The sequence below is a fragment of the Mytilus edulis genome, chromosome 4 (assembly GCF_963676685.1).
Source record: "Mytilus edulis chromosome 4, xbMytEdul2.2, whole genome shotgun sequence".
NCBI classification, from domain to species: Eukaryota; Metazoa; Mollusca; class Bivalvia; order Mytilida; family Mytilidae; genus Mytilus; species Mytilus edulis.
Genome location: NC_092347.1, coordinates 67,183,807 through 67,255,895, shown reverse-complemented (window position 1 = coordinate 67,255,895; position 72,089 = coordinate 67,183,807). Strand labels below are relative to the sequence as shown.

Below are 72,089 nucleotides of genomic sequence, written 5' to 3'. Positions count from 1 at the left end.
AAGTAATAATTCATAAAAGTAAATCATTATAGGTCAAGGTACGACCTGCAACACGGAGCCTTGGCTCACACCGAACAGCAAGTTATAGAGGGCCACAAAACTACTAGTGTAAAACCATTCAAACGGGAAAACCAACGAGAAACGAAAAACACATATGAACTACATAAACAGACGACATCATGCATTGTAACTTTTAAAGCCAATTAAGTAAAAAAAAAATAATCTGAAAGAACGTGCGATATCATATTAGGAAAATTGATGGTCAAACCATAACAAAAAATCAAGTAAAGAATTTTAAGTATTCAACCTTTATAGCTTGCTGTTCGGTGTGAGCCAAGACTCCGTGTTGAAGGCCATTTTTATTTATTTTCAAATTACAAAGGTTATTCCTGATTAGTATTTTTAATTATTTTATTTAGGCGTTTAGAATATTTGGTGACCTCACAGTTTAAATTAAATAAGTACGTCGTGAGCAGTGGGCATTACAGACGAACGTTCACCTAATTTCCCCCAGTCAATGAATGGCCATAGCTACACTGTTATGAATTTCATTCTATTTGGTGGGAAACATTTATGTGTGCATTGGAGTTGAGTTGGGTACCGACCGTTCAGATCCAAATATTGAATACACCTGCATGCCATTATGATTAACCACCTTGTTGTTTTAACTAATAACCAGTGCTATAAAAATAATGCAAGATTTTAACCAATTTTTTCTTTTCCGTGTTTTTTCGCTCCATTTTTTTTTGTCAGCCCGCAATAGGAGGCAACTGCCTACATGCCTCTATGTAATTTACGGCCCTGATTCTTTTAAACGTTTCGTCTTGCTATTTCTTACATTTATTGATGGTTGTGTTCGTGAAGTTTTAACAAAAGGACGAATTAGTATCCATTCAGAGTTCACAGTGAAATATGTTGACGCGTAACAGCGTTTTAATATCTAATAACTCACCGTTTTTAGTATTATTTTACATTAAAGATCAAACGAGCCTGATTTATAAATAACATTGTTCTTTTGACATAAATATGTGATATTCGTACAAGAAAATTATTTTCAAAGCAATAAGATTGATTTTCAAGATGATATTGCCATTATTTATAAATCATTAGAATCATTTTATCATTAAACATCTCATATTATCATTCTCTACTAGAGAGTTCGATCGACAATAAACAGAACATTAAGCTAATTTTACAATGATTTTTATAGAAATCTTTTCATTTGTGACAGTTCAATATTTCATTAAAGTTTCCTATTAATATGTGATTAAGTTTTTTGATTTCTTTACCCCATCTCTCATTAGTTCCTTTTATCCTTCTTTATTCTGTTAAAATTTAGATATTCTCTTATTAGTTCTTTCATCCTACTGTATTTTGTCAAAATTCCGACATTTTGATTAATCTTATCAAATAAATTATATATATATCATGCATTATCAATACCTCCAACCCGCTCATATGCGAACAAGTTTACCGGAATATCACTTTGTCACATATGGTAAATGTCGAATTCCGGTGAATAACTATTGCCTTCCTACAAATTGCTTCAATAGATTAACAAAAGCCCCATATCACACATCAGGTGCAGTTATTGACCAATGATCTTAATTCATTCATTGGTTATGTAATATCAACAACTAATAATAGTTGTAGGCAGTTAATTTTATCCCGTTAACATTACTGCACTTTGAATCATTTCAATTTATCGCAATGAATTATAGATAAAAGAAAAACAAATACCTGAAATTGTTTGAATTCATTTACGACCTTAAATTTCACTAATTGTCATTGTTTGTTGTGTACCATGGGTGTTTGATAAAAATCCATCTGATGCTTTCAGATACGCTACATTGAATATGCTTGATAAATGTAGGTTTGAAACACATAAAGCTACTGTTAAAATATCGTGACACATGTATACTAATATCCGTGGGAGACCAATAAACCTTTATCAAGTACACAAGGGACCAAACGATTAGAAAGCTAAATCATTATAAAACGTTTGAGAGCACAGCAACCAATAGAATATAAACAGAACAGTTGAAAATGTCAAAGGTCAATATTACTTGAGGGAGATGTAACCCAGTTTTAGTACAATTGATAAATTTATAATCAGCTTTGGCCAATGATATGACCTGGAGAAAAGAATGCTTTAAGATTGCCATCATGAATTACTCTGATAGTTTTGCATAAAGTTGCCTTCATGAGATTCTCTGATCGAAGGCATAATGCTGCCGCCATAAATATATCTGATCATTTGGTCTATAGTGCTACGGCCGAAGATTTCTTTGATCGGTTAGCCTACAGTGTTTCGCCATAAATTTCTCTGATCGTTGGGTCTAGTGCTGCCGCCATCAATGTAAACCCAGGGGTGTTTGCGTTCTTAAACGTTCGACTTCTTTGTACTGCTTCGTCCTTGCCATTCCGTTATCGTGTTCACAATGCTGATACTAAGTAATCAATTATAAAAATTCTGACAAGTAATTACATTATGATTTGCCTTTCATAATCTTAACCTTTTTAACGTCGATCTTACAATGATTATTGAAACACGTTTTGGCAAATGGGTAAGTGCTTTTTAACTAAACATATTTAATATGACACAGTTTGTAATCTGGATGTTCCAGTGAAATTGCAATGGAATAAAAACCATTATTGATTAATTATGTAACACAAATAGAAGCTTCCAGCGTATCTCGTTAGGTGGTTAATGATAAATCCACGATCGTGTTTAGCCATTAAAGTTTGATTGTTAAGTAAAGCAGTACACATTAGATAAATAGAAATAGGCATAAGAAAACAAATGAACATACTACTATCCACGTTATTTGTACTGTGGTGGATAGCTGTCTCATTGGCAATCATACCACATCTCCTTATTATTAAATCATAATTAGGAGTTAAATTGGCTGATCTTTCTTGTGTGTGAAGTTTTTTTTTAGGCAAGATGCACTTTAAAGAAGTGGGAAGTGCCGAAATTAACTGAAGCAAGATGTACTTAAGAGAAATAAGACGTGCCAATAGTAAAAATCAGAATTACGTAATGAGAAAAATATACCTAATTAATTTCTTATGAAAGCAAGTGAAAGCATTTTAGTTGTATCGCGCATTTAAAGAGTTACTGTACATTAAGATCATTTGTAGATAAGCTTATTTTACAATTGAAGAAGCTTGTCATTTTTGTTTGAAACTAGACGAAAGACCACCTGCAAGCTACTTCGGTAATTTTTAACATCAGGGCCGTAACTAGCCTCTTTTAAAAGTGAGGCAAAATATATTCGCCAAGCGGAGCCAGGCGAAAACTTATGGGCGAGGGGTCTGGGGGCCGTTTATGACCCCGACCAGAAGCTCTGAGAAAAATAACGCAAAATCGTGCATTCTGAGCGTTTCCCAGACTCTTTCTTGCATTGAAACGGCTAAATTAATCTTTAGATATTTTTTTGACAATCAGGTCCCGACAAAGCAAAAACAAAGATTCATTGTAATTTAAGACTTTTAGGTGTTAGAGACAACATTAAAAGACCGATATGTAGGATAAAGCAAAAATTGTAATTCTCATAATATATTAATACCGTATCTGTCTGTCTGTTCTTGTCTTGTACTGTGATTAAACTTTTGTGATTTTTTATGACTAGATTTAAATATAGTGACATTGCAGTATTATACTTTAAGTACTAGTACTGCTTAAGTCCACACTATAGGGACCATCTTCACCTTGGTTTACGATCTTTTACGGTATTAATGATTCTTTCAAAGTATTGTCGAAGACCACCCGACAACTATCAAGATGAAGAGCAGGAACACAAACTTTGACCATTGATCATTTGTATTTTTTCTATGCATTGACTTTGTGTGCGATTATGTCCTCATACTCCTTTATTATCTGTTAAAGAGTCTTAACACGACTTAATGCAAGTTTAACCTTTCAATGTAAAAGGTCATATATGGCAATACCTTGTTTTTTTTCCATCAAATTATTTGATACCGGGAAATATGTGACCTTACTTTAATTCAACCCATGTCAGCTATCTAGTTTTATTTACAATAAAACAAACTGTTTTGTATTCTTTGATATCAATTTCAATCATCCATGCAGAAAGGACAATTTTTCAGTAGTTTTTGTGTTCACTGAGTAGCATCGCATGTTCTTAAAATATATTTCTCGCACAATTCTAGACATCGGTGGACATGCAACATTGCAAAACAACGTTTACAAATGAAAATCAACGCTCAGACTATAGTCATAAAGTAGGACAATAAATGAACAAATAGACCATCAACTCTGAAAAGGAAAACAGAAACATGGACAACGAAAAACATCCAAGGGATACACCAGAGAGTGAAGAGAACTTGCTTCTTGCAAGACACTTTCCGTGAAACACTTTGATATGAAAACAACCTTTTTTTCATTTTAAAATTTTTTTTTTACATGAGGCATTTGCCTCATTTGCCTCAATGTAGTTACGGCCCTGAACATTATTTGCAATTAGGAAATTTTAAATAACTCTTTCTTTGTAACTTAAATGTATATATCAACATTTCGTCCTTGTTACCACAATTGAGATATGCTAACAGATGTTCAAAACAACTACACCACAGAATATTCTCAATCAATATCAAAATATTTAATTGATTTGCTTTTTTGCTTTATGTGTTTTTATTTTTTTCTTGTTTTTGATATTCGTCATTGAAGTTGCATTTAATTTTCAAATATGAAATGTTCTTTACAAATCAACAAGTTAACCTGAAACATAGTAATACTCGAATCCTGGTCGATATTTATTTCTGTTTCTGATTTCTAAAATCTCGAACTTTAGATAAAAACAATTTATGTATGTGCCTGTCCCAAGTCAGGAGCCTGTAATTCAGTGGTTGTCGTTTGTTTATGTGTTACATATTTGTTTTTCGTTCATTTTTTTTACATAAATAAGGCCGTTAGTTTTCTCGTTTGAATTGTTTTACATTGTCTTATCGGGGCCTATTATAGCTGACTATGCGATATGGGCTTTGCTCATTGTTGAAGGCCGTACGGTGACCTATAGTTGTTAATGTCTGTGTCTTTTTGATCTTTTGTGGATAGTTGTCTCATTGGCAATCATACCACATCTTTTTTTTTATATTGTTTAACAAGTCAAAATTTCTACCATAACAATAGCAATTCAATTTTCTTCATTTTTCAGTAGGTAGCAGCTGGAATAGCAAAACTAAAATTATTGACAAAACTAAAAACTCTGACAAGCGATTTATATAAACAACTCTTCATGTATTATTGCCAGCAATGAATTTGAAGCCTAACCTTTTAATATGTGTCTTTTTTCAGAGATTGTTAAAAAGAATTATCAACAAGACGTTTCTAAAACATGCTACTAAAATACAAGTTTCATCCCGACAGCTTAAAATTTTCTGGAATAAATCGGATGAGCTTTGTCTTTTCATAGGTATTTAGTTGATTTGCAATGCAATGCCCACCATAGCTATTCAGTTAAATTCTCTTTTCCATAAAGATTACCGGACACTTAGAAAGTACTTGAATATCCAACTTTTGTGACAAAAGAATACATTTGGGAATCATTGATATTCTGTTCGTGCTGTATGATAAAATATAATTCAGTTTATTATCTGGAAATTCCTTGTGATAGAGTTCACAATGATGGAATTGGATAAATTCTAAGACATAATTTATTTCTAAATTTGAATGAAAGGAAGTCGCTAATATATTTCTATATCTTAAAGTATAACAGGAAATGCTAGTCACAAAATATGACGCGTACACACGAATTAAAACAAATCAGTATTATAATCTTTTTATAAATGTTTTTTTTTTGTTGTTGTTTCGCTTGCGACGAACATAGCGATCATACATTTCGTCGGCGTCGTCACAAGCTCGAATTAGTATGCGGCTAAAATGATTTTTGACACAACCAATTCGTCATATTCTTTATCGTTATATATGGATCTCACCTCCCATAAATGGACTTAGTGTAATTCATATATATATATTTTGCTGCCAAAATGAAGGTTTGTTGTGAAAGATTTTAAATCTTAAAACTTTGTCAAACTTTCATTAGATTAATCTAGAGAAAGTAGGCTGTGAGAAAATATATTCTTTTTGATATTCGGGTTTCTGTATTTTTCTAAATCATGGGCATAGTATTGTTGCATTCAACATAACATACTTATTTACTAACGGAAGCAATGGCAAACAAAGATTTCGCTTAACCCTGCAAGATTGGATAGTCGGGTGACTTTGATGGAGACAGACCATTCTCAGATTCTTGTTCATGATGACTTGCCGTATTTGAAGAGTCTAATACACTGACGTAATTCTATAATATGGAATTACAGATTTGAATTCTTTCGCGTTATTTTTGTCTGAAATAATAAAAAGTGTCAATATCATTGTTTTATTAAAGCAATTTGTACAATAATAACACGAAAACAACACTTTATAAACCTAATATAATACGCTATAACAATAAAAGTGATAACCTTGCTTTCTTTATTCAATATTTTTTAACTGTTTAAGGAATACAAAATTTTCAGATTTTACTTCAAAGCAATTGCGATAGTCAATTTCAAGCTTAGGATTCTAGTTAACTTTACTTCCCACGTATGTATATAAGAATTACGAGTTCATATATTTTTTATTACATCATCACATGGTTCGTCACACCTCTAGTTCTGTTGTGCATTAATTGTTCATTTAAATGTAATACCAAAAACATTATATTATAGCCAAAAAGATGACATGAATGCGGTATTGTCGGTCTCCATTTTTTGTGTTTACGAAACTCCGCCCGGAACGTAGGTGTCTCATCCTGAGTGATTTTCATTTAAAACTTTTCAAGAAAATGAGATCTAGGCTCCAATTTTTTTATGTAATTATTTGCAGATCATCATTAAACTTTCTTTCAAAGTTTTCGTTAATGTATTTTTAAATATCAAGGGGGAAAGGTTATGTATGGTTTTTCATTAGATTAGCTTTGCGCTATTGTAAATTATGTTCTTCGAGAGAAGTTCATTAAATGCTATTAAATTATAGGAAATTACGAAAACACGATCACGTTCTCACACCATTAATCAAAATGAGCATAGCAACATGTTAATGACTTAAGAGTTGAACGGAGATCCTTCTTGAAAATTGGAAATTGCTACTGTCTGGAAAACAAATCACCAATCCATGAATTACAGTTCAGTTTGTGTGATATTCAACTTTCTTTTTAATTTGACCAAATTTTAACAGCAAACATAAAATTGAATACTCATCTATATATGAGAAGATACCAAAAGAACATTCAAACTCAAAGTCGAAAAATAAACTACAATTGCCATTGCTAAAAAAGGGGAAAGACAAACAACAGTACACAAAAATACACAAAAATACAACTGAAGAAAACTAAAGACTGAACAACACGTAACCTACCAAGACTGGGAAGGGGTGGGTGATATCAGGTGATTCGCGAAGGTAAGCAGATCCGGATCCACATTTGTCGCCCGTCGTGTTGCTCATATTAGTGCAAACCTGGAGATAATTAGAATATAATTCATTCATTTGGCATAATAGAAAGTGTGTCCTATATAATTGACAATTGGTTTGAAGATGTATCGACACAAGCCGTATTATGAATTGTTTTTTTTTCCATTTGATCTACAGTCTTTTTGAACCAACTAGTATATAAACCTAAGGTATATGGTATGGTTTCTTTTGAGACAACTGTCTACTAGAGACCAAAAATATAGTAGATGTAAGCAAATACATATCATCATACGGCCATCAATAATGGGCCAAACCCATAACAAATGTGTATAGTATGTTCCCTATGCATTGTTGGTGTAAAAAATTAATCATGAACCTCGACAGACATAAATAAATTGAAGGTAAAATATACCGATATACTGCAAGTGTTAATTTAAACTTTCAGTAATAATTCCTCTGACACTCCAATGTCTAAGGTTCTACAAAAGATTACAATGCAAAGTTGGTGAACTTAACGCTTTGTATGCTTTCTGTGTTGTTTTTACAAATGATATTGACATCATTACACATAATATTAAATAATAATTTGTATACATTCTTCTCTTTTCAGGCGATTAACTACTCAGCAGCCATGAATTTGTCTGACGTTCAATTTTTTAACACCATAAACTTTTCACTGGAACAGTACCTGCAAGTAACAGCAGATCTCCAGTCAGAATCCTGGTTTGAAGACACAACACAAGGGATATTTATTATGATATTCAGTCTATTAGTGGTCGTTGGATTTATCGGAAATGTATTAATGTGTTGCGTGATCATACGGAAACACGTCAAGTCACGACAGAATTTGTTCATTTTGAATTTAGCCATTTCCGATATCTTTACATGTGTTTTTAGTATTCCATTTACAGCAGTTAGACTTTTAACGAAAAACTGGCCTCTGGGAGACATTATGTGTAAACTTGTTCCAACACTTCAGGCTGTGTATGTATTCGTATCAACGTTTACAGTTTTAGGAATTGCAATTGACAGATATTATGCCATCGTCCAGTGCACAAGTAGGTCGTCCAAAAAATCTAACTTGATATATGCTTTTCCTACACTGTGGATGATATCCTTTGCCTTAGCTCTGCCAATGTTCATTTCTCATGGCGTGGAAACAGTAGAAGTCATTCCAGATCATCAAATTCATTTACATTTTTGTATGGAGAATTGGAGGTCACAATCATTTAGACAGTTTTATGCTGTTTTGATATTAATAATACAATTTGGTTTGCCATTAATAGTTGTTGGAGGTCTTCATATTCTTATTTGTAAATTTATGTGTTTGAGACTAAGACTGCAACCGGCTTGTTTTAGTAACAGTCAACGAAAACAACCAAGAAGTGTGATGCGTCATAGAAAAAACGTTATTCTTTTAACTGCAGCCTCTTTGTCATTTGTTGTCACGTGGTTGCCATGGGCTATTATAAACCTACTGGCAGATGTAAATTATAAGATTTTTGAAGGAGTTGATTTCCTATTATTACATACAATAACGCATGCATTTGCAATGCTCTCAGTGTGTATAAACCCTTTAGTTTATGGTTGGTTTAACACAGCCATTAGACGTGGGATCGAGATTATGATATTCCAGAAGAATTATGGCCTTGAACAATCGACAAGATTTACAACAGTCGGAACAGACAGAAAATCATCAAAAGTATGATATAATTTGTTCAAATAAAATGTGTAAAAAGTAACTCTTGGTTGTTTTACAATGATATAAAAAATTTCATTCATGTTTTAATCCCTTAAATCATAACGATTCTATATTCGACAGTTTATTCAAGTAAAAAGATAAGATGATGTTTCCATTAGCAAGTCCCTATTTCCATTCCAATCCTGCTTAGTGTTACTTATAAGTTCTATATAAAGCATTTAGTGAGAATAATGAAAGAAATATCAAATCGATTAATTCAATTTAGAACATTTTGTTCCATTTAAATCTTTAGAAAAGTATTATGAAGGGTTTTGCGGAGAATACGTTCCTTCTATTTTCTCTTTTAAAGATATTTGAAATTAACAAACAAAAGTATTACAACTTCAATATACACACAGCAGTTCGATTTCTACAGAATGGTCCATCAATATAACACAATAGCTCATATATGACATACCACATCTTAATGGTTTTCTATTGATGAAGACTGTAAGTTGCCCGCTAGATGACATTTGGTTATCTGTGTTCAACTTGTCTCCTTTCATTCATAAAGACGATTAATTGAGATATAAATTTAACAAAACAAAAAGCTAGGAAAGTCATTGATAAAAATGATAAATGATACAAAGAATCAATAAGTAACTAAACAAACGCGACCTAAAAATGATGAAAATACATCTACATCTGGTAGCGTATATGAACTTATCTGATAAAAGTTTAACATATGGATTCATACGTGAGGGATATTAATGTATGATGCCGGAAATAAAACAATAATTTTGCATTTCCAGGTGACTGCTTACTAATGAAAATGAAAACATATCAACATCTCGAACAAAACTAAAAATTTTCCAAAAAAAAAAATAAACATATAAACCGTGGTGCGTTGCTCTATTCGTTGCAGAATCAGAACGTGCTTAGATCAAACACTTACAAGAACGTATTTACTGGTTCCAATAATTCAAAAAGATTTCCTGTTATTTCATCAACAACGAATGAATCAAACCAGATCATACATATATTAAGTTTAACATATTGAATCTGCTTGCAAGAATAATGCACATAACAACAACACGAACATAATAATACAAAAATGTTTATGCAATTGATAGCATATCCCCTCAGCCTTAATTAAAAATGCACGGGATAGGGAAGCACATGTCTTATACCTCATTTGATTCATATGATAGACTGTACGATAGCATTTCTCTGATGCAACATAATAAACACAAAACCAAATGTGATGGAATACAAAAGGACACTCCAACTTGATCATTTTCCTAAGCTTAGGTTTCCTGAAAACAATCATTAGTAGGGTTGCTGTTTACAAGAGACCAAATAGATACATTATTCTTGATAGTTAAGTCGGAGTATGATTTTGTATGCAATTAAGATTTAGTTTTGAGTGTATTATGTTGCAACTGACAAAATGGGAAATTGACACGTGGAAAAGCTGAAATAACAACTTGTTACCCCCGAGGATATCCTGAGCTCAGTGATCAACCATTTTGTTTTGGTATGATATATCATTCATATGTTAATTTTCTGTCAATAAGATTTAAGTTTATCTATTATGTATGTCTTTGAAAAATATCAATGTCCAAGAAGCTATAGAGGGTCGTATACAGATTTGGTACATTTTTATTTTGAATTAAGGATTTTGTATGTTCTTCAAATTCGTCATAGATTTAGTTTTCAAACTTGGTTTTTATGAGAAGCTAGTGAGTTTTAGGTAAACCAAAATCTGACTTTCTAAATTATAATGCTGTTATTTTTGGTGAGGTTTTATATATAATTTTAAGAGATTTATAACAGCTCGATAATGATAGCTTAAACAATACACCTCTCTTATTTCTCTTTATATAAATTAAAAAGCATTCGGTAAAAATTATCTTGAACATATATATTATATTGTGTCCTCAGGGGAACTTTCGTGTCATTGCTATATGAACAATACCCGGAAGATCAACCGTCATGATACTTTGCATAAACCTGTAAAAAGACATACCAGAAATATAAGGTCAATCTCTTTGATCCTGCTTCTCATATTCTTTGAGATTATGAATTAAAGTTGTAGTATGGATGTGTAACAGTTGTTTCTTGTCTGTATCACCGAAGTCAAGTGATCGTTTTAACAGACCGAATGAAAGCAACAGTAGTACACCGGTGTTCAAAATTCATAAATCGATTGAGATAAACCAAATCTGGGTAACAAACTGAAACCAAGGAATATACATTAACTATTAGAGGAAAACAAAGAAGCAACAAGAACAATGAACTGCAACAAAATTCAATGCAAACATTTATAACATTGAAACGAACTATTTGATCACAACTGCAATATTGCAGATTTGGTATAAGACATTTTAAGAAACCCAATGGTCGGTTTAGCCTAGTGTTATGGCTAGCTAAACCTCGAGCTGATATGAAAATGTTACAAAAATATCACTATACGTGCCAGAACTAATAACAAATAACACAAACACACACAAGAACACTCACCACAGAGAAAACACAAACAAATAATATGATAGTCGACACAACATGCAATCTGCAGCACAACAACAAACATTTTCCATCAACGACAAACAGTACAGGACATCACAAACAGTGACGCACTTAGGTATCGAATAAGTAATCTTGAATTTCATACAATTATTTTCACAATATACGTTCCCCAATGTACATTTGGTTAGTACACTAATCGAGATGTACAGTGGAATGGATTAGAGCTAAAACAAAGAAGGCTCATTGTTCATAATATGCATGTGTCTTCCCCATTACTGGAAGCTCACAAGTTGTTGCCATCTTTCTCCCATTAACCAAACATAAATCGGTATTGTCCATTGAAGTTTGTGTTTAAACGTTTTACCAAATATAACCAAACGACAGACTGCTTTTAAAACTTTGATGAATTTCATCTAGTCAGTTACATCAAACGTATGGTAAAACTATTTTATCAAAATATATCACCAACTGAATAAACTCTTCATAGATACCTGGATTAAAGTACGCGCATTTCGTCTGCATAAAACTTATCCTTGGCGTTCTTATAAAAAAAAGGATAATCATGTACAAAATTGACGAGCTTCGAGGACCTGAATGATTTTACAAGATGAGGTAATCTATTTCTAGGGAAAAAATCCGAAGTTGTGTTAACAGTTACGATTATGATCATATCAATGATATTCCATGTTAAGACAGACGGGTTTTGAAAACTGGAATTGTGAACCCTACAGCAGAGGCATCTAGCCAGTTGTTATGAATATACTCATCATAGATATCTCGATTAAAATAAAACAAAAAGTATGAGGTAGAAAATGATGCAGTATCCAGACAAATTGGAACTGTTTATTGAGGACCACCATTCCGACTGTCATTCCGAATAATTGTGTAGCAGCGAAAGTAAAGTTACACAAATTTATCACAATTCCTATGTGTAAACAGGTTAGTATTCAAATACAGTTTGATTGCGTTCAAATGCTAATAATGGGTTTTAGGCCCTGGTCAGATACAATCAACTTAAACTTTTTGCATTAGTAGGAATGATATTAAAATCAAATATATAACACGTTGTAAGATCGAAGTATGCGACGTTTCATCATTTATTCAATATTGGTATCTAATCACTCGTACTGTTTTTATGTTCGCTTAATCACACTAACTCATGTTACAGAATACAAGATCAAAAATTGTTTTCATTAAACTGAGCAGTTGATAAAGAGAAAGATAATTAAATGATGGCATGGAAATTTAAAAAAAACAGCACCCCTCTGTTAGTATGATTTTTATACATATTGTATGTCAAAATTAATTCAAAATGGAATATTTCAAATTTTCTTGAGATCAAATTATACTGATAGACATTAACAGTATTCGAATTTCACTCAGTGTCATCCTTCATTTAGAAATAAATTCTACATAACACATATAGGAGTTTTACCCATAATTTATACACCCACTATGAAATGGTCTAGTGATGGATTGGCACTTTCATTTATTTGATAAAATTAAACTGCAGACGGAAGAGATTCCTGGAATTACACAACTGGAATGAATTGATTAAAATTGAAATTCGTCCTAACAAGATGTATGTTGGCATGCAATACATCAAACAGATACAATACGTTCACAAAACAAAGCGTCAATTATACTTATGTTAATTTTATGGTGGAAATCTTATAGGAAAAAATAATAGTCATACAAGTGGGAGGTTTGACTAGCTATAAATTGATTTTATAAGTTTTTATGGGCTTCGCTCTATTTGAATTTACTTAAGAGTTCAGTATTTGATTTTGTTTAGATAAATTCCTACCCTTTTTACGCCAAAAAGAAGAATTACATGACGTCAAGTTACTGGTTTTATAAGTCTCTGATATCAGTATATAAAAATTGCATAATTGCTCATAAGCTTACAATCTTTTTTTTTTTACAGTGAGTTGACTGTAAGTGTTGCTCTCCACCAATTGCATCTCATTCCAAATTTTGACCCAATTGCAATTTGTTTTTTAAAATCAAATTGTTCAACTGGTCAGAAATATGAACCAACTGCTGTAGAAAACCACACCCAAGTCATGAAAGTGCAAGGTGATAAAATAAAACATACTTACAATCCTATAAGACTTTAACTCCACTTTAATGATGTTGTGACAAAATTAGTTTATCAGTTTGTATAGGTATATTATATTCATTTCCATGCTGAAGGGGAACTGTTTATTTTGAATTGCTATTAAATTGTCCAAACTAAGCTTTCATATAGTTTTTCTTTCTAAAAGTATTCTATATTTATAAGAATCAGATATCATTTTAAATAAAACATCATATATTCAGTAAAATATGTGTGAAATAACAATATGCTATTGATAAATTTTCAGGGGAGATAACCTAAAATATTATTCTTTTGAATAAAGACTTTTTGAAAGAAAAGTTATTATCTCCCCCATGGAAACTTCCTACAAACATATATTGCAATTATATATGAAATGTTTTAATTCACATAATGTCTGATTCTTATAAATACTAGAACACACCCGTCAACAGCATTGTCCTATATTAGTCATAAATAAAGTTGAATTCTTTGATTCGATGTTTTAAGTCATGCCCGCTAACAAATTGAAAACTGTACCTATACGCCTTATTTTAGTCCAGATTTTTAGTATTCGTATTGTTATCTTAGAAAGTGTAACTGATTAGAATACTACAATAGGTAACAATTTGACAATTAAGTAGTGTCAACCATGTGATTATGACCCGTGTAATACAATATAACATATTAATCCTGAATACACCGTTTGGTGGTGCGCCTGTCAGATGCGGAACGTACAGATAAGGTAATCGGAAACAGGTGAATATACTATTGGTATCGGTATCGGACTCGACCCGGAACTTCTTCATTATTGGCAATATTAATTACGTGGAAAACAAAAGGGCCTGGAGTGGTGTAATTTTTAATCTACACTTTTGTACTATATTAGTTATATATAAAGTTGAATTTTTTATTCGTCGTTTTTACGTGATGACGGCTGACAAATTGGACCTCGTAATTTTAGTATTATAGATAGAATACTTTTATTAGAAAGAAAAACTATATGAAAGCTTAGTTTGGACAATTTAATAGCAATTCAAAAAAGTATTCTATATTTATAAGAATCAGACATTATGTGAATTAAAACATTTCATATTCAGTAAAATATGTGTAAACTTGCAATATATGTTTGTAGGAAGTTTCCATGGGGGAGATAATAACTTTTCTTTCAAAAAGTCTTTATTCAAAAGAATAATGTTTTAGGTTATCTACCCTGAAAATTTATCAATAGCATATTGTTATTTCACACATATTTTACTGAATATATGATGTTTTAATTAAAATGATATCTGATTCTTATAAATATAGAATACTTTTAGAAAGAAAAACTGTACGAAAGCTTAGTTTGGACAATTTAATAGCAATTCAAAATAAACAGTTCCCCTTCAGCATGGAAATGAATATAATATAACTATACAAACTGAAAAACTATTTTTTGTCACATCATCATTAAAGTGGAGTTAAAGTCTTATAGGATTGTAAGTATGTTTTATTTTATCACCTTGCACTTTCACATTTTGACTGAACAATTTGTTCAATTTTCTTACCAGTTGAACAATTTGGTTTAATAAAACAAATTGCAATTTGGTCAAAATTTTGAATGAGTTGCAATTGGTGGAGAGCAACACTAACAGTCAACTCACTGTAAATCAAAAGATAATGTGTGGAGACTTTGTAAACAGTTTATGTGACAAGCTACATTTTCTGATATTATTTGTTTTTCAATTATCAAAAGTATGCCATGTATTTCCTGCAATTTCAAGAAACTAATTTCATTATTTTAGAACTATATTCTTAAAAAGTGAAAACAAAGGAGGTAGCACATTTTTACTGTATTGTGCATTACTCTCAAATCCCCTTCAAAAGCTGTGTTACTCAATATATAATGGTTGTTGTAACGGATAAACGATTCTTTCAAAATCTTTCCATTGTCCTTGATGCCATTTAATAAGTCAATATACTTCATCAACAATCATTTCAATCTAAAATACTCTAGTCCTTTAATAATTATCAATAGTCTCTCATACCTGCATAACGCCTATTTCGACTTAAATCTGAACGATGAACTTGTGATGTTGACGACAAATTGCACTACCGCTTGTTCCCTTTTCATTTTTAATCCGACTGGTTACTTTATTACTGGTTATTAAATTATTACCGAAGTCATGTGTCTGAGAAATATTACAATTAAATGGTCTTAACACAATGATCATAAATCCAGACATTGCTATCATAACTTATATATTATTCATAAAAAAATGATGGATTCAGTTTGGTTCAAGGCCGTGCGGTCGCCGTTGATACATATTATAATTGTAAACATGTTTATAACCACTCATGCTATATCTAGTTTCAAAGACCGAAATCTTTCTGAACACCTGTCATACCGCCAACAACAAAAAGATTATTATCCTCGCAGAAAAAATCCTTCACAACATCGTGTTTGTCATTAAATCATATTGCATCAACGGTTTGCTAAATAAATAAGGTATAAGCGATTAAATTGGAACTCTCAACATATACCATCACATTTACAAAAGAGATATTACAGTCCTTGGATGGTGTAAACTTCCCACTAACACCATACACCATTACACCATACACCATTACACCATACACCATTACACCATACACCATTACACCATACACCATTACACCATACACCTTGTATCATTACACCATACACGTTACACCTTTGCCCCATACACCTTACACATTACACCATACACCATTCCCCATTTTATCTACATGTTCCGAAATTCCCCACAATGCAATTAAATTTCAAATAATAAGAATATTATTATTGTTTATGTTTACAATTCGAAAAAATGAATTAAAAAATAACTTCGTTTTCAACCAATAAAATGTCTTACACCATCATTCACACCATTCCCAATCGCACGTTACACAATCACACCATTACACCATTCCCTTTACACCATACACCATAGCACCATACACCTTACACCATTGCACCATAGCACCATACACCATAACACCATACACGTTTTTTTTGGGAATTTTAAACCATCCGAGGGCTGTAAGAACACAAAGGATTCCTTTGAAATTTTCATCAAAGGTGAAGAACAAACATCCGTTTCACAAAACACGAATCATCTTCTGCACGTCTAGGTCTAAAATTATGTTCTATAAGGGTTTATTGTGTTAATTCATCATACAGAAACTAATCTAATATGGTTTAATTCTTGCAAAAAGATTAAAATCACAAAAATACTGAACTCCGAGGAAAATTCAAGACAGAAAGTCCCTAACCGAAAGCAAAATCAAGAGCTGAAACACATCAAACGAATGGATAACACATGTCATATTCCTGACTTGGTACAGGCATTTGCTTATGTAAAAAATGGTGGATTGAACCTGGATTTATAGCTAGCTAAATCTCTCACTTGTATGACAGTCGCATCAAATTCCATTATATTGACAACGATGCGTGAACAAAACAAACAGACATAGGTATATGAAAATATAGGATTGTTTAGTTTTTGTACGATATGATTGTTCATTCCTCATCCTGATTTTATTCAAATGGGACCATACCGCTATTTGCCGTCATATACAAAAAGATAGGATATATACCATGTTGTTAGAGTACATTTTAGTTACGAAGTAATTTAAAAGTAAGGAGATGTAGGATGATTATTAATCAGACGGCTGTCTAATTTAATGATAATCCCAAAAATTAAAGGTGAATGAAAAATAGAACATATATTTTATGCATTATATACTTCAGATTCTAATGAATTCATTGACGTTATTTATGTATTACATTGCAAAGTTATATAAAAAAAAGAATGAATTTGTTTTCATGTGACTGTTATACATCAAATTGTTGATCAATCGTAATTTTATTGAGACGCTAAAAAATATTCCATGCAAACTGGATTTCTACATCTTTAGACCACATACATGTAAATGAAAAAGAAATCAGAGAAATTGATAATATCACCATTTATCATGTATTGTTCTTTTCTTTTGAGCTTAACTTTGAAGGAATGTATTTAATCAACTTTTGCTTTCGTTTGTTTTATTTTGCTTTCAGTATTCCTTATGAAATAGTATATAGACTTATGATTCAAAGGAACAAATGCACATTTGATTATCGCTCAATATGATTGATCATTACTTAGTTCCAGGATATTTCCTTTGAAATATGCTAAAGTGTAGGAAGTTATTATCCATGTAACACGAGATTCTCAACGAGAAACAAAGATGGAATATTTCCCTTTCCAATCTTTTTAATATTCATGTAAGAAATTCTTGAATATCTCAACATGAGTAGCTCCGTAGATATATCCAACAGAATATATATATAATGGATTAATTTTTCATCTGTTCACATGTAAAGCGGAATAGAAAGAACAAAAGAAAGACTAAAACCTCATACATGTATGTTCATCCAACCCAAACACCATGACATAAATATATATATATAAAAACCTTATGAGGGGGTATTGATAAATGGTTTACAAACTATGCTTTCTTTTTATTCATATCTGTGCTATTTATTTTATGTAGCTGTTGAATAACATTGTATTGACAAAGGTTATCTGCATAAAAGTAGTCCATTTTCTAAAACAAAATGCATTTTCTAAAGTGACTGCATGTTCAAACAATTTGTTTATAAAATGCCTAACTTTGACATGCATTATACATAGTTATATATGATATGACATAACATTCAAGTCATAATGTAAAATGACTGAAATTTTGAAAATAACATTTAAAATAAAGAACCAAATGAGTTTCAGGTAATTTGTTGAAAAAAAATATAATAGAGATACATATATCCAAAAAATTATCTTGGAAAGAAAATAACTATTGGGTTAATTAAGTTGATTTTTCAAATAAACTCACCATAGATACCAGGATCAAAATTTTATATTTTCGCCAGACGCGCGTTTCGTCTAAAAAAGACTCATCAGTGACTCTCGAATCAAACAATGTTTAAAGGCCAAATAGAGCACAAAGTTGAATAGCATTGAGGGAAAAAAATAACTACAAGTTTTGCCAAATACCGCTAAGGTAATCTGTTCAGAAAAGCCTTAGTTTTTCAAAAAAATTAAGGTTTTGTTAACAGTTAATTTATAATTATGAACATATCAATGATAACTCAAGTCAACACAGATGTGCAGATTGTGATACCCTCGGGGAAATAAATCTCCACCAGTAGTGGCATCGACCCAGTGGTTACAAATAAACTCAAAATAGATACCAGGATCAACATTTTATATTTACGCCAGACGCGCGTTTCGTTTAAAAAAGACTCACCAGTGACGCTCGAATCAAAAGCAATTTAAAAGGCCAAATAGAGTACAAAGTTGTAGATCATTGAGGACCAAAACTTCCTAAAAGTTTTGCCAAATACAGCTAAGGTAATCTGTTCCTGAGGTAGCCTTATTTAAAAAAAAACCCAAAGTGTTGTTAACAGTTAATTTATAATTATGAACATATCAATGATAACTTAAGTCAACACAGAAGTGCAGACTACTGGGATGGTGATACCCTCGGGGAAATAAATCTTCACCAGCAGTGGCATCGACCCGGTGGTTGCAAATAAACTCATCATAGATACCAGGATCAAAATTTTATATTTACGCCAGACGCGCCTTTTGTCTAAAAATGACTCATCAGTGACGCTCGAAACAAAAATTGGTTAAAAGTCCAAACAGAGTACAAAGTTGAAGCAAAATGCAAAGCTGGGAAAGTTTGTCTATAATGTTTGTTTTTCTTCCGTGTAGCCAAGTTGAATATTTATCATTTCAGATCGTCATTTTATGATATTCCTGACATGAAGACAAAAAGACAAATTGATCTTCGTTAGAACAAGAATATTGTTTTTGATAATGATTCATCACCGACGTGTGTTGTATGATGCAATGAAAAAAGATGGATGTCATATTAGGCATCATATTTGATTTCCAAATTCAGAAAGAATGCGAAATATATAACACACAGCCAAAGTGATTTCCCGTAAAAGTATATTTACTTATGTGCTTTGTCTATACACTGTATATGCCCTTTTGTCTTTGTTTGTTGGTATAGATGATTATTTAGAAAGTAATGTAGATTATAACACAATGTTGACTGTTATACCCCAAATTTTTACATTCTTACCTATATGTTATATTTGTTTGGTTTACTCACACATTGTTGTCAATATTATGATTTTATATACTACTGTCATTGAAGAGAGAGGTTTAGCTAGCTATAACACAAGGATTCATTTACTATGTTCTATAGAAGGCAATGGCTGTACCAAGTCAGTAGTTTGTCATTCGTTTTATGTGTTTGGATTTTTTGTTTTGCCATCAGATGAACGACTTTCCGTTTAGAACTATCCTTGACGTGAGGTATTTTTGTCATTTTACTTTTTATCATATATTGCCGTGTTTGGTTGAAGTACAATGATATGCGTATATTATTCTTCATTGCCACAAGCTAATTATTGAATCTTTATGATCTGATGAATGAAGGCGAAAGTAGTTTACTGAATAATGTTTAATCTCGTGGTTCAAACAAGTAGATATAAATAAAGGTAAAAAACAAAAAAGGAGGGAATCGAATGAACTTCAGAAGAAGCGAGACCAGATAAGCGTCTCTTGCAATGAGTGCATCACAATTCATATGCTTCAGCACATTTATTGCTATAATATTCCAAAAGTGTTAGTCACGCTTATCATGATTATGTTACTACAAATGTAGTACTTTAAATCTTTTGGGAAAGCATGACAAAGCAGATAGTCATGTGTGTACTGTTTGAAAAAAAATATTTCTTTGCAAATTTGAATGTTTTATCAGAAAAAATATTGAATTAACTATATAATGTAATGGTCCGGATTTCACCAAATGTGTTTGTAGTGCTCAGACCAGATTTAACTACAAACAAAGTGTTCGCAAAACAATGGGACAGATGTGTAACAGATCATGCCTTCAAAACATTATATGATCTACAAAAATGATAACTGTCGAGCTATTTCGAGCTTAGAATTTTAAACAATTCAAAAATATTTATTCTATCAATTTAGACTAGTTTATATAACTGCAGGAATTACTAATGATATACTGCTTTGTTGTTTAATACTTTCAGTGGTTCAGTTTTAACTTGTACATTTCGTGCTATAGAATGCTTCCTGGCATTTTGTAATTATTTTTTTTTCCAATTTTTCTAAGCAATTTCATATTTTAATGTCTGAAAAAGAATAGTCAATCTATACATTTCTGAATCTGACAGCCATTTCAGAAAAATAGATGAACAAACTTTGCGTGATCTGGCATTGTTTGGCTAATTGTTAGACGTGGTATATATTAAACAGTTAATTACTAGTATATCCTTGCAAATTACTAATTGCCAGAACCAGTTAGAGCTGGTTCTTGTTTTTTTATTTGAATGGTCATCTGTTTAATGTAGATATAATTATACATGTGGCACTCAATAGCCTTGAACAATCACATGCAAGAGCTCTATTTAGTAACTTGTTTTCTTTTCTCAATGCAAATATCAATATCCCTTGTTAGCAAAGAGTATTATCGCTACAGGTTACATTGTTAAGGACAGTTCAATACTTATTAACTGTCTATTGAATATGGCATCAGAATGAAGGTGAACCTGGCGGAATCGTTATTGGACGAGACAGAATGATATCGTTAACCAATTTCATGTTAATATCTACGGTAAATATCAAATCTCTCAAAACACTGTTAGGGTTATTTAGTTCTGACAGAATAAATTAAAATAAAACAAGCGCAAATGTTTTTATTGGCCGTGTCAGATTTGCATTTTACATAGAATATAGTAATCATACAATGATTAAGAAGAATGTGTTTGGTCAAATTATTTGTCCAGTGCTAATCAATTAACATATCTACGAGAATATATATGCAAAACTAAGGCACAATTGACCTCTTACTTTTTCCGACTGTTCTGTTTAGGATATTCATGCTGTTTGAAACAATCAACGTCAGATTCGAGATTATGGACAAACAGAGGTCAAAAGTTTTAAGGTCGAATAGCAACAGTGTCATTGCCTTTTATGTGTTTTCATTGGTTAACTTTGTTGTTTCATAACTATTTCATAGACGAGTATACCATATAGTTTCTTTTCATTACGAATGAAAAACTTAATGAATTTCAAAACTTCAGACCTTCCAGTGAGTTCAATCCCGGTTTCAATAATTATGACTTTTCATTTGATAAGGCAATTCTGTTTTGAATTTTCCTTTGAGTTCGGTATTTTTGCTAAATGATTTTGCTTTTTACCAATTTATTACTTCTTATATCAATACCTCCCATCCCAACACTACACATTTAAAACACTGGAATGATAAAAATATTTAGTTTATTCCAGTTCTTTTGTTCTGTACTTTTGACCCTGAAGGATGTTTTTATATATTTATATATATCTGGTTAAATACCCAGTCTCGATGGTACTTTATATGTCAAGGAACCAGTGTTTTGGCATTGTCATAAATATAAAGCAACATTTTGTCTATACATCTAACATTGTCTAAATAGTTATTACATTAACGTGATAAATTTTAATGCACCACAATTTGACAAAAATGTTCATCATAATCAAAAAAAAAAAAAAAAATCAAAACAGGCCAAGGAATCAGATATTTGGATAAGGGAAATATATATTTAATTCAAAATAGTTTCCAAATTTTATAATAGCAAAATGCTTAAAAGAAAATACCCGTATTTTCATACTGGTGATACTCTCGGAAACAAAGCGTTCACTAGCAAAGTATGTTATGATTGCAAATGCGACAACTATATTCAAATATATCAAACAACAACGATAAAAACAGCTATAATAGATCAGCTATGGTTAACAAAATGAGTAAAACAAAAAGTACCATTAACAAAGTTGTAAAACTTTGACAGGATAATTTGTAACATCAGTTTTAGCACAATTACATTGATTTATTTACTGAAATTTAACAGACAAAAGGTTTCTTTTTATTTATGGCAATGCCAACACACAGGTTCCTTGACATATATAGTTTTCTCGGGACTGGGTATTTACCAACGGCTGATGTATCAAAGATATCCATACTCGCGGATGTTTATTATATATATATAGAAGGAAAAGTTTAGTAGAGTCCGTATGCTGGTAATATATATATCTTGAATTTTGTTCTTTTTGGTTAATAATTAAATGTTGTCAAATGTGTATCTGGTGCAGTAATTTTTTTATATATCTTTACTCTTTGTACATTGTCATTTTAGAAGTCGGTATCAGAAGCTCAGCATGGCTGTTTCGTATACAATCCTTTAGGTAATAAACTCTTTCGTCGTTAGGGAGATCGATTACTTCTTGTTCGTAAATAGGTTTATATCTGTAATTAATGGTTAGGCACAAGCTTGAAAATGTCTATTAAACATAAAATAACTTGATACGTTTTAGCGTCAATAAATATTCAAATATATTCCCTAATGGGAGAATTTTAGGACTATTTAATGGCCATACAATTTAGCTGAAAAAGATAGCATAACTGACTAAATTGGAAGTATTTTAACTTGTACGATTGAAAATAGACTACTTAGCTGTTACATTAATATCAATGGCTATTCGGTTGATGGGTTTTTGAGGCAAACACTATTTTTGGTAATGGACCGAATAAAAAAATATAAGTTTTTGGTTTTTTAATATAAGAAACAAAAAGTGATGAGAAAGACATCAAATGGGATTTCAAACTCATAAGTCAAAAACAAACTAGCAATGCACTGCAAAACAAACCCCGAAAAACTAAGAGAGGGACGAAAGATACCAGAGGGACAGTCAAACTAAATACCACATTCAGCAGTACGCAAAACACAACATAGAAAAATAAACACTGAGCCACACGATCCCATCCTTAAATCCAGGGATGTACCATGGCTGTTTCCGGCTCCGTATGTAGCACCCGTCATATTTAACAGTGTTCTGTTCTTTTTCTCCTGTTTTTTTTAAAAGTACAGTATTTTCATTATGTAAATGGAATTAGTTGATTGGATCATTCAACAGATTGAAACTAAGGTAGAAATTAATATTACGTTCTCTGGTACGCAACTAAGTGGAAATGATCGGACAAGATCGTTTTATGAAATAAGCAAAATGTGATTCAGTCATGCCTTTTTTAAAGATTTTTTCATTCAAATGAGGAGTTGGTGTGACTTTATCTATTGATTACCTTTTTAAAAAGCCTAGACAAATTATATCGATAATGAATTAGCAATATAACAGGATATAACTCAGATAGTTCGACGTAGACAAAACAGATGTATATTTTGTTTTGTTGCATGAAATTAAGTCCGTTGATTTAATGAAGAGGCATTGACTGGTGAAATGCACTTAAATATACTTGTTTAAATTGTCATGTTGGTCAAGAACTCGTTGGAAGTACTTGATAAATTGCATGCTTATATTGGTGATTTTGAATCTGTTCAAAGTTTTGATTTTTCTACCCTGTCTACCACATTGCCTCACATTCTCATTAAGAAAAAACTCACACACCTAATTAAATGGGCATTCAAAAAATCAGAATGTGAATATATATGTTCAAACTCTTTTAGGTCATTTTTTAGTAGCAATAAACAAAAAAACTATGTTAATTGGACATGCTTTGATACTATATATCCCCTTGAATTTTTACTAGATAACATTTTTGTTCGCTTTGGGGATTCCGTATATCGTCAGATTATCGGAATTCCAATGGGGACTAACTGTGCACCACTTATTGCGGACCTGTTTTTGTATTGTTATGAGTTACAATTTATGACAAAAATAAGCATAGACCCATCGAAACAACATCTGATAAACAAATTTAATAATACTTTTAGATATTTGGATTATATTTTGGCTCTCAATAATGACGACTTCAGTATGTATATTAATGAAATTTATCCTGTTGAACTTACTTTAAATAAAGCTAATACTAACAATGACCACAGCCCTTTTCTCGATCTTGATATCTATATCACTAATGGAAAGCTGAATACTAAAATTTATGATAAAAGGGATGATTTTTCATTTCCTATCGTTAATTATCCGTTTTTAGATGGTGACGTTCCCTTGTCACCATCTTACGGTGTTTATATATCTCAACTTGTACGATTCGCTCGTGTATGTAACAATGTTTTAGATTTTAATGAGAGAAATTTATGTATTACTGAAAAATTATTACACCAGGGTTTTCGATATCACAAACTAGTCAAAACATTTACTAAATTTTATCATCGGTATAAAGACATCATTCGTAAATATAGCTCAACATGCAGACTTCTAATACGTTCAGGTATTTCACATCCAATTTTTTATGGTAATATTCTTTATAAAGCACAAAGGTGTCAGTATTCACCTCAGAAACTTACAAAACCTTTGAATAGACTTATTAAGAAGGGATATAATTACGATACTGTTGTCAAGTCATTAAAGATTGCATATGTTGGCGTTAATATTGAGTCACTGGTAAGGTCTTTGCATCGGAACTAAACACATTTATTCTAAAAACAGTTGTTGGCATGACACGGGTTATGTTCTTCTCATATATGTTATGATGGTATGATACTAAACCCCTAACGGGAAGGATTGTGCCTGATGTTCATATGATGAAATCATGATCTTTCAGTCAGTTTAATTAAAGTCTGGAGCTGGCATGTCAGTTAACTGCTAGTAGTCTGTTGTTATTTATGTATTATTGTCATTTTGTTTATTTTCTTTGGTTACATCTTCTGACATCAGACTCGGACTTCTCTTGAACTGAATTTTAATGTGCGTATTGTTATGCGTTTGCTTTTCTACATTGGTTAGAGGTATAGGGGGAGGGTTGAGATCTCACAAACATGTTTAACCCCGCCGCATTTTTGCGCCTGTCCCAAGTCAGGAGCCTCTGGCCTTTGTTAGTCTTGTATTATTTTAATTTTAGTTTCTTGTGTACAATTTGGAAATTAGTATGGCGTTCATTATCACTGGACTAGTATATATTTGTTTAGGGGCCAGCTGAAGGACACCTCCGGGTGGGGGAATTTCTCGCTACATTGAAGACCTGTTGGTGACCCTCTGCTGTTGTTTTTTATTTGGTCGGGTTGTTGTCTCTTTGACACATTCCCCATCCCCATTCTCAATTTTATTTACTCTTTTAAAAAGCTACTTAGGATGTGATTACTTTTTTTTTGCGTGATGGAGATGAGTTTCAAACAATGGCTCCGGATAGCCCAAGTGAGATGCATTTCCCCAACAATTAAATACTACTCCTTAGATCTAATTGATGATATATTTCAGTAGAAGCTTAAGATATGAAATCAAGGACCAATAATAAGGCTTAAACATTTTCAAGTACATGCATTTATATCAATTATCTTGTTTTTACAGTATAATTGTTGAATATTCATATTCAGAATGTGTTATACATTTTTCTCCTTATGCTATAAGTAGTACATACGTTCATTCAACTACTGATGCATCATAGCTTATAAGTGCAGGCTTCGTTTCTTTCAGAGTATTTCGCGTGACAAATGTGAATATCAGTATACCAAACCATTGCTCAGTCTGATGAAACCACCTTAAAACAAATGGATAGGAGTGGACTTGAAACGTTTTTTAACATATCTTGCATTATCAATGTACTAATCTTTTGATTATAGCAGGTTATTGAAAAAGACTTCCTTGTTACCAGATATATATATATATATATATATATGACTGTTTAAATGATAATCTGTCATTTATTAAATGTCAACAAACAAATACAATTCAATCAATTGCATAAATATTTCATTGATGAGACGCCAACATTAAATGCCATTCAGAAAGCAGTGATACATTTCACTTTCAATTTGACAGACAGAATCAAGATCGAACTGGTTTACCATGACATATTGCTCTATAACACTTTTGACAGAAAGGGATTGTTGTCCGTTAAAATGGTTGATGGTGTATAATAAATAGTTCTGATAAACTGTCGGTACTTTATTACGTTCATTGATGGTTGAGGAAGTATCTTCATTAAAATGATATATGAATGATACGTAATATAGTAACAGTAGGAGGAATTGTCGATATTATAATCTATAAACAGTTTGTTATTAGTTTTTTTTATTACAACTGGGTGAGTTTCTTCTCATAATGGTATTTATTGAAGGCAAAATCAGTTAAACTATGTGATAACCTAAGAGAACTGTTAAACCAATAACCATGCAGCATAATGAATGATGCTAAACTTATTAGAGTATACTTTTTTAAAGATATCTGTGATAGTTATTACTTTTACTGAATATGATTTAGTCTTTTTTAATATTTTGAAGTACCACAATGCACTTAGACTTCTGAAGATTTCTTTTATGTTTTATTAGAGCATTCCGCAATTTGACAAATAAATCTAACACGATAAATTTATTGAATGTGTCATTTCAATGTTGACATATCATTTTTAAAATGTTTAACCTTTAATGATAAATAATTCAATAAAGCATTTTTGAGGACAAACAATTTGTCATTACAATTGAATCATGTAATATTAACGTGTTTGAAAAAAAAATTTAATGTGAAAGTTTTCCAAGCAAGTACAACACAGCCTCATTTATGGAGTAAACTAATTGTCTAAGAAAGGTTGTTCGCATGCATACAAAAGGGGTACTGATAATGAGTTCTTATAAAAAATGGAGAAAAACAGCTTTTACTTTTTTGGGGCTTCTTTTTCTTTATAAGTAATTGAATCGTATTCAATTAACATTCTTGGTTCACGTTCTTTTTTGTAGATAATAGAACGACATGTGTATATTCAAGTTCTGATTCAGATTGCAAACAATAATTTATCACATTAAGTTTAAAGAAAATGTAAGTGAACGTAGAAAAATAACTGGAAAAACTGTTTTGATTGCTTAGAAAACGGATGTGTATAAGCCTAGTCAGAAATTCTTTTGAAATATGTATTCATATTTGCCTAGACAACAGATGCAATTAGCGTGAAAGGAAATTTTGTCGAACATGTCGGTCAGAATATTTTTTGTTTGTTCTAAGAATGCACTTTTAAAAAAATGACTTGCCTTAATATAAATTGTCGAACTGTGACCTTGAAAAACAAATTTATACCATCTGAGTGTATCTCAAAACAAACATGGTAAATGAGCTAATAATTATTGTCGGATTGTGCATTTGTGTTCAATATATCGATATACAATTGGATGAACCAACAAATGAAAGAGAGGTAAACATGGTAAAGACCATAAAACTAGTGCTATCTGTTTTTCGGTTACAGAATTTAAGAAACACCTTATGGTCAATGTATTTAGTTTTTTTTCGGGACAGTTGATTGATTTGTAATACGTGCTTTATCTATTGTGAAAATTATATAAGTTTTATCTTTCTTAACGAAATACACCTTCATGTTAGGATGGAAATTTCATCATATCAACAAATAGAAAACTGTAATAAAAGCCTAGGTACAATTACTTAATCTTTAATTGTTTTCTTATTCTAGAGGTTTAAAAGCTAGATTTTGACCTTTTATTTCAACGTATTGTGCAAAAAAAGATACATAGGGAGCAATCTAAAGAATTCCTACATCCGCAGAACATATTTGATATAGTGTTATGCTACTCTACAATGATACAAACATGTTAGCGACATCAAGTTTAAAATGTCAGCATAAACATGGACGAAATTAAATGTCATCATTAATCCATCAAACCATCGTAGAGACAGTAAACTTAGTTAAGACTATATTAACGTTTTTCAAACTTGTCAATCCTGATATCGGTCTATTTATGTTCATCTTCGTATAGTTTAGAAACACTGTGAACGTTCATTAAAAGATATCAAGCGATGTTGACAGATTTGCACTTAAAAGGATTTAAAGCTGATAGATAGACATAAACATGTAAAAGGAAAATAAAATAGACAGGGAGATTGTTTTATTTTTATATACAAGAAACCTGCAATCCTTTGCTTGTAGGTAAATACAAAAGCTAACCAAACCTTTAAAAAAGAGACATTCAATAATAGTCAGGTCATTAAAGATGGCATATATAACATGTAATATCGATTCACTCATCGGATCTTTGCATCTGAAATAAACACATTTTTATTTAAAACAAAACAAAGTATTTTTGTTAGTACTTCGTTTAGGTTTCAATATGTGTTGACTGTTGAAATATCAATACTATAAGAAAAAAGATGTGGTATGATTGCCAATGATCATTATACACATATGCCGTAATACATATTCTCATTTACACTGAACACGACTCGTAGCATGCTGCTCTTGCTTAAGTTTTTAATGTTATTCGTTGCGATTTTAATCTTTCTGTTTTTGCCTTTTCTGTTTTATCTGGTATGTCTTATCCACCATTTTTTTTAACCGCAATCTGCAATATAAATTATTTGTGAAAAGGGAATGATTCGAAAGTAACAACATATTAAGCTTATCTCTAAACATGTTAGAAATTTGAGAATTGCATTAATTCTTAAAGCAAATACGTCAAGTAACATGATTAACGGACAGGTTTGATTTCTATGAAAGAAAACCTAATTCAGCAAACATCATTTATAGTTAAACCCCTATCATGTCATCCAGTTATAAGAAAATATACAACTTTAATATAGGATGACTTAACTGGAAAAAATACCAGTTGCTTAAACGATTAAATTAAATGATACTTACCGACGGCATTGTTCTGTAAAATAAGATTAAATAGAGAACGGAGATGGGGCATGTGTCAAGCAACAATCCGACTAAAGAGTTAACGACAGCCGAAAGCCAACAATGGGTCTTCAACACAGCGAGAAAATTTTGCATCCAGAGGCGGACTTCAGCTGGCTAAACTTCTAAACATATAATTGTAGAGAAAAACTTGCACCCAGAGGGGGACTTGATGCAGCTGGCTAAACTTCTAAACATATAATTGTATATGTTGGAACTAATCTGGTTCTTAAAATTCACACGATTTTAACTTGTAAAATGTCAATATATACTTATATTATTTTTAGATTCAAAATAATGGATTTCAGAAAATATGAATATAAGCTTGGAATAGGTGATACAATGTGACTGACACCTTTTTTGGTACAGATAAATAAATACCCTTGTAGTCATTCCTTCAAAATGTTATCGGACTCCGCCCTTGTTCTCCTGATCAATACAACAGACGCCATGCCATTAGTGGAACTGAAAATTATTTCTCTTTTTCTGGAGCACCTTTTTAACACACCCTTTTGTTTGCCATGTTTAAATAAGTCATAATATAGCTTTCTGTGGAATGAGATATGTACTTACTTTTTGTATTTTGTTGTGGTCTGCGTTTTTTTTTTCGACTAATGGTTTACGATTGACCTTTTATATTTTCATCCTCCTTTTTGTATTAGGTTTACATTATAAATGTCATGTATATAATTACGATACATCAAACATACATGGATAATATAAGAAAGTATCCGATCATAGAAAAACATGTACACTGCTTAAATATCGTGCTGTATACTTGATAGCTTTGATATGTACTTCCTTTCCGGTATTCACTATCAAACAAAACAAGCAATCATTTTTGTTTATCTCTATGATCATGTATGATAAATACAATTGTTTGTAATTTAGAATATTGCTTTATTTTATCATTAGAAAAACATCCATGCCAGATCTCTTTCTTTAAATACCTATTGTTTATATTGATAGCTACTTAATGGGATTATCTTGTTATAAATATAATAGAATTGCATTCTACAACATATCAGATCCACAAGTGCTAAATGAAATAAAAATGTCGATCGTGTGATTGATGAGCTCTCAAAAATCAAATTTACTTCGACGAGAGCCGGTGTTACTTCATTTTCTCCTCTCTGAGTAATAAATTGGTGTCAATTATCCTATTTGACTTTGGCTTTTAACTCAATTGTCTTTGGTTCTAGATCTGAAAGCTTATAAACTAGTAAATGCATTATATGTGTCCGTTGAGAATAATAAAACGGCCTTAAATGTAAATAGCAGTTAGGAAATTATGTCCTTGATGTCATCACCGTTTTTGAATTGGCATCTCAGAGGATAAATAATATATAAACGTATTGACCTTCTAGGTCTAGTTAAATTTCTAAAGAACGATGCATACCACTGTCGTCAACAGCAATATGCAATACTGATAAAAAAAATATTCGATTAGATAAGGGTGATAATGTGTATGAGAATATTCTAAACTCTTCTAACACTAGTAGGTTTTAAGCAACTTCCGATTTTGATAATATAAGTGAATACAAAAGACACTATTTCTTGTTCGACGTTTATTGAACAAGTGTGAGGATTATCCGATTCACAGATGATAGCGGATGATTCACAGATGATACCAGATATGTTCAAAATGTCTTAACTACAATCCCGTCTCCATTTCCCCGAATATGACCTACCGATTTATACTTATTACTGGTTAAACGTTTTGTACTGATATAAATTACACGCCGGGTGCAATATGTGGAGCAGAATCTACATTCCCTTCAGGAGCACCTGAGATCCCCCCGGTGTTATAGCTGAGTTTGTGTTGCGGAGTCTATGTTGTATTTTGTATGCGTTTTTGTCTGTTTGTCTTCTTCTTTATTTTAGCCATTGTGTAATCAGTTTACTTTCTATTTATGAGTTTGAATATCCCTTAGCTATTCTTTGGCTCTATATTGTACGATCCTTTTATATGATATGTTCACCAAAACTAGCCACATATTTTGATAGAGGATTGCTGCTCACAAGGAAGCTATTAAATCAAGAGTTCCAAATGGTGAAGTTGAAATCATCCCTTCGTAACTTATACGGACGCCATCACGAGTTGGTTGACCGTTCTAGAATACCAGTTCACAGATGCTATCGGATATGTTTCTTGTGTCGTAACTACAATACCCTTCCTTTTTCACGAATGTGACCTACCGAATTAGATTATTTACCGGATTTGTAATAACTAAAGCAGCATGACGGGTATCGCATGTGGAGCAGGATCTGCTAACCCTTGCGGAGCACCTGAGATCACCTCCAGTTTATGGTGGTGTTCGTGTTGCTTAGTCTTTAGTTTTCTATGTTGTGTCCTCTGTACTATTATTTGTCTGTTTGTCTTTAAGCTATACCGTTGTCAGTTTATTTTCTATTTATGAGTTTTAATATCCCTTTGCTATTTTTTGCCTCTTTTTTGCAATGGTTCTGTACGATTTTTTTCTTATATTTCAATACTACTATGTTTTTATTGTACATTTTGAAAAGAATACACAAAATGTATAAAAACATCTTCCTTTTTTTATTGAGAAATGTAAAGGTTTATATATAATAGGTTCATTAAAGCTAGCCACATATTTTCTGTCATCACTAACCTGTCGACATTGATGTTGTCGGTGGTTCTTTAAGTGTTTATAAGGTTCTCTAGCTTACTCCACCCACAAAAAACTGACCAAATCATAGCATACAGCATAAAATATCAACAATTAATTAATCAATCAATCAAATATATACATAGTCTTAGAAGATTAACGTTTCACGCTCGCCAACCTAATTCGGTGCCAAAAATACAAAAGATACTTAAACCCATAAATCAAAAAACTATTTGAGAATGCAATGCCAGAAAAACCACACACAACAGTATTCAAAACACAACATAAAAACTAATGACTGAGCAACCCAATCTCAAACAGAGACCAGGGGAAATATCACGTATCCTGTCAAATTCTATAAGTAAGAAAAATATAACTCTTTAGTTTCAGTTTTATCTACATTGAATTCAAAATATTTTAATTTAGAATCAATTAACACTATCTGTAATCCACGTAGTAAATAAACAACTATTTTTCACACTTATACTCGGAAAAAAGGATTTAACTGCATTCCACTTCGTCAATATTTTTCAGAAGCAATGTGGACAGCTTTTTTATCATCCAGCTTCAGAAGAGGTCATAAAAACGCAGCTACTCGACAAAGATCTATCTATATGATGAAAGTTTGAATAAATAATATGTATTACAGAGAAATTTGCACTGACCAGTTTTCATTACATTATTTGGTACAAAGCGCTTCCTCAGGAAAGTGAGTAAATTATTGAAGTTATATCTCAAAAAGTTTATAAATTTTGAAAATAAACTCATCATAGACACAAGGATTGCAATTTTGTATTTGAAACAGACGCGCTTTTCGTTTACAAAAGACTCATTAGTGACGCTCGAATAAAAAAAAAAAGTTTAAAAGGCCATGTAAGTACGAAATTGAAGAGCATTGAGAACCAAACATTCCTAATAGTTTGGCCAAATACAGTTAAGGTAATCTATTCTTGAGATAGAAAAGCCTTAGTTTTTGAAAGTGTCTATATTTTGTAAACAGTTAATATAAAATTATGACTTTATCAATGAAAAAGTTATGACTACTGGGCTGTTGATAAGTCATCTTTCAAACATTGAAACAGTATAATACGGAGAAAAAAAAAACATGTTGAAAAATCGGTGTAATAAGTGTTGAAGTTAACTTATTGAGCACTGACAAAACATTTGAAAAAATGAAAAAACGAACAAATGCGCTTATAGAAACATAAAAATGCTTTCAGATATAGTACAAGTCATTTATTCAATCTTAGTTCCAAATGGAAAATGTTCAAAGTAATCTGGTACGTCGATAAAAAAAATGGCATTTATTTATTTACAATGAAACGGGAATAAAACAAAACATCTGAATTTAACATTTCTATTAAAAATTGCATTAAACTAAAACTATGTTTGCGGCTAGAATGTTTGATTTTATTCCATCGAGTAAATTAACGCAATAGGTTCTTAATAAAAAAAAACCTGCTAGTGTTTATTATGTCATTTCATATTATATGAACGTTCACCGACTTTAAAGTCACACGTAAAAAAAATATCTCTATGAGTCATTGACTTTAAAACAACAATAATATTTTTTTCATTAGTTTATCAACTTATATATTATTTCAGATATATATCAATTTATTTTCTGGGAATTTTTAACAAAAATACTTCATGAAATTAACGCTGACATAATTTACAGACATTTACAGTCTGTTACTAAATTTGTATGAAATACAAGTTAACATTTTAGTTCCGGTAGATTTTATGACCAATCCTATATAATAGTATCCTGGTTAAATCTCTTATTCGCGTTGCTCTGGAACAGTGAGCATAATCTCAATTAATATCTCTTTTTAAAGATGTTGTCTAGCATGAATAAACGCTTCAATTCCTATATTATGTTATAATATGTCAAAAAATCTCTTAAGTATTGTATTTTCAGTCCCCACAAAATTGGTTATGTTTTTGACAATTTTAGTACTTTCTTATATTGCTAAATCTATTCATTTAAATTTGTCACACAAATGTAAATCATGTATTTGTGGTTGTCTCAAGTCACAAGTTCGTTAATGATTGTTTTATGTTATATTCCTTAGATTTTAGTATCACGGGGACATTTCTAACATTCATTGCAAAAGTTACAGACTATAGTACAAAGGCATATACTATAGGAAGACGAAAGTTACTAAAGTAGCGGATGAATATTATATTGAAAAAGAATAAAATTTATCAGAGAGAAAGCATTGTCATTTCCAATTAGGACTTTAGCCGGATTTAACAATTGTTCCTTAGAATTAATTTGATATATGCACAAACAGGTTATTTATATAAAATTCATGTGCTGTATATGTTACTTCTCAAAGTAAGAAAAGATGCATATTTAATACGATTATTGTATTTAGTAATAATTGAGTTTCTTTAAGGAAATTCAACAATTGGAATAGAGTTAATATTTAAAAAACCATATAAATAGAATAAAACTCATTAGTTTTAATTTAGGCAAAGTTTAATTTAGACAAATACTGATCTCTTTGTGAATTAGATTAAATTTTATTTTTATACTAGTTTACATTAGTTGATTAAAGATGTAAAGATGAAAAGGGGATATGACTATATTTTGCTTTTTTAGCTATTCATCCTTTTAATAAGCTTGGGATTTTCAAATATTTCGGCTACGTATACGAGCACCATGGACGATACATTTGTTTGTGAAAATGCACATCTGGTGCAGAAAAATCAGTACTGTTTATGTTATTCAGAACTCTTACAAATATGATATACGTTTACACCTCTTTTTCTGACTTTATGAAATGCTTGTTATTTTAACTTTGACATGACATGTACTTTGTAATTCTGCACACAACATTTCATACTTGTATCCTAATCACTACATAAACTGCCATAAGATTAATATAATGTTACTTTCTTACAATCCTAACCATATACTACGATTGAATGTATTTTTCTTTTATGTCCGAAAAATTGCTTTTGAAGAATTCGTGTGCAAATCATAAATATTAACTTAGCTCTAATCGTCGGTACCCATTTTATTTCTGCAACTCATCCTGAATACCTCAGTAGACTTTTTTTTTTAAGCTTTATCAATATCTTCACTAATGAATCTTGTTTTTTTTATCCAAAACTCTGTTGGTTTAAGTCATAATCGTATGAAACTATGAATAAATGGAGATGCGGGTAAACTTTCAAGTATTCATAACACCCTTCAATTATACAATCATAAGACATCTAAGGGTATTCAATGATCGCCAACTTTTTTTTAAATTTGAGTCACATTATGTGACTAATGAAAGTCACTGACTGGCCGGATTCCTACCTTTCTTCTTCTACCGTTGGATAGCCATATCAACAAAAGACGTTTTAACAATCTCAACACCATCTCTTTACACAAGATAAGTGACATATCAGTTCGTGCCAATGCATTTCTTTGAGAGAGAAAAATGAATTCTTACCATCAAGTGACATCTTTCGTTTTTCCTTTTTGTGTTCATTTTGTAGATCTTTTTTTTGCAACACCACACCTCCATCCTAACAAAATTAGCAAATAAAGGGTTATCAATATGAAATGTCATTCACCAAATTATCATGGACCCTGAGGGATAGAAATTTCATACCATGACTACAATCATTATATTTATGACAATGAAATAATAAAAAAAAAAGGATTATACAATAATGAAATATAGTCATTGCATGCACAAATAATATCTCAATAGGGAGGCCAAACATTTAACTATGCATAAATGTCACTCAGATATTCATTAAACGTTTTATAAAAATATTTATGTTTTGTTAAATAGACAATATATGTGTTAATAAATGTGATTCTCATTTATCCTAATGCGTTTGTTCAATTATTGCGTACTCAATATTTGGGAGATTGACACCAATTCGTTATTTATAGTTTGAAAAAATACTAAATGTTTGTTTTCTTTTCCTTTGTTCTTTTGCATTGCATTCTCTAGCGACCTAATATGGACATATCATAATCATATTTTATGACGTCGCTGAATAGAAAGCTACACATCAATTACATTCAGCTGACCCCGGAATCTCTTAGGGTTGATCTGCTTTATGTTTGCTATACACGACAAAATCATATGAAAACAGTTCCAAAGTTGCATTAATTTGAAGTGTGATTTTACTTCGATTAGATGTTCTTACTTGATAGAGTACCCGAATGTCTTAACAAGGGGTCTTAATATAACCTGTCGGGGAGAAAATAATTATAACCATAGTCGGAAAAACGATTGCTTTTTTCTTCTATAGGCGACAATACTATTTTTTTTCTAATTAAACCACGTATTCCAAATAAAACCTAGTCAAAACAGTTATTTATGATATTTATGATATTAATACTTTATCATTCTGTTTCAAATATTTAAGATAAATAGTATCAAGATCATCTTCGTACGGATTTTGTTTATGGTATATACATATAAAAAAGGATGATGTGGTAAGATCGCCAATGAGTCAACTCTTCGACGGGGTGTCCATGCAGCTACATATATTAATATGTACGGGGGGATAAGGAATTATGCCAATAGTCAACAAACATAGTACCTTTATTAACCAGTGGTCGTCGAAAGTTCGTTTATAGTTGTTTTATGTCATTTGTCTCGGAGAATTTATATTTGCAGGGACAGCAACTTAGATAATAAGTTCAAGTTATACTCCATTATTATAGAATGGAGACAATTAGACGTTAGGCACATTACTAAGACACATGTCTTTTGTTAAGGACTATATATTGTCCTTTAGATGTGTTTCTGTCTCAATGGTCAACAAACTTACTTTATTCATGCTTTCTTGAAAAGGAAATTTCTTCGCCTATATATAGTATGTGGACAGCATTTACATGTACACAATTTGTAGACTATACGTACAGATGAATATAATATAAACAAATAAGTTACACATGCTGCGAATAAATATTTTATTGCAAAAACACCATAAAAAGTGATAATCAACAATAATGATCATCAATTCCAACAATCGTTCATTATAATTGATTATGAATAAAAAGATTATCAATAAAGAGATCATTTGTTGTATATTATCGTACTGCTCTAAAAAAAAGAAAAGAAGATTTATGAAAGAGGGCCGAAATTTACAAGAGGGACAGTCAAAATCAAAAATCGAAAATAAACTGACAACGCCATGGCTAAAATGAAAAAGACAAACAGACAAACAATAGTACACTTGACACAACATAGAAAACTGAAGAATAAGCTACACAAACCCCACTTAAAAATGGGGGTGATCTCAGGTGCTTCGGAAGGGTAATCAGATCCTGCTCCACGTGTGGCACCCGTCGTGGTTTTCATGTTATAACTAATCCGGTAAATAGTCTAATTCGGGAGGTCACATTATGAAAGGGAGTGATTGTATTTACGACGAATGTACGGTACAAGAATGGTATTTATTAAAAACATAGATTCTTTTGATATTCAAAATTAGGAACATAATTATACCAGTTGACATCTAGTTGCGGTCATTTGAAAATACAGGATAGTGTGTTACATTTCCAGAAAAATGTATATGTAGTGAATATCGAAAACTATTAATAGAATCAGATTAAGTTTGAGTATATCAAAGAAATAAGCTTTTGTGAATAGATTTCAACTTGAATAAAGTTGGTCAACATTGGTTTGTTAATCATGCAAAGTCAAAAACAGATATGACTATTTTCATTTGAATCTGTCACTCACAGGGTGAAAATACTCTATATAATGAATCAGAAAGAAAGTATATCAACATAGCTGAAATAGTCAGTTTACAAAAAAATGACATAAATACAAAAAACTGTATGACATCTAACAGCATTAACAATGTTTGTCAATTTCTAGATATCAGAAAATGTAGTAAGAGTGCCAATAAGACAACTCTCCATCCGAGTCAAAATTTGTAAAAGAAAAATCATTATATGTCAAAGTATGGTCTGTAAAGGGACACTAGCTGTCAAGTTCATGTTCACCTATTTTAATCAAATTTTCATATTTGATTTATAACAATGTAAAACATGTATCAAAACTATTAAACGTCTAAAATAAGCAATTAACAGGACACGAGCATGAAAATACGTAGCTTCGCTTCGGGTGTATTTTAGTCTAGATGCCATCTAATTAACTATCGAGTTGACCTCTAAAGTCATCCGATGACCATATAAGCGATGTAAACATAAATATAGATATAAATAGATTAAGCAAACCCGTGCTGTTGGATTTTTCTAGGTCTATTTAATATCATATTATAGATGAAAAATAAATGTTTATCATCATTTTTACCTGTATAAGAATGATTTGTTGTGGATCGAATCAGCCAATCAAATAATTTACCTTTGTTTCACTTTCAAAGTTGGCATTTTTTCCTTTAAATAACTTTACACATACAATTCACGTGTTATCCATCTCAAGGTTATGGGTTAATTGAAGTTCAAATGAATACGGATTTAAGGAGGTCGAATTATTCACTTGCAAGGGAATAATTCATAATTAATGTTTTTTAGATTATTTTTGAAAAAAATTAGCCATACTGACTGCTTAAAACGAACTATTGTTTTTTTTTTTTTGCATTTCATTAATGATTGAGCAAAAACAATAATACATTTTTTTTTTTTTTATAAATCTCGTAGCTAGTGCCCTTTTAACAAAGATCATTTGTTCTCATAGAACACTAAGCTATAAAGGGCACCAACAATGAATAGTGTAAAACAATGTAAACGGGAAAACCAATGGTCTTATCTATATAAAATAAACTAGAAACGAGGAAACACTTATATCAACCGTAACCCTTACCCAAATAAAAAGTGTAACATCACACCATATAAAGACACATCGTAAAATATCGATTGAGATGGACAAACATACAAGTGAATTCACCTGTATGTTTGTCCATCTGATGAGTTAAGCCTTTTTTAACTGATTTTTATAGTTCGTTCTTATGTTGTACTGTTATACCACTGTCCCAGGTTAGGGGAGGGTTGGGATCCCGCTAACATGTTTAACCCCGCCACATTATTTATGTATGTGCCTGTCCCAAGTCAGGAGCCTGTAATTCAGTGGTTGTCGCTTGTTTATGTGTTACATATTTGTTTTTCGTTCATTTTTTTTTATACAAATAAGGCCGTTAATTTTCTCGCTTGAATTGTTTTACATTGTCTTATCGGGGCCTTTTTTAGCTGACTATGCGGTATGGGCTTTGCTCATTGTTGAAGGCCGTACGGTGACCTATAGTTGTTAATGTCTGCGTCATTTTGGTCTCGTGTGGATAGTTGTCTCCTTGGCAATCATACCACATCTTCTTTTTAAAACTTAACTCAATCAAATTACAAATAAACACAAGTGAACAAACACTGAACGAATAAATTTGATCTATGACAAAATGTAGATACAATAGAGAACAATTAAATAACAAAAACATTACAATGGTATCAACATAGTATTACTAACTTACACCCTAAGCTAAACCCTATTTTTGTAAACAATGATTATAAAATGAAAAAGAACGGATAGCATTTCTATTGAGAATATTAAAACATGATTTATATTTTTATTCATGAAACCCCAATCAGTAACCCAACTAGTAACCTAACTTTGTCTATTTTTGTTCAAACTCTGTCAAGTGAGTAGTTTTTACAAATTTCAAAGTTGTTGTATAGCAAAATCCCGTTAAATCCATTTGCTAATATGAATCAGCAGGTCAAGGTTGACTATTTCGTGCATTCTTATTACGAAACAAAATACATCATTCTCTTTGCATGCAGTTGTCAATATGGTCGGGTATAAGACATATATACGACATATACTTTGAGACAAGCGTTGGATTTGGTAGAAAAGACTTAAGATAAATTCTATAATATAATCCACTGTACTTGTGCTTGTTTAATTCAGGTAATCATATTAAAATGTATTTTACATTTGTTTCGGTTTTCTTAACAAAAAAGCCACTCTCTTTTCTTAAAAAATAAACAAACATTCATATATATACAGACATCATGAGGGAAAGGTGTGTCTAGAATAGAAACCGACGACCTGACACGCGCAACATACAAAAAAAACCAGTTTGAATAATAAGGAACATATTTTTTGCTTGCAACCCGAGGGAGTGGGGTTGGGGTCCGGGAGTTAGAACCTCCCACTTTTTTTTAAATTAATGCTTTAGAATAGAGACATAGTTATGACTGGGATCTAAAATTTGATCTTCAAACAAAGGAGAATTGTTAGAATTTGTTCCTTTAAAAAAAAAGATACCGCTTTTGGTATTTCCTAAAACGTTTTTTTTTTATCTTGTAACACTATTAGTGATTTTTTTATGCTCATGCTATTTGAAATATAATCAATTTCTCTTGTTATGAATTAAAATGGACTGTGTTTTCAGGATTTAGAAGCAGGGGTTTCCAGAAACCCCGCTCGTCCAACCCTGTGGCCAAAATCAATTGTTATTCGTAATAATAAATCTATTTAATTTACACTTGTTTCAGAAAAAAAACTATAAAGAATAACAATAGAGCCGGGATGTAACACCACCAATTCCTTACTTTGATAACTATTTATACCACCTTTGACATGTTTAAATCGAACTTTAATAATTTTGCACGATAAATGCAGCGATCAACTGCTCTTTTGATTATCTAACTAGTACTATCCACCTGATGATATATCATATACAGTTCACTTGCAGAAAAAAGGCGAGAAATAAGATTCCAAAGAGACGATGAAAATGGTAAGTCAAGAAACTGTATACCATTTATACATAATACTTCAAACTGGTGATTAAGCAACAACAATCCAACTTATGAAGCGTAAGTACAATTAATTATGTGAAACATAAAGTTTGTTTGTATATAGTGTTGCACAACAAAAGCAAGCTGTGAGTTGAAAGAAAGAATTTCACAGCAATAAATAAAAACAGCGAACTGAATTGGAATACGCATAACTAAATTTATCATGTCTGTAATAACCTTTCATACCTTTTTATAGTTGGACTTTGATCGTTTCTATTTTGTTGTTGACATACACATTAACTTTACCATGTGAACTTTACTACAGAGAGAATAACATATTAAACAGGTAATATCGTATGATATTTGCTCTAATATAATGAAAAGAAAAATATTCTTTCTAGTAATTTTAATGAATTAAATGAATATTAGACAAGACAATTATTAGTTAGTATTCAAGGTGAAGCGAGACAACTGTTGATGAGCTGTCAGAAAATATTTTTTTTTTTTTCAAACAGAAAGTTAAAATCGGAAAATGCATGAAAAATATTTGAGTTTTAAGTTACATTAACAATGTGTTTGTCCTGTAATGCCCGTTGGTCCTTAAATATTTATCATCAATTTTATAAAAAAGAAATACTCATAAATATAGAAATCTTTATAAAGTCGTCGTTTGTATGGATGGGTATAACTGAAATATTTTTAAGGAATAGAAAAAGAACATTTTAACTTAAATCGGGTTAACAGGAATAATTCAAACATAAAATCGGTAATGCTTTTGCTGACATATCTATTCCTGATTTAAATAGGCAGTGACTATTTTGCGGGCTCTGATTGAAATTTCCTTATTCAAGCCTGCAAAATAACCTTTTTCTATAGAAATTCCTATTTTACCGGCACCAGCAATATAGTGATTTTGTTATTTTGCAGCTCCTTGGTAAAGAGTGAAATTTTATATTTACTTTTATAAAGTACTATGAAAATGTGTCAACACTGTCAACATAAATGAATCAAATAATTACTGATATACCAGTATTTCAATAAGAAAACAGCTAACAATATTTGAGACACATGTAATCGTTAAAAACATTTATCAGTCAATGTATAAATAACTATTGAGAATTTATAACAAGAAAAAAACAAGCATCGATTTGTTGCAATGAAATCATATCTAAACATGTAGTTGAAATTATTTCTAAAATCAGCCAGTGACAGTCAAATGCTATGTGCATGTACAGTACTCCGCCATAAGTATTCGTAAAACAACAATGGCGGTCACGTCACGGAAGGGTAAACAAGATTTGACCGTCGTCTCCATGTCACAATCGGGATGGCAATGAATCTATATATAAATGATCATGTGGAAAAACATGTGGTTGTCATGTGACACGTGCGTAATGACGTCAGAGGCGTCTGCACTTACGTTGTATCTAATGTAAACAAAATGGGTCGCAAGGGAAAAGAACTGACATCTGATCAGAAAAGTCGTCTCGCTGCATTAAATGATGCAGGTTACAGAAAAAGTGAAATCGTCAAATTGACAGGCGTTAAACAGAGTACTGTTTACAGTTTTTTGAAGAGTTATGAGCACCGGGGTGATATAGAAAACATTCGGAGAACAGGCAGACCAAAATCCTTTCATGACCGGGACATGAAAAAACCTTCCCGTTGTGTAAAAAAACATCGCCGTAAATCTTTATCTGAAATTACTAATATTTTTAATGAGAGCATTGATCGACCTTTCTCTAAACGAACTGTTGAACGTAAATTACATTCTGATGGGTTTCACAAGCGGTCAGTAAAGAAAAAAATTCGTATCCGTGAGGTCAACAAAAAGAAACGAGTGGCATATTGCAGGGGGAATTTACATAAATCTGTTAATGCACACTGGAGTAAAGTAATCTTCAGTGATGAGTGCAAGGTAATCATTGGGCAGGATTCTCGTGTCAGTGTCTGGAGAAAGGTCGGAGAAGAGTGGCTGACAGATTGTATTTGCCCTCCATCTCAGCGTAAGTATAGTTTAATGATCTGGGGATGCATCACTTACCATGGTGTCGGAACTATTACTGTTGTTGAAGGTAACATAAATGCCTTAAAATACATTGAAATTATTGACAATAACTTGTGGCCAGTGGTTGTTCGTCATTTTCCAGATGATAACTACGTTTTTCAAGATGATAATGCCCCCGTCCATCGAGCCCGATCTGTTCAAGATTTTCGTAGGGAAACGGGTCTAAAAAGCATGAACTGGCCAGCTCAGAGTCCCGACCTCAATATTATAGAGAATTGTTGGTGGGTATTAAAAAGGGAACTGCAAAAACGAACTCAGAACATAAATAATACCAAAGACCTGGAACGTGAAATTCGTGACATATGGGACAAATTAACTGTTACTTACCTGAAGTCGTTGTATAACAGCATTCCAAGGAGGATTTTACGAATAATGAGGAACAAAGGAAACATAACAAAGTATTGAGGTAGGATTTTTTTATTTTGTTACTTGTTAAATAGTTCCAAGTTTTTTCAGGTGCAGATTTACATTGACTGGCGGCCATTTTGTTTTTACGAATACTTATGGCGGACGACTGTATGTATCAGAATAAAATATCAGATTGTTTAACAGCGTGTTATAAAAAATAAGTTAAAAATCACATTGCATCATAAATTTGATAAAATATTGTCCAATATAACAAAGTCAAACACATAGCTTCATCAATCATTAAATTAAACATGCTTTTGAAATAATAGTCAGTTATTTGAAATGCATATGTGTAAACAAAATAGTTTATAACTTAGTTCCCTTCGCTTAACTCATGCCAGTAAAATAACATATTCTCATTTTTCCAGCACATGCTACAAATTCACTATATTGCTGTTGCCGGTAAAATATCAATTTCTGTAGAAATTGGCTATTTTGCCGGCTTGATTTAAGATATCTTAATCACAGCCTACAAAAAAGCGACAACATAGCCACCACCATTTATTTTATTTAAGTGAGTTGATACTGTTTATCTATACTGGCAGAAAGTAGTACTCCCGTCTAACATATCGTTTATAACATCATAAAAAGTTAATTTAACTTTAAAGAAATTCGAAATATTCCCATGTTTTAAGTATTATTCTCTTGGGGTTTTTTGTTGTTTTTATTTGTGTTTGTTTTTGCTTCTGATTTTATTTATGTTAGTTATGACCAGATAACAATGACCTTATCATTATTGTCAGACATGTAATATGCTTTATAGATGGAAAAGAAAATTATAGTTAATAGACAGTTGATAATGTTATAGCCGGTTAATAAACTTATAAGACAAAGTATATGTTTATCAATTTTTAATTACCTAAATAGCTATATAGGGATCTAATCAATGAATGCTAATAGCTTGTCAACTTTATTATAATAATGAACATTATACGAACAGGAAAAAAGACATACAAACAAGAGACCCTTTTTCTTATTTCATTACAGATGGCTTCATCAAAAAATGATTTATGTGGGATATGTGAAGCCCAACATATAACTAAATGTGCAGATCATTGGTGCCCTGAATGTGATGAAGGTCTCTGTTGTGATTGTGAAAAGCACCATAGCGTGTCAAAAGCCACACGAAAACATGAAATAATTACCATAGAAAACTACAACAAATTACCACCAGACATTTTATTGATAGAACATTATTGTCAGGAACATGAGAACAAATTTCAAAATTATTGTCCACACCATGAGAAGTTATGCTGTTCAAGCTGCATTTCCACTGAACATCAAAAATGTTTAGGTTTGTTAGATCTTAAAGAAATCGTTAAAACTTCGAAAACTTCAGTGTTGATCGACAACCTTGAAAAATCCTTAAATGAAACAGCAACTAACATCAGTAAAATCATTACAGATCGGAAAAAAAATCTAAAAAAAATCAAGGAACAACGTCTGGAATTCCAAAACAAAATCAAACAAATAAGAGATAAAATAAACACTAATCTGGACGAGCTTGAACAACAGATTACAGGCGAATTGCTTTCCGAGGAGCAGAAAATCACTATAAAAATTGAGACCCTATTGAATCAGCTTTCAGAGAAAATAAAAACAGTTCAGGATCTTCACAACAATATAGTTTCTATAAAAAAACACGCATCGGACCTTCAAACATTTCTAGCGAGTAAAAAGTTAGAAGAATGTGCTATGTCGGAGAAAATGTACCTACAGTGTATTGTGAAAGGCGATAGTTTAAACTGTTTGAACTTAAATTGCAGCATCAGTGACAGTATAATGCAAATTTTAGACATAAAGTCGTTCGGGTCGATCGTAACAGACATTAGCAACACTTCTGCTGTACTGATAACAGAAATAGACAAACAGGCACAGATTATGTTACATACAAGTATGGCTTATAGATCTATTGAAGACATTCAGGTAACTAAGATCAGACAATTCAAAGTTCCATCAAAATCCGGTATCACAGGAAACACCCTTTGTCCAAACGGGGATATCATTTTTGTGGATTATGGTGACGGTCAACGACTGTTAATAATGGATAATATGGGTAATTTCAGACGTGAAATATCAATATCACCTATTCAACCCTATGGTGTTACGTCCCTGGACGATAGATCGGTTGCCGTTTCTTCATGGACAAATGAAGATATCCATGTTGTTGATATAGATTCAGGGACCATCACAGCACATATAAGAGGTGATTTTTGTGGTGATCTAACACGCATACAGAATACATTATTATGTGGGGCTCAGTCAAACGAAGTAAAAGCAATAGATCTGCGAAACAATAGTATATCTTCATTGGTTTCAGACATTGCAATTGACTCCGAGCCTTATCTTGCAACGTCCTCAGACAATATATTTGTAACCAACTCTTCTAACAATACAGTTACATGTTGCAAAATGAATGGTGAAAGAGTTTGGCAATACACAGATCAATCGATAGTTGAAATACCTCTAGGTGTTACCGTTGATAAATACAAAAACGTGTATGTAGCTTGTTACGGGAATGATTCTGTTGTTTTAATAACATCAGACGGTAAAAAAGCAAGAACAATTCTGAAGAATGATGGTCCTTATAGTGTTAATTTTGATCAAAATCAAAATAATTTACTGGTAACTTGTCACAACGGCGATGCTTTCTTGTACAACATTTCTTATGATTAGATGCTTAATTTCGTCAATGCCGACACCTTTTGTTCTACCAGGTAGGGATATCTGTAGTGAGATAAAAAATATTTTTGTATTTGATCCATATATCAAAGCACAACATTATACTCTAATTTATTGCTCATAATTTGCGAAAACAATTGCTGGAAAAATTATTGTTATATTCCAATTCTTTTATGCTTCGGGATGCTAAATTCTCTGGCATGGGTTCCGTCTGTTTGTTCAGCTAACATTGATATGTGAAAGTGCGAAATCATTAAGTTTTCCGGTTAGATAAGGTAAAACACAAAACGCAATAGAGGTTTAGCGAATACCTTGCATTAGTCTTGGTTGAATACTGTTCCCAAGTATAACAAAAATCGGATGCTACTGGATTGTTTAGTGGTAGTGGTAGTTTTATATTGTAGCAACACTATGAATTTCCAAGCATATTTGTATTCTATAATATATGTTTTTTACTTGATTTCGATTGAAGGAAACACATTGTTATAATATATCTCATAAGTTACAATGTCTTTTTTATTTACATGTATTTTTTTTTTAACGTCGCTAGATTTGAATACGCAATTATATTTAACCTTTTATAAGGTATATGTAATGAGTAAAGCCCAATCATAATAATACATATTTTATAGATATGTTGAATTTATATGAATGATGGTATAATTTATAATTATACTATTTAAGGTTCTATTAAAATGGCGTTTGAACCTGATAGTTTGCGCTTAGTATTCAATTCCATGCCACTTAACCGAAATAATCTCCAAATCTTCTTCAGGGTTTTGTGTTGTACTTCATATAGTTAATAACTTCCAACGAACCTCCACGTTTAAGATTAAAATTGGTGTGACCACAATTTTCTCTGAAAATACCCAAAACTAAAAGATTAACATAGTTTAAACCTAATACAAGAGATCTACTAACTGTAATACAGGCCGAAAAACCAAATCCCTCTACTTTCGTAAGCGGGAACTTTTTACTTCAAATAGGCAGTTATTCCCCTGTCTACAAACCTAACAACATAGCATCGTATTTTATAAATTAAACCATAGTTCAAATAGATGCGGTACGAATGTGTGTAGATTGTTAAATACGAAATATACAGGATTTGTCTGCTCACAGTTAAATTTGACCTGTAACCCTTCAACTAGATGACATATTATTATAATGGTCATTTCTTAATTATTTAGATAGTCTTATCTTTTTAGGGAAATCTCTGATAATTTGTGCCAAACTCCTTATACAAAATGGTTTTTCAAAAAAGATTATTACTTTAAATGTGTTATTCATGTGAACTAAATACGTTAACCTTCATAAGAAACTAAAGTTTTGATTTCCCTTTGTAAAGTCGACTTTTTTCGTTAATGTTGCATGCTATATAAAAAAAAGGTATATTGGACAGATACGGGTTACAAATTTGGCGCATATACTTCTGTTTTTGTTCAGAAAAATTCCCATAGTTGATTAATTTGTTATTAAGTGTGAATGTTTTCATACCGGTAATCTTCCACGGGTTTTGATACGTCACCCTTTTTGATAAAACATTGAACTTTAATTTGTTGAATTCTGTCAGACGCCATTACATTTCATAGACAACAAGCTCCCGAGTAATCAAAGTTATATCTAAAATATTTTGTCAATCTTAAAAGCCATTTTCTTTATTATTGCTCCAATATTTGTTTATACTGTGCAAAAACTATAATTCGTGGGTATCAATTGTCGTGGTTTGAGCAACATTACATGTTCGTGGGTTTTTGAATTTGTGGATTTTAATTTTCAAAAAAAAAATGAAAAATTGAATCCATTGAAAACGAAGGTGTCAGGATTGAAGGAAATTGCAACGTAACATTGGCCCGTGTAAATCGTAGTGATCACACTAATTAATCCGAGATAGAGTGATCACAATTACTAATCCGAGATAGAATGATCACAATAACTAACCAGAGATAGAGTGATCTCAATAACTAATCCGAGATAGAGTGATCACAATAACTAACCCGAGATAGAGTGATCACAACAACTAACCCGAGATAGAGTGATCATAATATCTAATCCGAGAAAAAATGATAACAGTGACTAATCCGAGATAGAGTGATCACAACAACTAATCCGAGATAGAGTGATCACAATAACTAACCCGAGATAGAGTGATCACAATAACTAAACCGAGATAGAGTCATCACGATAACTAACCCGAGATAGAGTGATTACAATAACTAGCCCGAGATAGGGTATCACAATAACTAACCCGAGATAGAGTGATCACAATAACTAATCCGAGATAGAGTGATCACAATAACTAGCCCGATATAGAGTGATCACATTAACTAACCCGAGATAGAGTGATCAACAAATTAATTAGGTCATAAACATGTCGCCTAAAGAAAACAGTATCATAAACAAATGTTATAAACGTATCTTGAATTGTTAAATAATTCAAAAGCAAGCTTAGCATGAAATTGATATTTCCCATACGTACGAGATCTATGAGGATATAAAATGTTCACTTTTGCATAGCAAATCTATACAGGAAATCTGACTTTCATCGATCAAAAATATCTTTTAAGAGAATTTAAAGATCAAAAGTTGTACCGTTTAGGTTTTCAAAGATTAAATGGGTATTATCCTGCCTGCAGTTGTAGTTCATAGTGTATTTGCCCTGTGACTACTATTATAGTTTTCTCAGATTTGTCGATATTTAATATATTCTCTTGATCATATCAGTAATCAAACCTACATGGGCTTCTTTCAATGTCTTGATTTTGACCACTGTTGTGTGATTTAGTTGGACACATAAGTCATATGAAACGAGTGACTGGTGAAAATAATTGTTATCCAATTCTTAAACCAGTACATGTATATATCATAAACTTAGTCTTCTATGCACGATTTTATCATTTCTTTCGCAAATATATCGTACAATCGACAATTGTTTTGTCTCTGTCTGTTATGATTTAACCAATATAGAGGCTAATTAATTGCCGTGTTTTGGAGCCGTAGTTTACCGGTTGTCACCTTATAGTAAACAATCAACAACGAAGCATGGATATTGAGAACGTGTATAACATGTACAACCAGATAATAGTTTATTTCAATGACAGATCCATGCGTATTGCGATCACCGGAATTCTACGAGAAGAGTCGCTCTTAGGTCATTTCCATACTGGAATATTTCGGCTAATTGCTTTCAGGAAGCAAGCAATTAAAAAAAGTAAACTTCTTCTAAATATGAAAAGTTATAGAATTTTCTTTAAAAAATTATATATTCATAAGTTTTATAATGAATACTATCCATTTAGTTATAAAAAACATATGCCTATTTTTTTTTTATTTTCTGTTTCATATGACTTTAAATTCTAGCATAAAGCCATCCACAAAAACCACGAAAATTAGTTCCCCAATAATAAAAGTACTTTCACAGTTGGAAATAAACACGTTCAAACTTGATGTAACTAGTTAACTTGGTGAACACTGATACAAAAAAGTATAAAAAGGAAGAAAGTAGCTTACACAAAAATAACAATGCTTTCAGAAATAGTACACACAATTGATTCAATTTCTGTTTTAAATGGCAAGTTTTCAAAGTAATTTGGTACGTCGTTATCTAAATGACATTTATTGTATTGACAATGGAATGGAAATACATATGATCATCTGAATTGTAACTTAACTTTTTTTTATTAGACATTGCGTTAAGTAAAAATAATGTTAGCGTCTGGAATGTATTCTTTTTTTTCGAGTAAAATGTCGCAAGATGTTCTTAACCCTATCACTGCTTGCATTTTTTTAATGCCTTTTCATTATAACTTTTACCGACTTTAAACATCATTTGTCCAGTAAATGTAAGTTCTGCCAGAGCACTAAAAGTGTATTGCTGGGGACTATATATTGCTCTTTAGATCAGATTTGAATTTCAAAATTGTTAGGTTCCTGTCTCAATGTATATCGATATTTTATTCTCGATAAAGATTTAATCGCGTAGAAATATTGTGTGGACAGGACCTACTTGTGTGCAATTCGCAGACTATAAGTAGATACTAAAAGCAGACAAAAAGTTACACATGTTACATCACTTCTTCAAATGTCAGTTTGTTTTTATTATTGAGGAAGTATGCTTAAAATCAGATGAAAATACATGATATTACTTGATTGACATTTGGGTTTCTGTAAGAAACAATCCTTCACCTAAACAATCAGAAAGTTGAAGGACAATATGACAAGGGGATAGTTCCCAAAATAGCTACAAGTCGATGTTTTCTAATTCTTTATAAGTAGTATATTTGAAGGATAAGGACAATGTACGGGAGTATTAGAATTCAATGTATTTGTATCCAGTACGTCTAGCGATTAAAATGTATAAACTATTGATGTAGAACATTTATTAGCAGGGCTCAAAACACGGTTTTAAACCATAGTCAAATGTCTTTACAATATCTCAAGCTCTTAAACGCCAACAAGTAAATAAATCGTAGCGATTAGGCAGTTGTGTATCAATGAAAAGATATTTAATTTTAAAAACACAATGCTCTGTCAGATACAACAAACTTATGTATAAAAAAGACATAAGTTTAAGCATACAAAAGTCATTAACAATCAAAACCAAGGAGTAAACAAAGACTCGTAAAACCAAAAAACATTTACATCAACAGTTATGAATAATAAATAAGAAACAAAACGAACTCCACTAAAGACCGGGAGTGAAATCATGTGTTCCGGAAGGGTAAGCATTTCCTGCACCGTATACGGCACCTGTCGTGTTATTTCTTTGTTCAGTCCGGTAATGATGGAAGGTTATTATGACTGATATCAAATATGATTTCTGACACACTTTTGTCATTATGACCAATCAGCTCATGATGGCGACCGTAAAATTTCTTGAGTGATGACCTTAATTTGATTAATTCATAGCCCTGTCTTATCAACTTTTGAGAAAGCAGTATTCCTCGTTCAACAAAATCAACGTACTAAGAGCTAGCTCTAGAGTAACCAATCAATGGAGACACATATATTCCATATGCTGGTACCGCTGGGATGTTGCTCCACAGAAATGGAAAGATGACTATCGGAAAATTAAAATCCTCGCGTTTGTCATGAATTTTGGTATTTAACCTACCATCAGTAGTCATTTCGAGAAAAAGATCTAAATATGAAGTAGATTTATATGTGTCGGTAGTATCTTTAATTTCAAGTTCACTTGGATAGACTAAATGTAAGTGATCACTGAATATACCCATGAATAAAGGCAACAGTAGTATACCGCTGTTCAAAACTCATAAATCCATGGACAAAAAACAAAATCGGGATAACAAACTAAAACCGAGGGAAACGCATTAAATATAAGAGGAGAACAACGACATAACACTAAAATGTAACACACATAGACAAAATCCCACGAGAATAACAAATATAACATATATATATAACATCAAAACCAAATACATGAATTTGGGATAGACAAGTACCGTGACACGTCTTATCGCAATGTGAATTTACACTCAAAAATAAGAGAAAACAAACGACACAACGTTATAATGTAATACACACAGAAACGAACTATAATATAACAATGACCATATTCCTGACTTGGTACAGGGCATTTTTAAAGGAAAAAATGGTGGGTTGAACCTGGTTTTGTGGCATGCCAAACCTCGCACTTTTATGGCCATGTGAAATACAACATCAAAATGACAACACAGGACTACAATATAAATAAATTGGAGAACACAATTGACAAAGAATCACACGAACAACAGCCAACAAAAGGCAACAAGTTCAAAATTTTAATACGCCAGAAGTGTATTTTGTCCACACAAGACCTATGTGTGACGCACAGATACAAAAGTTTGAAAGCCGAAACGAGTACAAAGTTGAACAGCATCGAGGACCAAAAGATCAAAAAGGTTCTGCCAAAAACGGCAAGGGTTTTCTGTTAAGTTACCAGAAAATCCCTATAATTTAGAGTAATTTATACTTTTGCAAACAGTAAATTTAATAAAATGAATATTCAAAAGATGTACATGATAAAGCTGAAGTATTAACTAATTACAGGAAACAACTGAATAAAATTGAGAAAGGAAATGGTGAATATGTCAAAGCGACAACCACCCGACCATAGAGCAAACAACAGCCGAAGGCAACCAATGGGTCTTCAATGTAGCGAGAATTCCCGCACCCGTAGGTGAAATACATTTACATAACCAGACATTTGAAACACAAAAGTAGACACATCCGAATACGTTTAAACCTCTACGCCAAGTGACGTCCTATTTGAAACTGAAAAATGACGAAAAAATGACGTCATTTGAATTAGTAAAACAGAGCATCAAAAAATGAAAAATGACGTCACATAAGAATGAATAAGATAGAATTTAAGATTATATATTTGAACTAAATACTGATATTGTATTTAATAACAAAGCACATTTTAACTACCACTGGCTCAAACATGCAAGCAGTGAAACCTCCAAAAATTAGAGTGGTTTTTGTCTATACCATACTAATGACAAAATACAGTTTCAGTTAGATAATGACAGCAGTGAAAGACAATATCTGTCAATAAAAAGCCCAAACGCGACAAGTAAAATAGTGATAAATAAGATGAAAATGAAATTGGTAAAATGTTTGAAAGATATGCTGTTATGAATAATGCGTGTGATACTAGATTGATAAAGGCAACAGTAGCAAACCATCGTTCAAAAGTCATAAATAGAAAGAATATAAATCCGGGTTACAAATTAAAAAAGTGGACAGGAAAACCAATCAACTATTAGAGGATAGATTAAACAATTCGCAGTGTTACATTTGGTTGTAAAAAATATTGACATGTTTTGATTTATGTTACAATTGTTTTTAAAGTTTTTTCAGGGAAGTCATTTGATATCAAACAACACTCAGACCAACCTATTTAAGCATTTACAATGTTTGTCAATTTCGGGTTTATTTCAGAACTTGAAACCTTTTTTCTTTTCTTGATTGAACATTTACTTCCTTGTTTTCGAAAATGCTAATTTATGGGCAATTACACTTTCGTTACATCACTTTCCTTGTACACTAGTCAAAAAAAGAAACAATACACGACTTTAGAATACAATTTATTAAAAAGTATTAAAACTAAAACAAAATGAGATAAACTATTTTAAAAAGCTTTCATTTGCAATGTATGTGCATATTATAATGAAATCAAACCCTGTCGAAAAGTAACTAAATTCCGTGTAAACAATCATAGGGTGCAAATTATTTTTGCGGAAAGTTCGACACAAAATCGACACACACCAATGTCCTAATTACCAAATGAATTTTCAAATTTGTTTTAAAGTATTCAATATGCTAATCAAGTTCATATTGTAACTATTGGGTTGAAATATTGTTTTTTTTTTAATTTTTGGTATAAAAAGTGTTTTTTTGAAATCTCAAAAAAAAAAATAATATAAGAAAACAAATGTTTTCGTCTCAAATCAATGTTTTATACAGGAAAACAACACACTGTTAATTTGGAACCTTACGGATTAGTTTTAAGATCGTTAACGGTTTTTTTTAATTTCACTTTAAACATACTATCAATGATAAATCAATTGATAATGTTTACTTTTTAACGATTTCTTTTGGGGCCGAACTTTGCTTTACAAATAAAAAAAGAAACTACGATTTTTAAAAAAGAATTGATGGCAAACATTGTCTTTATCTTTAACTCATAGGTTGACATTATTAGTTGAAACTTCTGTTTTTAAAATTTTGTCAACAAAAAATGTCGCCAAATGACGACATGAAAGCAAATATTTATTTTTTTAAACGGATTTATATGTCAATGGTCATTACATATTACTACCTTCAATTTTGGTCCTATAAACAGAAAACCTCATCTTTCATTTGAAAAAAAGTCGTGTATCGTTTCTTTTGTTGACTAGTATATATGCAGCTAAAACCTTATGCAATGGCATTCAATGTTATGTTCATTTTTGCCATGGTGATAGGGAAGTATTTGGAATCACTTGTAAAAACCAAATGAATGGATAAATAAGAATAGTAAGAAAAACATCCTATTGAAATCAAATAAAAAGAATGGGTATACACGACGGGTGCCACATGTGAAGCAGGATCTGCTTACCCTTCCGGGGCACCTGAGATCACCCCCAGTTTTTGGTGGGGTTCGTGTTGCTTAGTCTTTAGTTTTCTATGTTGTGTGTTCTTTACTGTTATTTGTCTGTTTGTCTTTTAATTTCAGCCATGGCGTTGTCAGTTTATTTTTTATCTATGAGTTTGACTCTCCCTCTGGTATCTTTCGTCCCTCTTTTTGCTCATGAAACAACTCTCAACAAGAAAAATGACAGAATATTTAACAACTTTAGATCACCGTAAGGCCTTGAACAATGAGCAAAACTGACAGTGTGGGAGGTTTTGAACGACGACGAGGTTCTTGTATGGTCGTCAAGAGCCAAGCCCATATCGAATAGTCAGATACAAAAGGCTAAGAAATGACAGATGTATAACAATACAAACGAGAAGGCTTAAGGCTCATTTAATGTGCAAAACAATGAACGAAATCAAATATGTTATAACGCAAAAAAACGATAATCCACTGAATTACAGGATCCCGACTTGGAACAGGCGGGGAAACTCGTTTGAAAGCACCAACCCTGCCCGTATCCGGGACAGTAGTAGTGGTGGATTTAGGGGGTTCGGGGTTGAAACCCACTTTCTTTTTACTATCAATGCATTTGCATGGCGACATATGGTAAGAACCTCCATTCCTTTAACCCTGGGTTGGCTTAACTCATTAGATAGATACAAAGTTTGTTATTAGTTGTTATTGGTTAAGTCTTTTCGTTGTTGCTTAAAAAAAACAACGTATCAAATACGAGGTCCCCATGGTGATAGATTGACTTGCGTAATAGTGTGTTGTTGTTTTTTTTTGGTTTTAAAACGGTATCGAACCAGAAATTGCTTATTCCACCAATGTCTTACTTATACCACCTTTGACTTGTTTAAATAGAAGTTTATTAATTTCGCACGATAAAGGCAGCGATAAACTGCACTTGTATTAATCCCTATCCATAATTATAGGCCTGGGTTAATACTTGAAAAATATAGTACTATCCCCCTGATGATATATCATATACAGTACAATTGTATCTGCATAAAAAAGCAAGGAATAAGATACCAAAGAGGCAATGAAAATTGTAAGTCGAAAAAAAAGCGTGCATTATCATGACAAAAAAGGGAAAAAAGACATAAACCTGAACATTCTGAATGTGTACAATACTTCACAATAAACTAGTGATTTAGCATTGATAATCCAACTTATGAAATGAAAATGCACTTGATTATGTGCTCCGGAAATAAATGAAGTGTGTAATAAATAAAGAAGGCAACATATCAACAGCAAGATGTGAGTTGAACGAAAACATTTCACATCAATAAATAAAATCAGAGTCTGATAACTAAATTTATTATGTCTGTAATAACCTTCCATACTTAGAGTTGGACTGTGATATATCATTCTATATTTAGCTTAAGCAGGTGAACTTTACTACAGAGAGAAGAACACATTATACAGGTAATATTGTGTTGTATTTTGCTCTAATTATAGTAAAAAGACAAGATTCTTCCTACTTATTTTACTGAATCTATCAAATATTGGTCAAAATAATTAATAGTTAGAATTCAAGTGGAAGCGAGACAACTGTTGATGAGTTGTCATCAAACCATTTTTCAAACAGAAAGTTAAAATCGGAATGTTTATGAAACCTACTTGAGTTTGGTGTTGCATTCACAATGTTTTGTTCTGTAATGACCGTAGTGCCTCGATTATTTAACATCAATTTTGTAAGAAGAACGAATGAAATCTTTATAAATTCCTCATTTGTATGGACGGTAAAACTGTCATAAATCTATTTAGTATAATTAGAAAAGAACATTGTATTTTCAAGTCTGGTTAACAGAAACATAACAACTGTTAAGCTTTTTGTCGACATATCCATTCGTGAATTACCTAATTTCAGTCATTCAACATGTTCAATGAAACTGTTTATCTATTTTGACGGAGATTCGTCCTCCCTGCTATCGTGTCGTTGATTACACTCTAACAGTAAAACAACTAATACACCGAAAACAAGGAAAGTACAAAATGAAAAGACCCTTTTCAAATGGCGTAATCAAAATCTCAAATTAACACATCAAACGCATTGCAAACAGATGTCAAGGTCCTAACTTTGATACAGGTAAGATCGTTTGATTATTTTGCCATAATAATAATATAAAAAGAAAATATTCTTCCTAGTCATTGACTGAGTTTTTGGACAAGATAATAAAAAATTAGTATTTAAGGGGAATCGAGACAACTGTTAATGAACTGTCAGAAAACTAATCATTATTCAAATAGAAGTTAAAATGGGAATATTATGAGAACTCCTTGAATTTTAAGTTGCAATCAACATATTTTCGTCCTTAAAAGTAAACAGATTATTGTACAGTATTGATGTATTTAACATATCTGTTATTTTGACATTCTAAGTACGTCACTATTCTGCATTATTACAATAGTCGCAATGAATTACTATGGTTTTCAACTGAAATAAAAACCGATAATTTCACATGTGTAATACACTCGGTTATTTCAATCCTATAACGTCATACACAAATTGGTGTTGTAAAGACGTTGTCAATGGCCTTACAGTTAGAATCATCTATCATCATAATGAAACATTAAACATTGTTACTTTTATTTAACTAATATTACCTTATTATAGGCTTTAAGTAACATGACTTTGGATCTTATTATGATGTTCAAAGTAAGTTCTAAGACAAAAAAAAACAACACATATACGTTTTGTCTTGATATTTTGTCAGTAGATAGATGAATCTTTCCTCCCCGATGATATGACTACCTCGGTAGTCATCAGTTTTGTGTTGACATAAATTTTCATTGATATTATCATATTTATAATGGATTGTTTACAAAACTATAAAGTGTTCGAAATACTAATTATAAGGACTTCCTACTCTAGGAATAGATTACATTCGCTGCATTTGGGAAAATCTTTCTGAATTTGTTAGTGTTACCCTCAATGTTCTTGAACTTAGTGCTTTTATTGGCCTTTTATATATTTTATTCGAGCGTCCCTTATGAGTCTTTAGTTGACAAAACGCTTGTCTGTATTACAAAATTATAAGCCTGGTTTCTTATATGATTTGTTTGCACTAATTGTATGAATTTACCTGATTGTAAGTCGTAAAAGTTAGCGCCCCATGCATTAATTCATATACGAATTTGTATATCCCTTCAGCAAGTTTTTTCTATACAGTGCCATTTTACTGAATAATGATTTATTCAGGTAACAATTTCGATAAATGAACGTATGAAATACATACAGGGAAATCATCAATTTTTTATTTCATTTCAGATGGCTTCATCAACAAACATTTTATGTGGTATCTGTGATGCCCAACATATTACCAAATGTGCAGATCATTGGTGTCCTGAATGTGATGAAGGTCTGTGTTATGATTGTGAAAAGCACCATAGTATATCGAAAGGTACACGAAAACATGGAGTTATTCCTACAGAAGACTACAAAAAATTACCACACGACATTTTATCAATTGGACACCATTGTCAAGATCATGAGAAAAAATTTCAAAACTACTGTCCACACCATGAAAAATTATGCTGTCCAACCTGCATTTCTACAGAACATCGAAAATGTGTAAGTTTGTTAGATCTTGATGAAATCGTTAAATCATCGAAAACCTCAGTGCTGATTGATAATCTTGAAAAAACCTATAAAGACTTAGCAACAAATATCAATACTATCATTATTGATCGAAAGGGAAATCTTGCAAAGATTAAGGAACAACGACAGGGATTCCATGCCGAAATCAAACAAGTAAGAGATAAAATAAACACCCATCTAGACGAGCTTGAACAACAGATTATACGCGACCTGCTCTCCGAGGAGCGAAAAATAGAAACACAGATTGAGACCCTACTGAATCAACTTGCAGACAAAATAACAACTGTTCGGGATCTTCAAAACAATATAGTTGCCATGAAAAACCATGCAACTGACCTTCAAACATTTCTAGCGAGTAAAAAGTTAGAAGAACGTGCTATGTTGGAGGAAAAGTACCTACAATCCATTCTGATTGACAGCAATAGTTTGAAATGTTTGAACTTGAAATGCAGCATCAGTGACAATATCATGCACATTCCAGCAATAAAGTCGTTTGGGTCGATTTCAACACATGTTAGCGCCTCTTCTGCAGTACTTACAACAGAAAAAGATAAACAGGCACAGATTCTGTTACTTACAAGTATGGCCAATAAATCTATTGGAGACATTCAGGTGACTAAGATCAGACAATTCAAAGTTCCTTGTAAATCAGGTATCACAGGAAACACCTTTTGTCAGAATGGCGATATGGTTTTCGCGGATTATTCTGAGGGAAACCGCCTGTTGATAATGAATAGTATGGGAAATTTAAGACGTGAAATTTCACTTCCGTCTGTTAATCTGTATGATGTTACGTCTCTGGACGATAACACGGTTGCGGTGACTACATGGTTACAGAATGATATTCATGTTATTGATATAAATACAGGAACTATCAAAACATGTATGAGCGGTGACTTTTGTGGTGGGATAACACACAGAGGGAATACATTGATGTGTGGTGCTCGTTCAAATGAATTGAAGACAGTAGATTTGCGTGACAATGAGGTGTCTGTCTTAATTCCAGAAGTACCAATAAATTGCCAGACTTACGTTACAACGACTTCAGACAAAATATTTGTGACACACCATGCCAACAATACAGTTACTTGTTACAGAATGAATGGAGACAAAGAATGGCAATACCTTGACCAATCTATGGTCAACGTACCTCTTGGCATTACCGTTGACAAATACGAAAACGTGTATGTTATTTCAAATGGAAATAATTCTGTTGTTTTAATTACATCGGACGGTAAACACGCGCGAAAAATTCTGGAAGAAAAGGATGGAATAGTTTGTCCCTACAGTGTTCATTTTGATCCAAACCAAAACAATTTACTAGTGGCATGTTTCAACGGCGGTGCATTCTTGTACAACATTTCATAAATAGTTAACCTGGCGTTGATAATTTTCATATTGTCTGTTTCAAATAAATCTGAGTGTGAAAAATGTTGTCAGATTTGTTATACATTGAAAAGATTAACAATCACAACCAACAAATACGACAATACAGTAGACAACTCCAACCCCCAATCATCAGAGACTTACAAAAACAGAGTCAAAAAGCCCCGACTTGGTACAAACACAATATGTGGTGAGTTTAAACAAACCCGTGTTCAGTACGAACCAACACACCTTTGTTAAGCTACCCATCAAACGCACATCAAAAACCTGGCTAAAATCTGTTTACATATATTTCTGGTTTATGCTATGGCACAACATTATACTTAGAAACACGGAAAGCATGTTCATTGGTAGTTGTCTTTTGCATCTAAGTCTTTTAGACAATTTGTTCCAATGTTGTGCAAGTGTTCGATCAGACCACACTATTATAAGTACTGTGTGCGTCGAAGTGTCATTTTGTTTCTCCTGGTCTTTTTTTCCGTTTTAAACTCCCATGTATTTACATTAACAAATATGCGTGTTGATTTACGACAAAAGTTTACAATTTACTGTGCATGCAAGTTTCAAAAATACAGTTGTAGGAAGTTACAAGTTTAATCTATCTCAACATGAAGCAATATTTGTTGATTTGGGTCTTGAAACCTATACTTCAATTCTAGCCAATCGAATTAAAATCACAACATATGAGAACCGATCCGACAAGTTATTTTAAGTGTAATTTCAAAAAGGCGTGTATATCGAATGACATACAAGTAGTTTGGTATTGAAAAGTAGAGCAACATGAATGAAAAATGTTACGTAATACATAGACAATAACTGTTTAGTGTCTTTAAATATCAGCTGTATTTGTACGAGGCTAGGAAACAAGGTGTATGCGAGCTTTTAGCGAGCTACTACATCTGTTTCGAGCCGAGTACAAATACAGCTGATATTTAAAGACACTAAACAGTTATTGTCTTTATCCTGCAATTAATTCTGTATATTGTTTGTGTTTTTAAAGACACAAAAACTAACATATTTAGCATTTATTTTCGATTTGTAATCCCTTGAGGCCCGCGTAGTGATATCAATATCACACATTACGCTGAAGACGGGTTCGCAAAAAAGAATCTCGAATGGTCAACAATAATACATCGCTCAAGGTGAATAATTATCTATTTTAACATAACAACTAATTTCAACAGTAAAAACAAATAACAAAACATTGTCCAATTTGAAACAGAAGTGTACGAGTTGTCCTACGCTTCAGACTTGACATTCACTAAACATGCATGCTGAAATTGACATGGTTGATTTTGTAACACAATCATACACATTCAAGTTTTGAAATCGACAATTGTCATCGTCATTGGAATGCAACTGGAATACACATTCTGAGGTCACACAGGTTCAAACAATACTCAGTCCGGCAGTGGGCGGAGCTTTTAAGCGATATCTGTATAGTATACAGATACAGCATAGCGATATCTGTAGGGCTGTATCTGTATAGTAGAACACCCAATTGCAGGATAAATTGATTTATCCTGCAATTGGGTGTCCTACTATACAGATACAGCCCTACAGATATCGCTATGCTGTATCTGTATACTATACAGATATCGCTTTAAAGCTCCGCCCACTGCCGGACTGAGTATTGTATGAACCTACGTGACCTCAGAATGTGTATTGGAGTCGCATTCCAATGACGTATCAATTGCGAATTAACGATTACTTTTATACGTTCTGTTTGTTTTCAAACATTTCTTTTAAAATTAGATCAATAAGAATCACACCAATTTTCTGATAACATACACACATGAACAGCAGTCTTTTGAGTTTTCTACGATGACAACTACCGATTTCAAAACTTGAATGTGTATGATTGTGTAACAAAAACAACCATGTCAATTTCAGCATGCATTTTTAGTGAATGTCGAGTTTGAAGCGTAGGACAACTCGTACACTCCTGTCTCAAATTGAACAATGTTTTGTTATTTGTTTTTACTGTTGAAATTAGTTGTTATGTTAAAATAAATAATTATTCACCTTGAGCGATGTATTATTGTTGACCATTCGAGATTCTTTTTTTTTGCGAACCCGTCTTCTGCTGAATGTGTGATTACTACATATCGTATTACTACACGGGCCTCAAGGGATTTCAAATCGAAAATAAATGCAAAATATGTGTTTTTGTGTCTTTCAAAACACAAATAATATACAGAATTAATTGCAGGATAAAGACAATAACTGTTTATAGTGTCTTTAAATATCAGCTGTATTTGTACTCGGCTCGAAACAGGTGTAATAGCTCGCTAAAAGCTCGCATACACCTTGTTTCCTAGCCTCGTACAAATACAGCTGATATTTAAAGACACTAAACAGTTATTGTCTATTTATCATATGTTTAGTAATAAATACAGTAGTTTTGCATATGTGATAAATAGCCTGCTGTTTAATCCATATCGCGCAACTTTGATGCGCACCCTTTATCGCATACCCTTTATCACACCCCTACCCTTTATCGCATACCCTTTATCACACCCCTACCCTTTATCACACCCCTACTTTTTTTTTTTTTTTTTTTTTTTACATAATAAAAGTCAGTTTTGGTTTTGTTTTTGCTTAAGAAAAATTTTCATCAAAATAGGTAAATTTTTTGAATGACGTCATTGTTTGGTATGTGACGTCACGAACGTCGAGTTTTCATATTATATGTGACGTCACGAACGTCAAGTTTTCATATTTTTTGGCACACTAAATGCAACTATGAAAAATACAAAACACACAAATTAATACAATAATAAACAAAATATTTTTAAAACAACAGCACGCAAATTGTAAGGTAACCCAGGTGCTTCGGATAAGTAATTGAGCAGTTCTTTTAAGGCCTTTGAAACAAGACAAAAGTAGAACTGAAGGTAACCTAGTGCTATGGATCAGAAAACAGTTCATATAATATAATACTCTTCTGTTGAAATATATGATAAAGTGTATAATACATGGCAAAATCCGTATCACATGCCATATCACCCTCGACCAATATCATCCCTCGGGCCTAAAGGCCCTTGGGCTGATATTGATGTCTCGGGATGATACGACATATGATACGGATTTTGCCATGTATTATTCTCTATATAATAACAAGCGACTAAAAAAACAAAAGACATCTAGAATGTTAAAAGTTGAGAACTGATGTGAAGATGGACGGAATTTTTTTTTTTCCAAAATACAGCTTAGGTAAGCTAATCATGGGTTAGAAAATCCTTAGTATTTCGAAAATGTCCGTTTTGTTATCAGTTAATTCATAATAACGACAGTGGCATATATGATAATTCATGTCAACATAGAAGTGCCGACTACTGGGCTGATGAAAACTCCGATTTTACAAGCGTCTCCGTGTTTTGAAATTTCTCAATTTTTATATTGGTCCCTAATCGGATGTGTATTTTGTTGTATTGTTTTGTGATTAGGAAAGTAAAATGGTATAGATGATTTTTTATCCAATTTTTTTGTAAAAGAAAATCGTTGTCAGTTGTAGAAACTAGCAAGTAATACAAAAAGTATTAAAGATATTGGTGCAACATTTACATATTAATCTTTCTTTTTCTAATATTTTTTTTTTTTTTTTGCTGTACGTTTTTTAATGGTCGTAGCCACCATCAAGTCCTCGTTTCCTCAATGAGAATTAATAACCATAGAATGTGTAGTACCATCAGCAACGCAACGGTGCCAAAACTTTAAAGGATCTCCTTATCCTTTCCTGATCACATGGAATTAGTCGGTTGGGTCGTGATACTAATTCTCTAGACTGTTGTTTGTTTTTATGTTGTTGTTGTTTTGCCGTGTTTTTTGTGTGTTTTCGTTTTAAAAGTGTTAATGCTCTATTTTGTAATTTCAAACTTTTTTGTTCGGCTTACAATTTTTAAGAGGGAAATATCATAAAGGAAAAACGTCAGGATAAAACAATATAAACAATATACAAATAACTCTTTATACCAGAAATATGAGTTGAGAAATATGCAGCACTTGGTTTAACAGTTTACGTCATAGCTGTATTTTAGCCCTAGTTTAATTCCCTTAAATCTTATGAAATAACAAGGGGATAAGTGTGTATACTCGACTAGCATCAAGTTAGTTAACATTTCAAAGCAAAATAGTCATAAAGTAAAGTTTAACCAAATGTTGCATTTCAAAATTAAACATCAATCTGACAAAGATTGTCTCCGAGTCTGTGCATCCAATTCTTTGCTTATTTCGTCGGTGTTGGGACTGGTGGAATAACAGTGTCGACCATGTCGCCACTTCCCGGTAACAACAGGAGAAGCATGAAGAAGAGTTCTGAAACAAACAAACAAATAAAAATAATAGTCAGAATAAATCAATACACCAAACAACAACTAAGTTCTTACGACTGTATTATCATACATGCTTTCCTTGAAAGCTTTTCATCACTTTAGAATGAAATTCAAAACAGTGTGGCTGTGGCCATTGATTGATACATCAAATTCATCCATTGACTGGGACAATTTACGTGAACGTTTGTCTGTAACGACCATTGCTCACTGTGTACTATTTAAAGACACTTAAACTATGGGGTCACCAAAGGTTCTCAACACCTTAATAAAGTAATTCGAAAAAATTAATCAGAAATAACACGATGTTTTGATTTATATCAATTATATAAAATAAATCAAAACATAAAGGTTATTCCTGATTAATTTTTCGAATTATTTTATAATTAAAGGCGTTAAGAAACCTTTGGTGACCCCACAGTTTAAATGTCTATCGTAGGTACGTCGTGAACAGTGGTCGTTACAGACAAACGTTCACGTAAATTGGTCAAGTCCACTGGGGTAAAGCTGATGACCGTAACTGCATTCACGGTCATCCCAAGATGTCGGATGAAAAATTAGGTCAGTTTCTGTATTGTCTGTTAAAGTGTTTCTATATCATTTTCTTTACAAATCATACATTGAAACGATGTAAATTTATAAAAGAATCACTCGGAAATCACTAATTACTTCTGAGAAATGTGCATGAAACGGGAAATTCGATTTGAAAAAATCGCCAAGATGACCGTAAATCACAATCGAGATGACCGTAACAGAATCAGCGATTCATAACAAGGCTGACCGTAACTGCTTTTAAGATGACCGTAATTTGTAAATGATGACCGTAACTTTTAAAGGATGACCCTCAATTCTAAGAAATATCCGTATTTATATAACTATCTTTTTGTATCAAATGATTAATCGTGTTGGTATATACATATTAATATCAAAGTTTTATCCTATAGGTAGAAGAAAATAAGACGTGCTTCAAATGCAAAGATTACCATATGTATCTTTTTTACAGTAGAGGGTTCAATTTTTAAAATGAATTTGCCAAAAGACATGCGGTGCACAGCCTTCAACTGCTCGACAAAAGATTTTTTTTTTGGTTTCTGGGATTCATTTTAATGACATATAATAAATACACATTTTTAAAAATGCCAAAAAATTGCATGTACACCCATTGATATTATATCGTCTTTCATTTTGTCGTGCAAATAAAATAACAGAAATATTTTGAAAATATCATTCGAATAAACTAGTGAAGGTGAGCTCCAGCAAAGTAGATCCTTAAAATAGTATTGTACGAAAAGCGTATCACAAGGCGGAACGTTGTCAATTTGTATATATACAGAAATGTAATTCATACAGTCAGGATTCTACTTCTTCAAAATTATCTCCCCATTACGCCAGTTCATGCTCACAGTCGTAGAAATGGAAGCCATTGTAGGGATGACGCTCTGCCAATTTTGCTCTTGAAAACTGATAAATTTATCCACATAGCACCATTACGATCGATCGTTATATGTCAGTTATATTTTAAAATACAAATGTATCTACTAGCTAATGAGCATTAGTTAATGATCTTGTCTGCATTGATTCAACTTAAAAATATTGTCTGTTTGGATGTCAGATGGAATTTTTGAAAATTCTTAAGCATTTAAAAAAATTCTAATTAAATATTTCGTGGAAGGGCAGACTAAACATTTTCAGTGGTTGAAGATTATAACCATAGTTATCACACACACATTTTCATCATCCAAATTAAAAGACTGTCGTCAAGTACTTTTAGAAAAAAAGTAGCTATTCGAACACACCTACTCTGTTTTTGTGATTCATTAGATAGGTATCTCAATTGACCCATATATTTCATCTTTTCGTACTGTCATTTTTTTACGTTATAAAGTCAACCTGTTGCTTTGATATATAATAATGATAGAATCTGAAGCGAGATGCTATATAAAATACTCTTGCTTTGTACGTTTTAAAGACAAAATATACACCCCAAACATGCCCTAACATAAAAAGGTGCACTCGATTGTTTTCTTTTCGATACAATCGTTACCTGTTTTGGGGAATTTTTTCTTGATTCACATAATGGAAGGGCAGACACGAAAATTTCTGAACTGAAAGATTGATATGTTCTCCGTCCGTGATAAAAAAAATCGGAGGTTATGCATTTTCTACATCCAACTTATAGATAATATATATAAAAAAGAAGATGTGGTATTATTGCCAATGAGACAGCTATCCAGAAAAGACCAAAATGATACAAACATTAACAACTATAGGTAACCGTAAGGCCTTCAACAATGAGCAACGCCCATACCGTATAGTCAGCTATAAAAGACCCCGATAAGAACCATGTCGTCGACTTGATATCTTATTGTTTTGCATTACTATGTAATAGATACATTGAAAACTTATGCAAATGGTGTTTTTAAAATAAGAAAATTGTCGTTTTATTTGTTTCTATTAACTTTTTAAAATTTTGTTACTATATCAAACATTACAGTTAACTTTTATCGCTTTCTCGATAAACACAGAGCTTCGATTCTTTTGTTCTATTACAAAAGTGTTTCCGCCTGCATATATCAAGACAAATTGAGATTTTAATCTGCTTCCTCTGGACCCATACACATGGGCTCGATTACCAAATATTCGTATGTATTATTAATGCTCCATTTATTGGCATTATGTTTTTCTGGTCTGTGCGTACGTTCGTCCGTTCGTCTGTTTGTTTGTCCGTTTATCCAGCTTCAAGTTAAATAAAATTGAAACTTAGTACACATTTTCCCTATGGAATGATCTTTTTAATTCTAATGCCAAATTACAGTTTTATCCCATTTTCATAGTCCACTAAACATAGAAAATGATAGTGTAGATGAGGCATCCGTGTACTAGGGACACATTCATGTTTCTTCAAATTTTCGTCGTATCGCTGTAAATTTGTGTTAAAATTTGAACGTCGATATCAATAAATATTTCATTGTTTACGAGAAATATGCAATTTACTATCATTGTTATAAATCCTAAATATGGCCAATTATATTATAGTTTAAAAAAAAGAAATTTATGAAACATATTTATATCCGCTAACCGAGCCCCTATTGAGATCGACAAACTCAACAAAAAAGCTTTGAATACAATACGGATATTTCTTAGAATTGATGGTCATCCTATAAAAGTTACGGTCGTCCTATATAAATTACAGTCAGTCTTTACAAATTACGGTCATCCTTTACAAGTTACGGTCATCTTTTTACCAATCACGGTCATCCTTGTTTTATGTTACGGTCATCTTGAAAATATTTTGATTATGATTTACGGTCATCTTAACGATTTTTTCAAATCGAATTTCCCGTTTCATGCACATTTCTCGGAAGTAATTAGTGATTTTCGAGTGATTCTTTTATAAATTTACATCGTTTCAATGTATGATTTGTAAAGAAAATGATATAGAAACACTTTAACAGACAATACAGAAACTGACCTAATTTTTCATCCGACATCTTGGGATGACCGTGAATGCAGTTACGGTCATCAGCTTTACCCCAGTGAAGTCAATGGATGAATTTAATGTGTCAATCAATGGCCACAGCCACACTGTTTTGAATTTCATTCTATTTGGCATCCGAGTTAGCTTTTGACTAGATGTAATTTGAAGTCAAAATAAGATTAAATTTTAGCACTGTTATTTACTGCCCAAAATCGTAGTTTTGTTTTGTAATTGTATGTAAGAGTCAGAGTGTTAAATTTATTTATCTAGTATTTGTTTATATACAGTTATCAATCGTATATTTTTTTCAAACTTCTGTCAAGATCCATGTATACTGTTATTTCTTCGTGGTTCTTGAATTAGACGCAGATATGGATATAGTTTTTAACTTTTTATGTATACGTTGTTTGTAACTTTTCGATCATAAAACAAAAGCTGTTCGTGAAATTCCAATTCAAACGAAATGTATATGAATCGAAAGTGTGAATAAAAGGAAACCTTAGATCTATATAACAATACGTAGAAATGTCTGTACTGCAGGTATGTATACTACTCATATAGTGAATAGAAATATTCAAAGGGATTAGCACAGCTGTATGCCTTTATATTAGGTTTGATATTGATACGGTGCATATCGTTATTTAGCATCGATCCGTTTATGAATATCTAATTTTCTGTCGTCACAACAAAAAATGAAGGGCAGCTATATTCAGTTAGGTTTCGTCTTTTGTTTTAAAAATTTGAAATTTCGCAAAATTAGTATGTTATGATTAAGTGGATGTAAACCCCCAGTCCCACTAGGCCACGATCGCACTACGATCTGTGAAAAAAAATGCAAATTTTGATGATCGTAGTACGATCGTGTAGATCGCAGTAAGGTCGTATCACGGTCGTAGTGAGGTCGTGATGAGCGTGGCTAACTTTGAACATGTTCAAAACCATCGTGGTGCGGTCGTGGCGAAATCAGATCGTAGTAGAAGCGTAGTGAGAGCGCACTAAGATCGTAGTAAGATCGCAAAGGTCGCTGTACCATCGTAGCGAGAGCGTTGCGAAAGCGTGATTCTATTTGGAGAAACTGCGCTACGATCTCATTGCGACGTTATTACAACCTCACTACGACCATCACGTTCTCACTGCGACCAAACTACGCTTCCACTACGACTATACTACGCTATTCACGACCATAGTACGATTCTAGCACGACCTTGCCGTCCTCATCATGCTCTTCTTACGACCTGAATACGCTCATACTACGATCATCATTCTCATTGTAATTTTCACATTAAATATATTAAATATCTCAAGGTTTTGTTTGTCTGTATGTAATTGGGACTTCTTGTTCATTTAATTTGTCTTACGGCTCAACCATGCTTCTCGTTTTCATATAGATTAAACCGTTGATTTTCCCGTTTGTATGGTTTAACACTAGTAATTTTGGAGACCCTTTATAGCTGGCTGTTCGGTGCGAGCCAAGGCTCCGTGTTGAAGGCCGTTCCTTGGCCTATAATGGTTTACTTTTAAAAATAGTTACTTGGCGATGGAGAGTTGTTTCATTGGCACTCATACCACATCTTCCTATATCTATTGACATATCTCTGTCATCTCTGCTATCGTTCACTAAAATATCGTCAATTCAGCTTTATAGACCAGCAATAGGTTTTAATTTACGTCGAATTGGTCGGTCCGACATAACTACTTGATCAAGATTCGTTACTATCAGAGCTCCTTCTGCCTCTACACAACGCCCACGTGTTCTAGTAGATTTTTCGTGGCATTACTATTGTTTTCGAGAAAACGTATTAATCAGAAAATAAGAAATGGAACTGTATTCATATGGAACACGATGTTGACGTTATTGCTGAGAGCGTAGAATAGATCGCGGTATAATCGTGGTAAGAACGTGCTATAATCGCAGAAGAAGCGTGGTAAGATCGTGTTGCAATCGGATTACTCGTGGTACGGTCGTAGTGAGAACGTGTTGAGCGTGGACAGATCTTGATAAGCGTAGTGAGGTCGCAGAATAAGCGCTGTGAGAATGTGGCATAATCGTAGCGGATCGTTGTAGAAGCGTAATGAGGACGTATTTAGCATCGTGAAAGCAACGAAAATTTACATTTTCATGCCGCTCATACCGCGACCTCACCACGATTTTTATTTATTTCAGATCGTTATCGTGGTGAGCGTGGTGCGATCGTGGTCTAGAGGGACTGGGGCTTAAATTAGCAGTTATAAACAAATGTACGGCCTTCAGCAATAAGAAAATCCCATAACATATACACGTCGGTAAAAGGTATATAAAATTGAGAATGGAAATTGGAAATGTCCAATGAACAGAAAACAGTCACTGTCCTGGGTCTTTAACACAGCGAAAAAATCCCGTACCCGGAGGCGGGCTTCAGCTGGGCCCTAAACAAAAATGTGTACTCGTTCAGTAATCTGTAATTAATTATGTTGTTCAAATATTTTTTTTTATTTTGCGAAAATTGCGATTGTTTAATGTTGATAACAGTTACAGGTTTCGATCAACACAGGTCTTAACAGAAGATTCGTATATCCAAACGCATCGTTTGAATGCTAAATAGTTCATTTTAGTTTCTAATCAATTGCAAGGATAGAAGAGAGAGAGAAAAGAGAACGCTATTGCTAAAGGCAAAGTAATGGCCCACTAAATACAACACAGCTATGTATATCAAATAAAATTTGGGCAACACGTACGTGTTCACTAACTGAGGTAATGTGCTCCTTCTCCGCCAGTGGTTCCTTTAATGTATTCCGTTTATATTGTAAAATATATAAAAGGGTATTAACGTGTTCCTTGTCAAAACCACTAAAGAGTTAGGTTCGTAATGTTGTACACCAGAGGCGATTGTCGTCGTTATAACACTTATAAGAAACTAAGGTTTCAACCCCCTCAGGCAAAGTTGACTTAAGATGAATATGGCTATCAATTTTAGGTATTTTTGTCATATAGCTCTTCAACGGTTTCGGTACTTATACATCCTCGGATTTCAAATATTTGGCTTTGAGCGTTTCTGATGAGCGTTCCTGATGAAGGTTAATCCAGAAAAGCGATTCGGACGCATTGAAATTATTAAACGTGTTGTCAATTTTTTTAATAACAGTGTCATTCGAAAAAAAAAACCAGTTAGGCCAAATGAAATACAAAGTTGAAGATCATTAAAAAAAATCCCCAAAATGTGCCAAATAAGGCTAAGACAACGCTAGTATATGCAATGGTCTATAAAAAAAAAATAGACGGTAAATTACCAATATTCATAATGAGTTATAATACTAGTACCGTATTGTGGACCCTTCCGCAGAAAATAGCACTCATTAATAGGTAAGTAAGCGTCTGTATAATATGGAAGTATTGGATAATCGAAACAATAAGTCTTCAGTCGTTGTTCACCCGGTCTCACAAATACACATATCAGTAGTATTGCTAAAATCCTCATTTCTAAAACCAGACTGACATTCTGGAATTATAAAAAGATAAATAAAACTAGTTGTTATATGTGCGATAAAAGAGGGACGAAAGATACCAGAGTGACAGTCAAACTCATAAATCGAAAATAAACTGACAACGCCATGGCTAAAAATGGAAAAGACAAACAGACAAACAGACAAACAATAGTACACATGACACAACATAGAAAACTAAAGAATAAGCATAATAATGTGCACTGAACTAACGGTCGTATTACTTTTGTATAAGGATATTCCGCTTGATTCAGAAACTTGTATTGCATTTTTATAACTTCTGATTCTACGATGCATCTTCAATAAGGTAGTTGCCTTCAAATGATTGACATAAATATTTGGTTATAACAGTTATTTCGATGTACTTCGGTTGACAAATTTAGAATTTATCGATCCATGATAAGTGTTTATCCCTCGGGAAACATATACATTCATCAGTATTATTCCATGAGTAAACGTGTTATAAATGTCCCATCTCGCTCACGTGTTAGGTGTTGGTAACCTTCATGTTTGTACATTGTAAAATGGTCTTTGGATCAATCTTATTAAAATTATATCTCTCACTCACTCAAAAGCATTAAAAAATGAGCGAGTGAGAGATTTAATTTTAATTAGATTGGTCTTTGGATTTTCCTTTTGCAAGACTGCAAACAACGGAATTTTTACAAATCAAATGTTTGAAATAACTCTGTTCATGAGAATGTCTGGGTCCATACCATAAGTAGGTAAATGTATGTCTTGTTCACATAAACGATAATATAGTGTTAGTATTCTCCTGGTACAGTCTTCGGAGATTAGTATGACGTCCATTATTACTGAACTAGTATACATGTGTTTAAGGGCAAGTCATTGCGGGAGTTTCTCGCTGCATTGAAGACCCATTGGTAACATCGTTAATATAAGTTTTTGTTTTAATTTGAAAGACTTTGTGTCTGATTTAAAAAGAAAAACGTCTCATTGTCATATTTTAAATAGCCCTCGCCGCGATATAGCGACAGAATTTATACAAAACGATCATACGACGAAGGGAATTTTTATACATCTTTCTTTTATCTCAAAACATGTCCTATGTTATTCAATATAAAATAGAGTTCACAACATATACATGCACTAGCAGCAATATTGTGTTATCAAAAATTGATGAAGAATTACAGTAAAACGCATTGAGTGTGTAGGTAAAGGTAAAAACTTTGGTTAGCTTGCTTGTTAGATTAACCTATTTTCGGATGAGTCTAGTCCTACAGACAAATAGATTCGTTATCTGTCGGGCTAGTACACCATTAAAGGAGGATAGTTTACCTTATAATGACTTCACGGTTCAGCTAGCAAGCAAGCTAACCAATTCCGTTTACCTACACAATCAATGCATTTTCGTTTTGCTTTTCATAATGCTCTTCAACTGGTTTGGTTCTTACACATCATTGGCTTTCAAATATCGGCTTTGACCGTTCCTGATGAAGGTGAATAAAAGTGAAATGCATATAACGTATTATTTTTTCAAGTCTTTTTTTTTTTAACAAATGTCGAAGGAAAGTCTTTTTTTTTTTATTCTATCTCCTCACTGATTAAAAATGCGAAGATCGTTCCACCTCATCCCAATGAATGTCCTCATCCCAATGACTGTCCTCATCCCAATGACTGTCCCTATGATCATCAGTAAAAAGTTGAAAGCAACACTTCATAAACTTCAGGTGTGAGGCGTTTATCATGAT

General features: G+C 32.3%; 3 protein-coding genes and 1 long non-coding RNA gene across 4 annotated transcripts in view; 3 read left to right on the top strand and 1 right to left on the bottom strand.

The window, feature by feature from the left end:
* Positions 1 to 9,217, top strand: part of LOC139518509 (neuropeptide F receptor-like) — a 19,239-nt gene extending 10,022 nt beyond the window's left edge. Inside the window, exon 2 of the mRNA XM_071310016.1 lies at positions 8,088 to 9,217. Coding sequence (XP_071166117.1) covers positions 8,109 to 9,185 — 1,077 coding nt within the window. The 5' untranslated portion in view covers positions 8,088 to 8,108 and the 3' untranslated portion in view covers positions 9,186 to 9,217. The remainder of the gene's footprint in view (positions 1 to 8,087) is intronic.
* A 31,891-nt stretch (positions 9,218 to 41,108) lies between these two features.
* On the top strand, positions 41,109 to 46,441 carry LOC139520288 (uncharacterized). The gene is made up of 2 exons (XM_071312802.1): positions 41,109 to 41,164; positions 44,282 to 46,441. Exon 2 carries the CDS (start codon positions 44,282 to 44,284, stop codon positions 45,968 to 45,970), a length of 1,689 nt encoding a protein of 562 aa, XP_071168903.1. The 5' UTR covers positions 41,109 to 41,164; the 3' UTR covers positions 45,971 to 46,441.
* Positions 46,442 to 55,446: 9,005 nt separating this feature from the next.
* On the top strand, positions 55,447 to 59,134 carry LOC139520286 (uncharacterized). The gene is made up of 2 exons (XM_071312801.1): positions 55,447 to 55,526; positions 57,373 to 59,134. Exon 2 carries the CDS (start codon positions 57,373 to 57,375, stop codon positions 59,068 to 59,070), a length of 1,698 nt encoding a protein of 565 aa, XP_071168902.1. The 5' UTR covers positions 55,447 to 55,526; the 3' UTR covers positions 59,071 to 59,134.
* Positions 59,135 to 63,035: 3,901 nt separating this feature from the next.
* On the bottom strand, positions 63,036 to 70,367 carry LOC139520285 (uncharacterized). Its single transcript, XR_011663853.1, has 2 exons — positions 70,196 to 70,367; positions 63,036 to 63,405 (listed from the first exon to the last, which is right to left on the bottom strand). It is a non-coding gene; the product is annotated as an uncharacterized lncRNA (long non-coding RNA).
* Positions 70,368 to 72,089: the final 1,722 nt, after the last annotated feature.

Bases quoted from the DNA above. Each gene is read 5' to 3' on its own strand.
- LOC139520286 (XM_071312801.1), top strand. From the start codon at position 57,373: ATGGCTTCATCAACAAACATTTTATGTGGTATCTGTGATGCCCAACAT.
- LOC139520288 (XM_071312802.1), top strand. From the start codon at position 44,282: ATGGCTTCATCAAAAAATGATTTATGTGGGATATGTGAAGCCCAACAT.